Source organism: Herpailurus yagouaroundi, unplaced genomic scaffold (assembly GCF_014898765.1).
Source record: "Herpailurus yagouaroundi ecotype Mexico unplaced genomic scaffold, PumYag 28, whole genome shotgun sequence".
NCBI lineage: Eukaryota > Metazoa > Chordata > Mammalia > Carnivora > Felidae > Herpailurus > Herpailurus yagouaroundi.
Window position 1 is genome coordinate 84,937,313 of NW_024412376.1, and position 72,089 is coordinate 85,009,401.

The window sequence follows — 72,089 nt, forward strand, 5'->3', positions numbered from 1 at the left end:
CCATTCCTTCCACCTAACCAGAAATAAAAAAGTGTACCTCAATATTAAAATGCATTGATGAAAATTGGGGGTTTGAGCATGGTTTCTTCTTTTCAATTTTGATTCTGCCGCTCTAATTTTGAATATTTATATCTTCTTACATAAAGTAATAGTTCTACTGGAAGAACTGCTACCCTCCCCACATCCCTCACATCATTCTTGTAGGAGGCTAAATGGTGTTCGTGTAACACAACTTTCAGGCAGTTAAAAACTTCTATTTTCAAGGAGCACAGCACCGTCTAAGTAATGATTGGTTTCTACATTAGTGTAAAGAACAATGACAAAGCTCTAAGTGGTTGAAGAATATGATTTATAATCTGTATAAGAAAAAAATCAATTGAATCAGTTTTGTCACCAGACATATGTGTCTTGGCCTTCCACAAAGCTGCTATAGTTTCTCTACTTCCTTAACTTAAATATTTAGATTAGAACTTTTTGTATTAAATAATTAAAGCTTTTGCCTATGAGTACAGTTGAGAGCATCTTACAAATTTCAGTGTATAGTTTTCTAAAAAGTCCATAATTTTATTTTTAATATCTTCTTTGAAACAATAGCTAGTAGTTATTATTTTTTGGTTTGTTGATTTTTGTTCAAATCTGTGCCATTAAATTTTAATGTAATTTGTAGATTATTTGACTTTTACAACTTCTACTCTTCAGAATTGATAGTTTTATCTATAGCCAAGTGATGCATTTCATAAGTCTTCCATAAATGTTCAAGAAAAGAGGATAGTCCATATGTAAAGTATATAGCACATATAAATTTACCTTACTTTTTATTATTCAAAATCTTCTTTATGTATGAAGTATATATGTGTATGCATGAATGAGTAATGTGCATTTGAATCACCTGGGCATTTTGTTAGAATGCAGATTTGGATTCAGTAGGTATAGGATGAGCCCGAGATTCTGCATCTGTAGAAAGCTCCAGGCGAATCCCATGCTGTGCGTCTGTGAACCTCACTTCGAGCAGCAAAGCCTTAAGCCATTGTTCATTAAGATTTTATGACTAGGAAGAAAAAAAAAGATTTTATGACTAGGTGTCTCGGCATCCTCACGGATTGGGCGGCCCAACCTGTATGCATTCCTCTCTCTTAGATTAGATCAGTACTTCTAGGTTCCTTTTAAGTGTGTCTCTCATTCTCCAAAGTTGTAACTTGTAAAATATCACATTATTTAATGCCAGGATATTTCTTGACAATGCAACTTTCCTTTTATCAATACAAAATGACCCTCTTTGTCAGGTCTGGTGCTACTTTGTATGCATGCTACTCTATATGATGTTTATGAAACCATCTTGATTTCTTTTTCATTTGAATTTGCCCAATGTATGCCTAAAATGTAATATATGCTCAATAAAAATTAAAGTTATTGTCATCTATTCTTTTATTTTTAACCTTTATCACATTAAGATGTGTTTTTTTAACCCACTCTACAGTTTCTTGATGAGTATCTCAAGTTTGCCCTCCAGAATGTTGATTTGATGTCAAAAGTGTTAATTCTACTATTTACTACTTCCATTTTGAGAAGATTTTTAAACTAGTATACCTGTAGTTTATTAGTGTATTAGTGTATTTATTAGTGTACTAGTTTCCCATTCACTCAGATAGTATTTTGACCCCAGCCTTTGCCTTAGCTTGATGGCCAGAGCACCTGTTTCATGGAGGCTACACCATTCATACACTTGAGGAGCAATGAAGCAATTGCTTTTTAAAATTATGATGTTTCTTATATAAACTGATTTTCGTTTATATTTGGGAGTGTTGTTCCCTATTCTTAAGCTGCAGTATTGTTTTATAAGCCCCATTGTAGGTTTTTATTAAATGACTTCTATCCAGACACTGCATTTTTTCAAGAGATAGGATGAGTGGAACAGTCTTCAGTTTCCATGCTATGTACTTGAGGCTCGTTTTGTAGCTAAAACTAAAGATCTAATTTATGTGCACAGGCCTAGGTCATTTTACGTTGACTAACAATGCAACTTCCATGCAGTGTGCAGCTCTTACTTGAACAATATAACACATGGGACTAGATCTCCTCATAAGCTCTTCCCACACTCTAACTCTATCCATAGTTGCAACACTTCTCCTTAGGTCACTAAGCATGTCAGGATGCTATGTGTTTTCTTCAGGCCCCTTTCATATAATATATTACATTCATAGAAAAGCCTGGACTGAGAAAGGGAGGCAATAATATTGTAAGATCTGGTAAGGAAGAGTAGAATAATTCTGATAAGCAAAGATAATATTTCATAGTTCAGGAACTATGTAGGTACTCTTTCATTCTAAAAAAAAAAGCCACATAGAAGAGAGATAAAACAAAATACTTATGTTTCCTTTGTCGTTAAGATTCCATCTAGTTCAAATGCTGAAGTATGTGGTATGCATCAAAGAATATGCTTCTCAATATAAATGGAAAATATATTCTAACTGTGACCATCTGAATTTCTACTGTGGACACCATTTTTCATAGTCATTGTTGGTTTTGTTGAGTGAAAGCATAGCACACAGGTGACTCGCCTGTCATGCTGAACCCAAAGATGCAATAACCTTAGAGATCTAAGACACTGTGCTCCGACCCCCATATTAGTGAAGTATACAGGAAATGCATGAAGTTCCCATTCCAGATATTTCATCAACTTTGTGTGACCTGAATAAATTGCATAATCTCAAAGGACCATTGGTTTTATCATATATAAGATAATTTAAACTTAATTAACCCATCCAACCACAGAATATTTGTAACAGAACCTCAAAGTGCAATAGGAGTGTTTTTATTTTTCCTATAGAGTTTTGATGTCAGAAAGACCTTATAGAGCAGAGGTTCTCAACTTTTCAAAAGGCAGGGAACCTAGGATTTACAATGGTCTTTATGGAATATCATGTAATGTCAACATTAAATTCAGAATAACTAATTATGCAATTCTAGATAATAGAATAAACATGTGGAAGCAGGTGTCAAACGTTTAAGTTTATGGTAGAAAGAGAAAACGTTATATTCTTTTGCCTAATTCTATTTCCTTGCATTATTTTCAAGCTCTATACAACATACTTATACACATACTCTTTTCAATTATCTGTTGTTTTTAGAAGAGTTCACAAACTTAAGATTGACTTTTACTGAACTTCTGCTTTTCAGACTCTTGAGGATATTATTTTATAGGAGGTCATAAAATAAACCCTGTGTTTAAACTTTGTCAGTTAACTAATTATTCCAATTATGGGATAACATAAATAGGAAGAAACCAGCCAGCTCTGACTCCAGGGCCTTGGCACTTTGCTGAAAGATGTACTGCTCCTGCTCCTCTTTCCAGTCATTGTATGGTGTTCCAAACAGATTTTAATCCCATGAGAACAAGATTATACATGCTTTATTTTTTCTTTTCAGGGCAGAGGCTTTGAAATCAAGTTGAAATGTGTAGTGTCATTCTACCTGGAACATGGCCACATGGAATAAGAAATATTTTCTTCTTGTATTTGGTCAGTAGTGCAAACAGGTTGAACATACAAAGGGAAGTCAGAGATGGTTTTTATTTGCATATATGCATGTCTGGGAGGCCTCATCTCCTAAGGACCAAGAGATTTTCAATTATTTTTCATGTGGTAACCCTAAAGTTATTGCAAAGCATTGCAAATCACTGTGAAGCATTGCAAAGCATTCAGTGAGGCCATAATAAAGGTCAGATAGCAGCATGTTGCTTTCCAAAGGTGAAAGAAAATATCTTCCTAGGATGAGGGTAAATAGATGTTTCTACTCAACAACCATGCTTTGCAGCTTTGGCCAGAAAAGGGAAATTGGAAAGATGGTGGATACTGGAATTTTCCACCCAGTTCCAAAGCTGGCCTTCTGAATAAGAACCATTTGTTTCTCTATGGCACCATCTCCTTCTGAGAGCTCCTTCTCAGTTGACCAGAAATATCCACTTGACTGGTGACTAAAGAAATATGAATAAGGATGTTGCTATTCAACTCCTATCATTTAAATAGGGCTTTAAAGTAACACAATAAATTTAAAAGCCAAAGATTTGTAGGCTTTATAGCCAAAGAATTTTCTAAATTCCTTTCTTCCATTGTTTTTAAGCCTAGAGAGGACTCTGATTTCTCACATAACGTTAACACCTATATGCCTTCGGCCCCTGATAGCCAGGCCTTGCTGCATAGTGATACGAGGAGGATGTGATGCAGAGCAAAGGGAAGCCCATCCCTATTATAGAGGGCCGTAGGAAGGAAAAGGGAAAGAGGAGATGTGGAAAACAGATCTGAATGTCCCAACTTCTCTCTGGGCTTCCACCAGGACTGGGTGTTAGGACTGCCATGGGAAGAAGGAAGCTGTTGGGTTGTTTGAGTCTCTACAAAGAACCCAAACCACAAGTTGCCCTAACCAAGCTGGGGCAAAACCACATCAGAGTTTAATTTGGCAACAAAGAGTGCTTAGAGAGTAGCCTTCAAATTTGCTTTTCGGGGCAGCTTGCCATTTCTGCCTTGCAATAACAAAATCTTCCTTTATTCCTTGTGTAGAGTAGAGCAAGCCTGGGGAGGAAGGATTGAACCATCAGGTAATTTGAGAAGCAGGTGACAGATTGCCTTTTAGGGTCTGGATTGGTGAGATGTAAAGGGATCCCTGGCCTTGGTTTCGGATGGACCATCACAGTAGGAGGCCACATGGAGGACAAAGGTTTTTTTGTACCAGTGTAACCTAAGGTCAACTGCAAAACTAACCAAACAAGATAAACAAGACTATTCCACAAGGTAAAGACCTCAGCTACAAATGCAGTAGGCAGGCAACAACCAAGCAAACAGGGCACCCTCATGAAGATTGGAGGAATGGAATAAAACCATTGCAAGTTCTGGGGAGCCTATCTTCCCCCAGCCAGGAAGTCATGAAGTTCTCCTTCCCTAAGATGCCCTGGGAGAGAATCAGGAAGACAGGAAGATTCTAGGAAACTGAGCATTTCTTTTTACCAAGTGATAAAGAGCACAACCTTAAAAGATTATTTCAATCATTACAGTGGTCCAGGTTTTAATAAGACTAGAAGCTACTTTTTTTGCCTTTTACCTGATAGACTGATGGTTATAGTATAGATTGGGGTTGTTTTAGACATAATTTTTAAAAACATATCCTGACTACATACCTGAGATGTAGTATGCATAAATCTTGTGACCCTGTTACAAATGCTTCTTGAATAAATTCATGGATGAGTGAATGAATGAATCAAATTACACAGAGGAAAAAAAATAATAAAATGCTTACGATGATTTGTCATCTTCAACAGTAAAGTTCTCCAGAGAGAGAAATACAAAAACCTAGGCAACTACTTTAGCACTGAGGTTATGGTTCTTTCCCCAGTGTTAATCCCAGTAGGGATGAGCCTGAAAAAAATTGCCAAGTGGATAATAATTTATTTTCTTATTCCTTTCATGAACATTTGATTTTAATGGAAATCACAAATAATACTATTTGTAATTTATGGATACAAATATGTCACAATAAGTACCAAATTCACATTTGTGGTGGTCTCTGGCGAAGGAAAGAAATTGCTTTGGTTGGTAAAAGGAAGGACTTTTATTAATTTATTTATTTTTCCTTTCAAATTTTTATTTAAATCAAAGTTAGCTAACATATAGTGTAATATTGTTTTCAGGAGTAGAATTAGTGATTCATCACTTACATATAACACCCAGTGCTCAACATGACAAGTACCCTCTTTAATACCCATTACCCATGCAGTCCATCCCCTACCCACCTCCCTCCACCAATCCTGTTTGTTCTCTATGGTAAGGAGTCTCTTATGGTTTGTTTCCCTTTCTCTCTCTCTCTCTTTTCTTTCCCCTTCCCATATGTGTGTCTGTTTTGTTTCTTTTTTTTTTTAATTTTTTTAAATGTTTATTTATTTTTGGCACACTGTGAGAGACAGAGTGCAAGCACCGGAGGGGCAGACAGAGGGAGACACAGAATCTGAAGCAGGCTCCAGCCTCTGAGCTGTCAGCCCAGAGCCCCATGCAGGGCTCGAACTCACCATCCCTGAGGTCGTGACCTGAGCCGAAGTCGGATGCTTAACTGACTGAGCCACTCAGGTGCCCCTTGTCTGTTTTGTTTCTTAAATTCCATATATGAGTGAAATCATATAGTATTTGTCTTTCTCTGCCTGACTTATTTTGCTTTGCATAATACACTCTAGCTCCATCCATGTCATTGCAAATGGAAAGATTTCATTCAAAAGGAAGGACTTTTAATTTGTCCATAATGCTTCTTTTAACAAAAAAGATCTAGGGGCGCCTGGGTGGCGCAGTCGATTAAGCATCCGACTTCAGCCAGTGAGTTCAGTCCGTTGAGTTCGAGCCCCGCGTCAGGCTCTGGGCTGATGGCTCGGAGCCTGGAGCCTGTTTCCGATTCTGTGTCTCCCTCTCTCTCTGCCCCTCCCCCATTCATGCTCTGTCTCTCTCTGTCCCTAAAATAAATAAAAAACGTTGAAAAAAAAATTAAAAAAAAAAAATCTAAAGTAAAACTGACCTAATGTTAACATTGATTAATCCCATTGGTTTTATTCTTTTAACTTTCTGTATTTGAAATTTTTCAAAATTCAAAGAAAAAAAGTAATCTTGAATATCAGAGGAAAGGCGTTGACTTTTCCCATGAAATCCAGGAAAGTTTCCAAGAGGAGGTGACACCTGGGTGTTGAAGGCAAGGTGGAATGTAGCAGGTTTTTACTGGGTGTGGAGGACTTGGGAAAAGGAGATACAGGGTGTTCAAGACCAGGTCATATGTGCACGGGCTCTCTGCTTTTTAAATGTTTATTCAATGACTTGTGTTTGTCAAACTACCCCTCTCCTGTTACCTTCCTCATCCTTATCCCTGATTTCAGATCCTCTATTTCTGGGCTGTGTACATAGTAAGTAGGCTACTATTTGAAAAGTATGTGTCATTTGATGGATTATTTTAGGTCTAGGTAATCTAATAGGGGTTGGGGGAGGAATGACCCAAATATATAAAGTTGAACATTAAAATAGGGAAATAACCACTAACACAGAGAAAAGAGAATTCTTGGAGGATATTGTGCTTGACTACATGTAAATACAGTTGAAAACCAGCTGAAATTGGTAGTTTTTTGAGGAAATATAAATCACCAGTTGGACCTCAGAGGAATTAGACAGCCTCAACAGACCAATAATCATGAAAGAAACTGATAAAGAAGAAGTGATATCTATACCCCCCAACACACACAACGGATTATTGTTTAGACATAAAAAAAAAAAAAAACCAACAACAATGAAATCTTGCCATTTGCAACAAAATGGATGGATCTAGAGGGTATAATGCTAAATGAAATAAGTCATTAAGAGAAACATACATACCATACACTCTCATTCATATATGAAATTTAAGAAACAAATAAATGAGCAAAGGAAAAAAAAAGAGAGAGACAGAGTGACAAACCAAGAAACAGACTCTTAACTATAGAGAACAAACTGGGAGGGGAGAGGGAGATGGGTTCAATAGGTGATGGGGATTAAAGAGTATACTTATTGGGGAGCCTGGGTGGCTCAGTCGGTTGAGTGTCCGACTTCAGCTCAGGTCATGATCTCACGGTTCATGAGTTCGAGCCCCACGTCGGGCTCTGTGCCGACAGCTTGGAGCCTGCTTCGGATTCTGTGTGTGTCTCTCTCTGCCCCTCCCCTGCTCATGCTCTGTCTCTCCCTGTCTCAAAAATAGATAAAAACATTAAATAAATAAATAAGTTTTTAAAAAGAGTATACTTATCATGATGAAATAAAATAAAATGATAAAAAAAACTTTAATAGTTAAAATTAGGGACCTAAGGTGAATTTTACCAAATTCCTTTAAGGGATTTTTAGCATTTATGGAGCTATTTATGTGATTTTTCACCTCTTTTCACCTATTACTTTTTTAAAAATAGCCCACTTGCTTGTGTGTTTGTTATTTTTGTTTATTATTTTTAACATAACACTGGGTGATTCTATTTGTTATTAATTTATGAATTTTGCACCAATATGCATAAAATAGATTTTTTCCCCAGTAATTTTTTCTCTTTTTTGGTGCTCTTTGTTAGCATTGTGCTGGCTTCATAAAATAATTTGGAATCTTTCCTTCTCTATGATCTGATATGGTCGGTGCAGCTTAAATAACATGGAATTAATTATCCCTTCCTTGAAGGTTTGATAAAAATGAAAAATTGATAATAATTTATTTTCAGATCATGTAAATACCCAAATTAAAAGGAGAAAATTGTCAAATTAAATTTAAATGCAACACACAATATGCTCTTCACACAAATCCCTCTTACATCATAAAGACATATACAGGTTGAAAATGGAAAGATGGGGGAAAAGAACATCATCTAAACATTAACCAACCAAGTTGGGATAGCTCTACTTATTTCAGACAAAGTGCACTTTAAAAAAAAGAGTATCACAAGTGATAATGAAGAAGGTTGAACAAAGATGAAGGAGGTAATTCATCAAAAATTCTGAGCAATCCTAAACAAGCATATACTTAATCACACTTCAAAGTACATGAATCAATAACTGCTACAACTAAAAGAAGTAGGCAAATCTAATCGCTAAAGCTGAAGAAGTCAGCACTTTCATATACATACTTGATAGAAAAAAGTAGTAAGAAAATCGTATCTGACCAACAAATACTACTGATCAACTTGAGCTAATTGACATTAGTTGACATTCAACAATAAAATAGTACACATTTTTTTTTTTTCAAATGGCTTGGAGTACTCATCAAGATGAACCTTCTCCTGGACCATATAATAATACTTCCCAAAAACTTTGAAGTGATTGAAATCATACAGGCTATGTTCTCTGACTACATGAAATTAAATTAGAAACCAATAATAATATATCTGTAAAACTTCCAAACATTGGAACACTGAGTCAAGAAAAAAAAAAAAAAAAACAAGGGAAATAGTAAGATATTTTGAACTGAACGGTAATAAAAACACAGCATATCAAAAGTTGTGAGATGCAGCTAAAACAGAAATTAGATGGAAACTTTATAGCTTTAAATGATAATAATAGAAAATAATAAAGGCTTAAAATTGCTGATACAGGTATCCTTATGAAACTAAAAAATGAAAATCAAATTAAACCCAAAGTAAGTAGAAAAAATATATAGATAAAATTGAGGATCAGTAAAATAACAAAGAAAATGCAGAGAAGTCAATGAAATCAAATGCTAGTTGGAAAAGAACAATATAATTGATAAACCTCTAATTAGATCAATTTTTAAAAAGACACAAATATAAATTTAGGAATAAAACAGAAGACAGTAGTACATATACTACAGACATTAAAAGAATGTTAAGAGAATAATATAAACAATTTTATTCCACTAAATTTGACAACTTACATGAAATGGACAAATTCCTTGACAGACACAGATAAAAAAGTTACCAACTGATTCAAGGAAAAAATGGAAAATCTGAAGAGACCTATGACTATTTTTAGAAATTAGAGTCTTAATTAAAAATATTCCCACAAAGTAAACTCAATTTCTAGGTGACTCTACTGGTCAATTCAATAAAACACTTAAGGAGAAAAAAAAGTAACAATTTTACTCAAATAACTTTAGAAAATAGAGAAAGAGGGACACTTCCCAACTAATCTTACCATTAGTATTAACTTCATAACTAAGCCAGACAAATATTTTACAAGAAAGCTACAGATTTCATGAACGTAGGCACAAAAAATCTGAACAAAATATTAGCAGATCAAACTCAACAATATAGAAAAATGATAATAAATTATGATCAAGTGGGATTTATTTCAGGAATCCAAATATTCAAATATTAATGTAATTCACCACAGAGTAAGTGTAATTCATAACAGAATAAAAAAGAAAAGTTGTATGATCATCTCAATAGATGCAAGAAAAACTGACAAAATCCAACATCCATGAATGATTAAAAAGCTTTTGGCAAACTATGAAAAACCTAAAGCTAGCAGCATACTTACTGTTAAAACTATATGCCTATTTTGGGGACCAAGGCAAGAAATTCTGCCTTTACCAATTCAACATTGTACTGGAGATCAAAGCTAGTGATTAAAGCCAGAAAAATAAACAAAAGCCTAAATATCAAAGAAGAAGTATTAAACTGCCTTTATTAACTAATTGCATGACTATATACAGAGAACATCCTAAGAAATGTACCAAAAAGCTTCTAGGATTAGAAATGAATTTAGCAAAGTTAGTGAATACTAGGTCAATAGACAAAAATCAATTATATTTTAATATAGTAGCAATGAAAAATCAGAAAATAAAATCATAATCATTTATAGTATCATTCAGCATATGAAACACTATGGAATAAAATAAACAAAAATAGCGGGGGCTGGCTGGTTTAGTCGGAAGAGCACACGACTTTTGACCTCAGGGTCATGAGTTCAAACTCCACCTAGAGTGTAGAGATTACTTAAATCAATAAAACTTTATAAATAAATAAATAAGTAAAACAAAACATGAATAAGAATCATACACTGAAATCTAAACATTATTGTCATGTATTATAGATGATGCTAAGTGAACAGATACACCATGTTTATGGGTTAGATGAGACAAGACTGCTATTGATAACAAATATGTTATCAATTGTAAATTGATTTATAGATTTAATACAGGTTGGTGTTGTTTGTTTGTGTGTGTGTGTGTGTGTGTGTGTGTGTGTTTGTATAGATAAGCTCATTCTAAAACTAGTATGAAAATTCAAAGGAAGAATCACCAAAAGAGTTTTCAAAAATAAGAACTAAGTTGGACGACTCAAGGATTATTGTAAAGCTATAGTAATTAAAATAGTGCAGTATTGGCATAGGATACACAAATAACAATAGAACATGATAGAGATTCCAGATTCCAAAAATAATAGACCCACACATATGCTATTTTTTTCTTTTTAACCTTTATTTTTTTTTTAATTTTTTAAATGTTTGTTTTTGAGAGAGAGAGAGAGACACACAGAGTGTGAGTGGGGGAGGGGCAGGGTGAGAGGGAGACACAGAATCCAAAGCAGGCTCCAGGCTCTGAGCTGTCAACCCAAAACCCGGCATGGGGCTCGAACTCACCAACTGCGAGATCATGACCTGAGCTGAAGCCGGACACTTAACCAACTGAGCCACCCAGGCACTCCCATATGTTATTTTTTTAAAAACAAGGGTGGTAAGGTAATATATGGAAGAAAGGAGAGCTTTTCAATAAACAATACTAGAACAAGTAGTTATCCATATGAAAACAAAAGAACCTCAACACATACCTCCCATCACACACACACAAAAAACCTTGAATTGGATCATAGAGCTAAATGTGAAAGCTAAAACTATATAATTTCAAGGAGAGTAGATAGGAAACCTCTTTGCATATTTGGGTTACAGAAATAATTCTCAGGACATAAAAAGTATTAATCACAAAAGAGCAAATGGATACAAAAGACTTTCTCCAAATTAAAAACGAATGCTTTTTTTAATAACACCGTTAAGGAAGTGAAAACACCAACCACAGAATAGGAGAAAATATTCTTGACACAGATATCTGATGGAGTAGTTATATCCAGAATGCATAAAGGACTCTTACAATTCAATAGTAAAAAGACAGCCAAATAAAAATAGGTACAAGATTTAAATAGTTCACACAAAGGAAATATACAAATGGTCAATATGTACATGAAAAAAATGCTCAAAATTCATCTTGAAGTAAGTGCAAATTTAAACCACATTGAAATTACACTACAGCCAATACACTGGCTAAAATTTAAAAGACTGCCAGTATCAAATGCTGGTGATTCACATACATTGCCTATGGGACTGTAAGATGGTACAACTACTTTGGCAAACAGTGTGGCCATTTTTCATAAAGTTAACACTCACGTACCACATGACCAGCAAATCTACTCCTCGATATTTATCCAAAAGAAATGAAAACATTTGTCCACAATGTTTATAGTGGCTGTTTTCATACTGGCTAATATTGTAACAAGTGAAATGTCCATCCCCTAGTAAACGGACGAACAAATTATGGTAAATCCATGCAACAGACCACTGTGGAATAATAAAAAGGAACCAACTATTGATATCCACAAGATACTTACATCTCAAAAACTGAAGAAACTAATAAACACAAAGGAATTTGTACTGGCATGATTTTATTTATATGGAATTTTAGGACAGGCAAAGCAATCTATATTAACAGAAAGCACATCAGTGGTTGCCTGGGGCTTGGTGTATGTAGGTGAATTGACTGCAAAAGGGGTGAAAGAGGAACTTTGGGGGGGGATAGAAATGTTTTATATCTTGTTTGTGGTGGACTTACAGTTCTATTAATGGTCAAGACTCATTGAGTATACACTGAAAATGGATGCATTTTTTTGTGTATAAAATTGACATCAATAAAGTTAATTTTAAAATAAATAAGTAAAAACTGCTCAAAAGCCCCCCAGAACCCTCAGACTTGGAAATCACCCACTACTTGAGTGTTGTAAGAGCTTTGGAATGTCCCTGTAAGAAAAGAAGGTACTGTGTGTCACATAAACAGCTCATGAACTCCTTTAAACCTTTTCTGCTATTTTTATTTGAGCATGGGGGAGGGGTGGGAGGGTGCCTTTGAACTTTCTCTTATAAAGGAATATACTTCACTCCGACTTTTCTTGATTAGATTCTACTTTCCCAAGGCCTGAATATAGACTCAGAAGAAATACTTATTCCCTTCTTCCTTTCCCATTCTTCCCTTCCCCTCCCTGCAACTTAGATTCCAGACAAGGCATTCCAGGAAGACATTTACTTTTAACATTAAAGTAAACAAACATTAATTCTGTTTTGAGACTACAGCGATCAACCTTAAGACAACTAGATCCTCCCAAGATTACCACAATCCCAGGATTTCCCGGGTGAGTAAACCAGAGTAAACCAGAAACATCACTCTTACATAATAATGATCTTGCTTTTCCTCTGATTTGCCTTAATTGAAAAGAATTTTTTTTTTCTATTTGCTGATATGGTAAATGCCTTAAACTGCTTACCTGGACAACCTCTCACCTAGCTGTGCAAACCAGGATTTTTGAAATTTCCCCTTAGCATGCAGTTTAGACTAATAAACAAGTTCTGTCTTTGTTGTTTACCCTAGCAGCACATAGAATGGCTTCTGGATTGTAACTCTAAATAAATAAATAAATAAATAAATAAATAAATAAATAAATAGAAAAAAAGAAAAAGATAAAGAAAAGAACACCTAAACTCACCTTTACGACCCTTAATCTCTTCCAATACCAATTTGATTAAAGCTATAGTATAACTACTACTTTCCACTTATTCTCATTCCAATAACTCTATTTGTTCTTATGCAACAGTCCATTTCCAGGTTTTAAAATAAAAATTGATGTACTTCAATACAATCACCACTTTCAAATCTTTCAGTGACCGCTTAATTAAGGTTTTGTAATAATCATTTCCTAACAAAATTAAATATTTAACTATTATGTAGTTTTTGAACATAGACTTTGATTCATTCTAATTCAGCTTCCGAGAGTAATTTTCTTATGAGACTATCAAATTTCAAAAATCACATCAGCCTTTGCTCTAATCCCAGACTAGCTTATATTATTCATAAAGTAGTAAAGGTTAGCTAAGTGATATTCTGTACTACTCTTTTAATTGTTTCAATACTACTGAAACGAGTCACAAGGATCAAAGCTAGTTGTTAAACAATAAGCTCTAACTCTTGAAACTCTGAAGTTTTCTTTATTCCAAGGAGGCCTTTTGTAGCTGACTAAATCCAGGATGTCCTAGAGCCTCTGTCCTAGTTCACATGCAAGTATAAGTAGGGTGACCACATAATTAATCATCTAAACTAGAACACTTTTGAAAGCAAGGAGTAAGCTATTCATAATCACTCTGGGAACACACATAGTAATTGTCTCTGGCAAACTGGGATGTGTTATTATCCAGCTATAGCTGCTCAAGCTGTAGCACAGGTCTTAACTGGACCATGAACTTATCAATCGTTGCATAAATATCCTTCACAATTTCTCAGGTGACTAACAAGCATGGTAAGCAAAATATCAGGGCTCCTGCTCATGAATATAAGACGTCTCAATTCACAGGTGATAATTTAGGGAAAACTAGCAAAAGTAGAAGCTCTTAATCTTAGAAATAAAATTTTTCATTGCTGGGAGCCAGAAGGGCTCTCAGAGCTGGTACATACTGCTCATCACTACAGGCTTCGGTTCCAACCCACCTCCTGCCCCACCACTGGAACTAAAGATGAAGTGCCACTGCCGGGCTGGTAGGAACTCCCAACCCCCAGGAGGATCGCGTCATGCCCTGCAAACCCTGACTATGCCAACTGTGCCTTCATTTCAAGAGGATATTTGAAGCTGGAGGGAGCACAAACACAAAGAGATGGAAAAAAGGAAAAAGGGGCATGGGACAGAAAATGAGAGTGGTATATCAAAACATTCAGTATCTGAGTAGTAGGAGTTCCAGAATGAATGAAAGAGCAGAGAAGGTAGGGTGGGAAGGGTAGGGAAGGAAGAGCATTAATAAAACAGTTTAAGTAAATTTTCTGGAACTTTAAAGTTAACCCTCATCTTTTTTAAAAGCCACGGAATGCCAGTAAAATGGATAAAAATACATCCACCTAGAACTGGTCATTGTAAAATTTCAGATTACCAGGGATAAACAGAACATGCTACAAGCTCCCAAAGACAACACGAAGAAGGAGGGGGAAGAAAGGAGCAGGGAAGGAAGGGGTTTGGAGTGTGTGGCCACAAGCCAGGGGATGTGGCAGCCACCAGAAGCTGGAAAAGGCAAGGAATGGCTTCTCTCTTAGTACCTCTGCTGACACTTGATTTCTGCCCAGTGGTACGGACTTCAGATTTTAGGCCTCCAGAAGTGGGACAAAATAAATCTCCATTGTTTTAAGCCACCCAGTTGGTGGTAATTTGTTAGAGCAGACATAGGAATCCAAAAGAGCATGCTGCCCCAGATTCAGAGCACACCCAGGCCATTCTAGAGCAAGTCAAAGACTCCAAGTAAGATTTCTCTAAAGACAAAACTGGTGAGATACTTGATGTGTCTATTTGTCCTAAGTGGAGAACTAAACAACTGGAGATGCTTTGGGCATTGAATTAGATGTAAGCATAAAGACAAAACCAAGCTAGTTTTTTATAAATTCTTTTTAAATTTTTAATATTTATTTTTGACAGAGACACAATATGAGCGGGGGAGAGGCAGAGAGAGGGAGACACAGAATCCGAAGCAGGCTCCAGGCTCTGAGCTGTCAGCACAGAGCCTGACGCAGGGCTTGAACCCACGAACCCTGAGATCATGACCTGAGCCAAAGTCAGACGCTCAACCAACTGAGCCACCCAGATGCCCCTATAAATTTTTTAAAAGTTTATTTAGTTTGGAGAGAGAGAGAGATAGCACGATCAGGGGAGGAGCAGAGACAGAGGGAGAGAGAGAGAATCCCAAGCAGGCTCTGCACTGTCAACACAGACCTTGATGTGGGGTTCAAACTCACAAAACTACGAGATCATGACCTGAGCCAAAACCAAGAGTCAGACTCTTAACCAACTGATCCATCCAAGTGCCCTACTAAGCTAGTTAAAAAAAAAAAAAAAAAAAAAAAAAAAAAAAAAAAAAATTAAATCCTAGGAAAAACAGAATTGTTTAGGTAGAGGGAAAAAAAAAAAACAAAACCACTGCAAACTAAATGGCTCACCTATATGTAACATTTACATAGTCCTTATAACAAATTATTCTATTACTCTTTCGGGAAACAAGAGAGAAGTAGAATATTTTTTAAATTTACTCATTTATTTTATAAGCAAACCAGTGAGGGAAAGGACAAAAATCTTTGGTTCATTTATGTATTTATGAATGGAAAAAATTTATAACACAAATTCACCCATTAAAAAACTTAGGTACAAATTACAACATTACAGATAACCCTTTGTTTTGTTCCACATGCACATAGAGAGCTTAGGGACTCAATTCATTTCATGAGACCTAAGTACGAGTACTCCAAGTAAGTATTACACAAATTAGAAGCATCCTGGATTTTTTACGTATATTTCAATACATAAATTTGTATGCATGCTTTAAACAAACAGTATATTTCAAGAATGAGAAAATCTAAACAGAAAGTATGACCAGCACGAGGATTGTAGTTTTCTGGTTTTAATATTAGTCTGACATAGCGTTAGTAACCATGCTGCATGGAAACATGTAATGGTACAGTCTGAATCATGATTTGTTAAATATTCTACACCACTCCCCCAGAATACTTAGGCTGGTCATAAAGTTAACTGTGTAAGTAAGTACATAAGCATTATCAGGGATGGACAGCCTCCTGTATTAATTGCTGATTAGCAATACACAAACTGCCTCAAAGACTTATGCTTACAGGTAGACATTTAATTATACCAATAAAACAGCATGTCCTGAAAATATGGGCACGTTTGAAAATATTTTAAGACAATTCTGTTAACCATAATAATCCCACAGTATGACTAATAAGAAGAACCTGCTTTAAAAGTAAAAATGTAATCAGCATAGCGCATGATTGATTCAACACAGTTCCCAGGGAACAGACCAGTCACTTGATTGCAGACTCCTTCATACCAGCCATCGTCATTCTTCTTTATCACATAAATGATTGCACCCTCCATAAATGATAGCTCATCGTCCTTGTTTTTCATATAATCATATAGTGCCACAACTTTCTCCATATAATTCTTGGGACCCAAGCAGGATCCCCATCTGCATGTGGATCATTATACTGAACTACTGCAGACTCTTCATCCTCATAATCCACTGGGGGTGGTGGCAGAGGCGGAGACTCATCAAACATGGGAATGTCATCTGGGAGAGGTGGTGGTGGTGGAGTTGGACTATCAGCAATGCTTTCCTACATCCTGGCCACGAAGCCTGTGAAAGGTTATCTGTGGAGTCAACTGAGGCATAGGGGGAGGGGTGAGAGCAACAGAAATTGAATTCTGAGAATAAAGTGGACCTCCGTTAACAGGAGGCTGAGGAGCAGAAAACTGAGCAAAGAGGGAGTTCGTCTGTATCCACCAGAAGACATCGAGGAAGTGGTCAAGTTGTGTCGAGAAATCTGCCTGGTCATTGTGCCGTACTGGGAACTGGGACCTGAGCCTGTGGTTGCTGGTCCAATAGTGGGTGGTGAAATATAGGCATGGCAATGGGGATGCCAATAGTGCTGCTTCCACTGTTTTCTCGACTTCTACTCCCCCCACTACTTCTACTGTGTGTCCTCGGTGTCTGGTGTAAAGAAGCCGTCCTGCCTGGACTATGCTGACTTCTGAGCCTAGCAGGACTTATCATGTAGTCATTAGGAACTGCTGGGGGTTTAACAGGTTCCAGGGTTTTGTAAGGAGTATTTTGTCCCAGTGTTCCCCGGCCTGACATGGGAGGGCTTGGAGGTTTCTGAGTAGGAAGATTTGTTCTGGACAGTGCGCCAGTTCTTGCAGGCTGGGTATTTCCATGCTTGACACCACGGCCCACAACATCCAGAACTGTATAGTCAATAGGTTTCTGAATACACCTTACAGAGCGCTCCATATGTGCAGGTGCTATTATTTTGTGAGTTCTTGGTGTATTCTTATTTGTTGTCAAAATGCCAATGTCTCTTCAAGACACTTTCTCTTTATGAATGTCCACGGTCTGTGACATATGATTGGTGGAAGACTCCATTCTCCAAAGCTGGGAGGTTTGGATATCCAGCAACTAGAGTACATTGTTGGCCAGTGCATTTATTTGAGAAGCAAGTCTAGCTATGGATTGGGTTGTGTAGGCTTTGTACTCTTCTAAAGCTTTGCTCTTGTCTGCAGCCTGTATGTAGTTGTTTTCACAGTAGTCCGCCACCCGGCTCAGATTCTGGTAACTCTCCATCAGTGCCGTCTTACCAGAGGGATCTCCTCCTCTAGTAACATCTACAGCTCTGCCAGTTTCCACCAATTCCACTGCATTGCTTCCTCTCGCATTAAAGAGACAGAAGCAGCAACCTCCGAGGCACCGAGCACCTCACAGCCCAGATACAAACCACCTAGTGCCCTCCCGCCTGGTATTGTGGGATGGCCCCCCTCCTCTTCCTCCTCACTCTCTCCACCCCCAGAAGTAGAGCATTTTTGTGGTAATGACTGCCCCAAATTTTCATCCTCCCAAATGGAAAGTTAATAGGAATGTCCAAAGCAAAACCAAGTTAGTAATATATGCATGCTACTTGGAGATGTGGAAATAAAAAAACAAAATAATAAGTTTCAAAAGTTGACAGCAGTGGCTTGTAGGGAAGAGTAAATGTAGGAAAAAGCAGGAAAGCAAGTACAGCTGCTTTTCTTAGGAGGCTTTGTAGAAAAAAGTTTTGCATATGTATATGCACATATAATTTTGGTAAAAATGAAAATGAAAAATCAAAAACTGGAAAAGTGATGAACACAAAAGAATTGTTTATATTCTAGGACTCTTAAAATACAAAATGAATGAAAATTCTAAAACAAGTTTTGTAGCATCATGCAAATAGGCATATATGGCTGAGCATAACATTTTCAGTGACTGTATCATACAGGGATTCGAAAGGTACAAAACTTCAAACGTCTTCAAAGTGCTCTGGAAAACTTCTACTTGAAAACATAATGGGCAGTGTGCAAACCGAGGCAGATCAGGCCTACATGAAATCTATAATGGAAAAGAGCAAGCAGGTCCTGTTAGTCATCTATTGGTTTCTCTTCTGTTGATTATTCTGGATTCTTTTCCTTTCTTCTCAACCCCCTTTAATATACTCATTCCAGTGCTTTCTATGTCAGCACATGGTAACCATTAAAAAGACTCAGTCTGGGTAAATTAACTCAGTCTGTGTAATACTATGGTTTGCTAGACAGTATGCTTCTGGGAGCACTTTTGGTGCCAAGAACTGTATCAGTGTCCAGTTAGGAAAACAGAAAACTCTGTATTTCAAACAAAGTAGATTTATTACCGAAAACTGGCTGCACAATTGTTGAAAAGCTGAAAGATCACAAAAGGCATGTTAGGCCACAGAGAACATTAACATTCAGCCCCTAGAGGGCTGGGATAACAAAAAGAAAGTAAGGTTGTCAGCACTGAAACCTTAGTGAGTAGCTAATATTCACTGAAGGTTGTCCTATTTGTCAGGCGCCCTGAGAAGTACTTTAAAAGGATTATCTCAGTTTTCCTCAAACAACTCCTCGAGGGGGTACCAACAGTCATCCTCATTTTATAGGTAAGAAAATTAAGGCCAAAGACAGATAAATAATAAATCCAACTGCGCACAGCTAGTAAGCATAGGGTCTGCCATGCCATAACCACTGCTCCAAACTCCCTGTTATGACAGGTAGAGGTGAGTGTCTGTGCTGTGACTCATTGTTGTCCAACTTCCCTTCTATGAAAAGAGTGCTAAATCAAACCTATTCCTCTGGCTCAGAGCACTCTCTGTCAATATCATTTGTGCTGCTTCCTTACTCCTCTTTTCGAACTGCAACAAATGGACTAGAAGTTGGAGATTAGCTCACATGAAGGGCAAACAACTCCGAACACCCTATGTGGGATGGAAAGAGAAGAAATGTGCAATCTAGGAAAAAAAGAGAGCGAGATTAAAATTTAGGTGTAGGGACATAGTTTACCTAACGAACCCAATATATTAACTGAAATTGGCAAGGTGCAAAGTCAAAGGTTTGGATGCTGGCTCAGTGCGCTTTTCTTCCTGATTTGACTTGGCTTGAGAAAAAGCTGATAGGTGTGGCTTAAAGACCCCAGATCACATGTGTGGAATGGGCAGTTACTCAAGCAAACAAAATATCTGTATAACATATCACCTTTATCTACTCAAACAGAAAAGAGTCTATAAGAATTCACCAGTCTCCTGGTCTGCAGAGAAAACGCAACGATGAGCACAGCAGGAAAAGTAAGCAAAAAAAATTTTGTTTCTACTTTTGGAAATATATTCTTACTATATAATTCACAAAGATATAGTATTAATGAATAATTTAAAATGCATATATAAATTAGAAACAATGTGTACTGAAATACAAAACAGAGTGTGTGCTTCAATATGCAATGTATATTAAACTGCAGTTAAAAATAGGCTATTCCTAAATATCTTTATCAAGAATGCATAGTATCTGTACTTAATAAAATCTTTACTTCCTGTATTGAATACATGTGCAGTAGTTATAGTCAATCATAAATAGATTTGTAAATCTAACATTCTATGTTTTTAATCAAGGAGTTTTCTTTATAATAAAAAAACATAATTTAAATGTTTTTTGTAATCATATTCTTTTTGGGAACACAGGAAAGTTAGATCTGACAAAAGTTTTATGAGAGGAATTTGATTCAGAGGACTTTGAGATATACTTTGAACCTTACTATAAAATCTCTTACAAAAGGCACACTGATTTCAAAACTTTAGATCAAGATTAATAAGCAAGCCAGCATCAACATGCAAATTCTGAATTACAAGGGCCCTACTGTGCATAATCCAGGAAATTTCCATAGAAATCCTGTGGAACAGTATCTTCTCCACACAAAAGTCAACATGGTTTTACAAAATAAAAATAATAGTGATACAGTTTGAATCACTTATTAGCACTGAGAACAGAGATAATCAGTTCTAAGTCTTCCATGGATTCATGCTCATTTGTTCAACGTGCTTACAGGTGCACAGAAACGCATGTGGTCATTCAATACAAGCAACTCACATTGTTCAACCTAGCTCAATTACAAAAGTCTATGCAACTGTTTCTAGGACATGTGTTATGTTAGGAGTGGATCACACCATACACTATCTTGCTATGATAACTTAAAGATTCCAAGGTTTCTACACACACTGTGTGACACAACACTCCTATATCAATTAGATTGGTTGGAAACCACATGGATCGCCAGTTGTCAGTTTTCTTATTCCAAATCTCTTTATTTTAATTCATTACTGGTTAGTATTTACAACGGCAAGTTACATTTCAAATGAAGGTTAGGAAAAAGAACAATTAAATATGCCAAAACTAAGCTTAAAAGGAGTTCAGAGAGCAAATGTGCAAACCAAATGTATTAATGAAAACAATAAATCTTCCCCCTTTGGGTGCAGCATTAATCACTTTTAGCTTTGTGATAACACCCATTTCTGTTTACCCTTCCTGCATGATAGTCTCCTCAAATGCTAAATGGCAATAATAATACCATTTTATAAGGTGGTGTGAGAATTTAATAAATAAATACTGTAATACACTTGTATCAGTGCCTGGTACATAGAAATAATTCAACAGGGGCGCCTGGGTGGCTCAGTTGGTTGAGTGTCCGATTTCAGCTCAGATCATGATCTCACAGTCTGTGAGTTCGAGCCCCACATCAGGCTCTGTGCTGACAGCTCGGAGCCTGGAGCCTGCTTCGGTTTCTGTGTCTACCTCTCTCTCTGCCCCTCCCCTACTCATGCTCTGTCTGTCTCTTTCTCTCTCTCTCAAAAATAAATAAACTTAAAAAAAAGATTGTAAAAAGAAATAATTCAACAAATGTTAGTCACTGCTGTTACATTGTTGCTGCTATTATTATTTAATCTCTTTTCACTACCATGGAGTAGTAAAAAAATAAAGTTGCATTGATCTTAATTCTCTGGACAGCCAACTTTGTGACTTTGGGAAAATTGGTCAATTATGGAGTCCATTGAGCCTCAATCTTTTCATCTGTAAAATAAGACCAATAATTCAATAATACTGCCCTGGTAACATCATTGTGAGGTTTAAAGATCAAGTATGTAATTCACCCAGGACAGGACCTTGTAGTCAGGACTTATCTACCCTTAGCGTATTATTTCCAAGAATTTTCATATCTATTGTGGCATTGACCCAGGCAAACACCTCGAAAACTGGGAGGGGATTTAACATGAAAATAAATTGTCAAAAGGATAAATCTGTATTGAAAAATTTTTTATCATATTTGCAATTAAGTCAATTCTTTCTAGGAGAAAACTCCCTTAATTTTGTAAGATTTGCAACAATGAAGACAGCTTTATATTATAATCCCAACCACTAAAAATATGTTTTCAACTTTTATTTTTAAGAACCCCGATGGGTAAACTGTGCTAGCTAGAAATTCAAGCACACCATTCTCCCATTTTCAAATATATACGTACATGTGTACATAGGTGTGTGTGAGTGTGCGTATACAGCTATAACCTCTTCAATTTTTGTTGCAAATCTAATCTGGAAGGAATTTCTACACATAAATCAGACAACAAAACAGCACTGCCAAAGCTAACTTTCAAATGAGTGATGCAAGCAAGTAGCAACCACAAGCAGTAAGGAAAACAAAGTCAAGGGAAGAGAACAGGCAAATAGAGAAAAAAAAAAAAAAAAAAAAAAAACTCATCCTAGGTAGGGAGGCAAATGTGCAACCGAAATCATAAAGTTAGATTATTTGGGCTTCAGCAGAGAATTGAGCAAGAGGGCAATAGCTTTTATGTGAACAGCACTAAACCTGTCAGCAAAATTATGTTGATTTAGAATTTCACACACCAGCCAACAGTCGCGGGTAAACAACCGAGTTAAGGACATTAGGAAATATCAGGAATAAACAACCCTTGGCAAACAAAAAACAACATGAAGATGGCCTGAAAGAATATATTCCATTTTATCTCAATGTCTCATTACAGTTAATCCTGTTTCTCTTTCCTTGTGCGATTGCTTTGCCTGTTTTTTAAAAAGGTATTTTTATTCTCTTTGTAAATCAGAGGTCCTTCCTTCATTTCTATGGGACACTTTAGGTTCCAGACATGGGGGAACATGTTGCACGTAAAAAGATGAAAGTCACTATACCTGACTTTAAGAATGGGGAAAAACTAGTAGCATCTTTCTATTCAATTTCCAGGTGATCAAATGCAAAGCAGCTGTGCTGTGGGAGTTAAAGAAACCCTTTTCCATTGAGGAGGTGGAGGTTGCACCCCCTAAGGCCCATGAAGTTCGTATTAAGGTGAAACATTTTTTCCAGTTTTTTAATTTTAGGCTCCAAAAATGGTAAAAGTGGAAATAAGCAAAAATCCATTAAAAGGCACTTTCTATATGGTGATCCAAACACTTACCGTCAAGAAAGATACAAGTACAAGTTGTTAAGTTTTTAAAAAGGAACCAGGGTATATACAGTCTAATCCCAATAAAATAAAAAATAATTTACATGTTTCTACAGGAAAAAAGTGTAAAGGGATGTACATCAAGATTTCAACATCAATTAGCATCAGCTGGTAGAATTTGAGTGACAACTTTCCTAGTGCTAATCTGCAATTTCTACTTCTATAAAAAGGATACATTCTTGTATATTAAGACTTTATTTCAGAAAAAAAAATGTTTCACAGACTATTCCAAATTGTTTGATGAGGAAAAGATAAGTGTCCTATTCTTTTCTGTATCTAATCATCCTCCCTTTCCCATGTAGATGGTGGCCACAGGAATCTGTCGTTCAGATGACCATGTGGTTAGTGGAACAATTATCACGCCTCTCCCTGCGATCTTAGGCCATGAGGCAGCTGGCATTGTGGAAAGTGTTGGAGAAGGTGTGACGACAGTAAAACCAGGTACAGAATTCACACTTCGGGAATTCACAGTTCAAGACCAAGATCATGCAGCCTGGAAAGACCTTGCAGAAGGTCATGGCTGAGCTGGGACTAGAACATAGGTCTCCTCCTTTCTTCCCTCCCTTGCCTGACTCAGACATGTGTGCATTCATGCAATCATGTTTTCTCTCCTTTAGCAAGTGCCTATTAGATGCCAGGCACTGGGTTAGATCCCGGGAACACATAAAGATCAAGTGAGATGCAGTGACTGCCAAGGTTAGAGTTCATAAACAAATAATTTCCATTTGAGTGTTGCTGAGTACTATGTTCTGTCAGGTCCAAAGAGACCTACAAATGGGACAAAATAAGAAGACAAAAGTCTATGTCCTGAACCTCCACATCACTATATGGAAACTGTTGTGTACTGATTTCACAGGATGGGGGCCATGAGGCTTTAACTGAATCTACATGACCTACTCTTAGGTGGGAAGAGACTCATTCACTGATTTCCTCTTCCAGTATGGCCTCCCTTCTTGAACATTAAATGAACAAAACAGACTAGATGGAAGGGAAAGAAATAGACCTAGCAGAAGACACCCTACCATAAACAATATCTGTGTTATTACCTTTAACCATGGTTAAGTGTGACTGGTGACAAAGTACTATTTTATCTTTAATATATATTTTATTCTAATTTTATATTAATATAGATAAATATTTTTGAAGGGTGAATAGATAGAAAATTTTATATGGAGATGATAGGCATAGAAATTTGTCAATTAGATGTTATGGCCTGACCATTTTTCTAGGTCTTGTGGCTAGGTAGCATAGGTGATTAAAAATGAAAATTTTGTCTAATTCTAAAAAAATCACTTTACCAATGGATTTGGCCTCCCCCATTACCAAATACTTAATTGACCTGTGAACAGGCCAATTGTCTGGTTTGTGTTTCAGCTCTTAATATTTCCTTTACTCAGAAATAAATTAATAAATGGATGATGGGCATTGAGGAGGGCACTTGTTGGGATGAGCACTGGGTGTTGTATGTAAATGATGAATCACAGGAATCTATCCCCCAAACCAAGAACACATTGTGTACACTGCATGTTAGTCAACTTGACAATAAATTATATTTAAAAAATAAAAAATAAATTTTTGGTAGAGTTCACCAGTGGGGGGAAAACTAATTAATAATAAACAACACCCTTACTTTTCACCCTGATCCCTTAATCATAGCAGAAAAAATAGATAATTTACAAATTAAGTTATCAGCCACAAACATTTGAAAGTCAGTTTTTATCCTTTAAGAAAGTGCCTAACTCATTGATGAGGTTTACAAAGGGATTTCTTGAATTCTTCTTTTTCCCATTTTTGTTAGTTTTCCTTAAAAACAAACAAACTTAAAAGCATAGTCACTTTGAAAAGCCAAGAAATGGTTGTTCAAATACTCATTTTTACTTTATTTCAAACTATTACAAAATAGCAGATTTCCCTGGCATCTAGTGGAAGAATATCAGCCTGCTCACAGCTAAAATTTATGTTTACAGTTACATGAGAACATTTAATTATCAAGGCTTAAATGATATATATAAAACTCTCAAGAATAAAGGCACACAATAAAAGATAACTATTAATATGGCAGAAATATTTTTTAAATCTATGTTGTTTCTGATATTTGCATTTCCTCTTTGAGAATCTTCAGGCACATGGAAACCCAAACCAATAACAATGCTGGCTGGCAATGACCAACAACATAGTGGTGAACCCTATTTCTTGGAGACTTCAAAGACACATACCTCTAATACATATGCATAAGCTTCCGGTTCTTGCTGTATTAATTCCTGGGTAGAAATTTAAGAAGAATTTGTTTTATACCCTCCAGGTGACAAAGTCATTCCACTCTTTACTCCCCAGTGTGGAAAATGCAATGTTTGTAAACACCCAGAAGGCAACTTCTGCGTGAAAAACGAGTAAGTTTCTGATACTCTCCTTACACAGGCAATGGATTTACACATCCGTTATGCCACTGTCTCATGCCCTTGTGTGTCTATGTGTTGCACTGGCCAGTCTGAACATGCCTCGGGGGACCATGCAGGATGGTACCATCAGATTCACCTGCAGAGGGAAGCCCATTTACCATTTCCTTGGCATCAGCACCTTCTCCCAGTACACAGTGGTGGATGAGATCTCAGTGGCCAAGATTGATGAAGCCTCACCACTGGAGAAAGTCTGTCTCATTGGCTGCGGATTTTCTACTGGTTATGGGTCTGCAGTCAAAGTTGCCAAGGTAGGAAAGACAATGGTTGATAAAACCAGTTACACTCAGACTATCAAGAACCAAGAGGAGAGCAATTTCTCACAGGAATCAGAGATAGTTCTTCATAGATTTACTGGTAGATTTTCCTCCTGCTATCACAATAACATTGATAAAATTTAGGGTATCAGTTATGACTGGAAAAATGGCCTCAGAAGGAATTGAGGAGCATATCCTAGAAAATTTATTTATCACAGATGAAAATGCTATCGACGCTTAGTTAAGAAAAAGTAAAGATGTAATTTTCAATAATTATTCTACAATTGTTCTTTATGTGATTACTAAATTTTAGAGCTGGGATCTCATTTAGTAATATATTGTACTGTTAACACCAACATGCATCAGGCATAGTAGGTTCTGCTAACTTTAGAGGCAACAACAGTAAATAATATGAAGAGATCACCTCTGACTAGCATCTAGTCCATGGATCTTTTACTCTCAGAATTGGGATGAACAGTAGATTCCAAAGCCTTATATAGTGCACCTCCAAACCAAGAGTTACCAACCCACCCACTCTGTGGATCCCTACAAAGGAAGTAATAAAGCTTCAGTAATGCACTTTGCATTAATCCAGTCATTAGGGGATTTCACTGCTACATCTCATCTCCTGCACACACATGTATATACACACAGTTCAGAGGTGGTAGATTTTAAAGAGAAATTCTTTAAACAGAAATTCCTCTTCCCAAAAGTCTGGAAATCTAGCAGTATTCCTTCATTTTGTGAAATGGAAACCCGGAGACATAAAGCTATTTGCCCAACATCTCACAGCTGGTTAGTATGAGAATTGTGATTGGCCTATCTCTCAAAATTCCTGCTGAATCTTAAACCAGGATACATAATTACCTTCATCTTTAGATCACAATTACAAGTCTCAAATTTTTCTAAGTAAGGTAAAAAGTGGTGTTGTATCCCAGAGTATAGTTACTTGGGATAGGAGAAATCAACAGCCACACTGAAAGCTGATTACAGCAGACTAGGTTTGCTAAACAGTCCCTAGCCAACCAAAACAATTGAAAGCATGAGTTTTCCAAATTCTGTGGCTCTAGCACTAAGTCTCTTATGCAACTGCATCATCTGTTTAAACAGATGGTCTAGCTGAGCCTAGACACAGAGCAGAAACTGAGAGCATTCATAATTATTTTCAACCATTAATAAAATATAGACCAACTTTTCATTGCATTATTGTTCATTAGTATATTTTTTAAAGCAGGGATAAAGACCCAATAAGATCACAGTGATCTCAAGCTATATTATCTTAGTTATCTGTTAAATTTCCCCTGTTCTTGGGCTTTCCTCTAAACTAAGGTTAACTCTTCTATATTTCACAGATAATTTATGCTCTCATGATACTGGTCATGATGCTGAAAGTTAATGAAACAAATACTTAATTATTGAAGGTTTCACTGAATTATTTTTCAGTCTCCCAGAATAATCTTTTCCACTTATTATTTCATTTCCCAAAACTTTGCATTTCTGTGTTTGATATACTAAAACTGTTGATAGATTTGAGTTACTAGATTCGATTCAAGACGGGAGTCACTGGCATTTAGGGCACTGGCTCCCAGCCTGAGTTTCTCATTGGAGTCACCTGGGGACTCGGTGACAATTCTGATGGAATTGGTTATAAGCTGTGACCTAGGCATTGAGATGTTTTGAAGCTCCCCAGGTGAGTCTAATGTCCAGCAAAGTTTGAGAACCACTCATCTTGTTCAACCACCTCAATTTAAACATGAAGCAACTGAAGCCAAAAGAGATTTGGCAGAAGGCTGGACGTCCAGTAAGAGTTCAAACAGCTCCTCATAACAGAAAAGGCATAGCACTTTATATAGCTTAGGCATTTTCTAGCAATCATTTATTTTTATTTTTTTAATGATTATTTTTGAGAGAGAAAGACAGAGTACAAGCAGGGGAGGGACAGAGAGAGGGAGACACAGAATCCAAAGCAGGCTCCAGGCTCTGAGCTGTCAGCACAAATCCCAACGTGGGATTCAAACTCACGAACAGCGAGATCATGACCTGAGCTGAAGTCAGATGCTTCACCTATTGAGCCACCCAGGTGCCCCAGTGGCAATCATTATTTAATCCATTTTTGCATTTTCTGAAAACACAGGTCACCCAGGGCTCCACCTGTGCCGTGTTTGGCCTTGGAGGGGTCGGTCTGTCTGTTATCATAGGCTGTAAAACAGCAGGAGCGTCCAGGATTATTGGGGTGGACATCAACAAAGACAAATTTGCAAAGGCCAAAGAGGTGGGTGCCACTGAGTGCATCAGCCCTCAGGACTACAAGAAACCAATCCAGGAGGTGCTAAAAGAGATGAGTGGTGGCGGTGTGGATTTTTCATTTGAAGTCATTGGGCGGCTTGACACCATGGTATGTAACATGAAATGCCTTGAGATATCTGCTTCTATATTTCATAGTATACTTTGAGGCAGTACAATATAAATATTATATATAAATAATATTTTTAAAACTAAGGTGATTTTCCATATCCTGTTGGTTATCTGGGTTATTCTACTTATGATTATGAGAAATCTTTAATTCCATCAGCTCAGCAAATCTGTCTCAAGTAATATGTCTCCTTTCGAGAGGAAAGAGGGTTTTTATAAAATTAAACCACTATAATTTTACTTTGTTAATTTTTGGTAAAAAAAATTTCAAACAAGTAAATATGGGTAATATAAATTGTTTTCAAATTGTCAAGTTTGATTTCTTCCTCACATTCATAATGAAATGGTTTATCAATATTTTACATTTTAAGAAACTTCCATTTTCTTTCATATATCATACTTTGGCCAGAGGAATAATGGCCAATTTTAGACCAGTATCATTTTATTAACAGAAAATATTGCATTTTTCCATTTACCATGCTGCCTTATTTTGCCACAGCAGAGAACACAGATCCTGGCACATAGTAAGCACCCAGTAACTATGTGTTGGGTTGAATACCTTAGAAACTCAACAATTTTTTCCACCAAAAAAATTTAAGAGATCTATATCTCACAGCACTGTTTATAAATTACATGAGATAATGCATGTAAAATACTTAGCACAGCACGACCTGTCAGATGGCAAGCTCAGTAAATGTTAGCTAGTGTTACTGATATGCAGTGCTGTTTCTGATCTTGCAGTGTTTATATCATCTTTGGAATATACATAACATTACTTTCAATGATAAATACCATCAATTGCAAGGAGGAATACATCTCCAGTTATATATATCCCGCCTACCCAGAACTCCCTAGAATCTTACTGAAAGAAAGTCCCCAGAAACCAACAAATCCCCCTTTTGAGGTTCTCCAGTAAATCCTAATAGTAATGGTAACATGAGGAACCACCCTAAGAATAAAGCTCTTTGTAGCCTTGACTTGAGACAATATACTAACTTCAGATGACTAAAGTTCCAAGGCTATAGCTTTTCTCCTTATGCCCTTTTTCTGTTGTTTTCCCTCTATTTTCTCCTGTGAAATTAGATTGCTACTTCACTTGAAGGTACCAAATATCCAATAGCCACATGTTCTGAGGTTATCTGGTCTTCTAAACATCATACTCCAAAATCAAAGGGTTAACCATTATATATTGCTAGAGAATCCTCAACAATTCTCTTACTGTGGAATATGATTAAAAACTTGGCTCAATGAAGAAGCTTTCTTTTGAAGTTCCAGAAGACCATCAAGTAGACAAACAGACCAATTTTGATGATGTAATTGACCTTAACATCTTGTTTGCCATCAAAACACCTGATTCAAGTACTGAGTTCAAAATAGCTACTTAAAATAAATAGGTAGATATGTTTGTGATGATGTTTGCCTCTATTATTTTATAAGGAAGAATTAAGCATATACAACAGATTCATTCATCCACTGTTTCATTAAAAATTTTTTTCTGAGCATTTCCTAAAACCACAACACTATCCTAGGCACAGTGGGGAATGAAGAAGCAAAAGCCATAATCTCTTTCCTGCACACACTCACAATCTAGCTAAATCAGTATTACATGATACCATGCACCATGAGTGTGGACTATCAGAAAATTCACTTTAATGATGCTAAATATTAATTTTATTCCAGGTGGCTGCCTTGTCCTGCTGCCAAGAGTCATATGGTGTAAGCGTCATCGTAGGAGTAGCTCCTTATTCTCAAAATATCTCTATGAACCCCATGTTGCTATTGGGCGGACGTACCTGGAAAGGAGCAGTTTTTGGTGGTATGTAGTTAGGCTTGATGGCTAAATTCTTATGAACCTCAAGAGTTCTTCCCTTTTACAAGTGACAAAGCCAGTTTTTAAAAAGCAACGTGGTTAGGGGTGCCTGGGTGGCTCATTCAGTTAAGCATCTGACTTAGGCTCAGGTTGTGATCTCATGGTTTGTGAGTTCAAGACCCACGTCGGGCTCTGTGCTGACAGCGCAGAGCCTGAGCCTGCTTCAGATTCTGTGTCTCCCTCTCTCTCTCCCTCTGCCCCTCCCCTGCTTGCACTCTGTCTCTGTCTCTCTCTCTTAAAAATAAACATTAAAAAAAATTTTTTTTAAAGCAACATGGTTAAATGAACTAGATATGGATATAAGGATGCACACAGAAGGTTCCAAGACACACTTTTTAGTGTCCCCATTAATAAACTAGAATCTCTCAGTCCCACTTCTTTTATACTCATGACTGTATAAGGCAGTGAAATACCTCATAGGACCCAGGAAATCCATAGCAGTCATTCATGTGTGCTGTCATTGCCTAAATTTAGGTAACTGCTAAATTTGCTCCCTAAGGGAATAACCACCCATAGTATAATTTCTCTATGAGAGAACTAATAATTAAGGACCCTACTTTATCTAGGTGGATTTTTAAAAAGTCTAACCATGGAAAAGGATACTGAAACACTATCTGTTATTAACCTCAGTAATTGTAGTCTGTGGGATGTAGCACTTTCTATAAACTTTCATTTCAATTCTACCTGGAAAGCCTCCTCTCCAATTCTCCTCTTAACCCATGGCTGAATCTTACAAGGATGTTATTTTCTTTTCAGGCTTTAAGAGTAAAGATTCTGTCCCTAAACTTGTGGCTGATTTTATGGCTAAGAAGTTCTCACTTGATCCATTAATAACCCATGTTTTGCCTCTTGAAAAAATAAATGAAGGATTTGACCTGCTTCGTGCTGGAAAAAGGTAGGTATTAAATTTCTTTTTTATTGTAGGTGTTGGCCAATAGAGAAAGAAGGTGAAAGAATGAAAAAAACATTGGAGTGCCTTGGTTCTCCATTAGTAGTTCAGTCTTAGGATGTAGAACATTTTACATCATATTGTGAGAAACTAAAATAGTTGCTTTGCACTTCCTGTTCTACTGAAACCCAACTATTTTGGTTACAGTAAATCTAAATGATCAGAGCCACCCCAGCTTTATTTACAAGAGAACAGTCACCCTTGCAAAGAAAAAGATTCAGAGTCACAGAGTCTTAATTATAATATGGAGTCACTGCAGCCTCTTTCTGGCCACCTAAAAAGGGTTACCATTAATGGCTATAAATTTAAATTGTATTAAGGACCTACTCATTATGGAAGGAATTGGAGTTACCTTGGGATTTTTTTCTATACAGATATCACTAATTTTTTTCATTAAAAATTTAAAAAAATTTTTTTTCAGTTTACAAAGAAGTTTTCACAAATAAAAATTATAGGCATACCTTAGAGATACTGTGGGCTCAATTCCAATAAAAGGAATATTGCAGTAAAGCAAGTCAAACAAAGTTTTTGCTTTTCCAGTGCATATAAAGAGTTATTTTTACACTATACTGTAGTCTAGTGTGTAATAGCATTATGTCTGAAAAAGTAATGTACATACCTTGATTAAAAAAATATTATGTTGCCGGGGCACCTGGGTGCTCAGTTGGTTAAGCATCCAGCTCTTGATTTCGTCTCAGGTCATGATCTCATGGTTCACAGGATCAAGCCCTGCATCAGAGATTCTCTCTCTCCCTCTCTCTATGCCCCTCCCCCACTCATGCTCTCTCACCCTCTCTCTCTCAAAATAAATAAACATAAAAAATATTGTGTTGCAAAAAAATGCAAACCATCATCTGAGCTTTCAGTGAGTTGTAACCTTTTTGCTGGTGAAAGTCTTGCCTCAGTGTTGCTGGTTGCTGACTAATCGGGGCGGGGGTTGCTCAGGTTTGGGGTGACTATGGCAATTTCTTAAAATAAGACAGCAATAACTGGGTGTTGTATGTAAGCGATGAACCACAGGAATCTACCCCCAAAAGCAACAGTGCACTGTACACACTGTTGGTTAGCCAGTTTGACAATAAATTATATTATTTATAAATAAATAAATAAATAAATAAATAAATAAATAAATAAATAAGACAACAATAGTTTGCCATATCCTTTGGTTCTTCCTTTCACTAGAACACTTAGAGATCATTGTAGTGTTATTAATTGGCATGATTTCAATATCATTGTGTCTCAGAAAATAGGGAGACCCAGGAAAGACAGAGACAGGGGAATGCCAGTCGTAGTCAGAACACATACCATATGTATCGATTAAGTTCACCGTCTTACATGGGCACATTAGTGGTAGCCCCAAAACAATTACATAATAACGGGAAAGATCACTGAGCACAGATTACCATAACAAATATAACAACAATGAAAAAGTTTGAAATATAGTAAGAATTACTAAAATGTGACACAGAGACATGAAGTGAGCAAATGCTGTTGGAAAAATAGTACTGGTAGACTTGCTCAACACAAGGTTGCCACAGACCTTCAATGTGTAAAAAAAAAAAAAAAAAAAAAGGAGGAATAGAGTGAGGTGTGCCTGTATTGAAAAGGGGACTGCTCTTTTAAATGCTGAAGTCTTACATTTTCTTCCAAGCTGAATGCTCCCTGGACTCCCAGATGGAACATGTGGGTTATCCAAATACTAAAACAATTAACATGTTTTATTTCCTGTTTCAGCCTCCGCACCATCCTAACATTTTGAGACCATACAAATGCCTTCCTTTGGAGCAGGTCTTTTGGCTCCTGCACCTTCTGGAACCATCAACCAAACTGCATCATTAACTCTGTTCTTCAGGAATGCAATCAATAAATTATACAAGAGAGCTTTCCAAAAGAAGCAAAAAATGAAATGAAATCCACCTTTTTTTTTAAATCCTTTTTCAAGCAAATGTTTAAAATTCAAGTGAGAGCTAAATGCAATATCAGCTGCATAGTTGAGTCCAGTAAACTTTCCTTCTTACTCATTTTACTCATGTTGAATTGTGGCATCCTTCCCATTGAGGAAAGGTAGGTATTTCTTGCACTTCTTGTATCTTTGCCACCCTCAGTCACTGAAACCCAGGGGAGCAGGTCCTTATTACACTTGCCCCCCAGCATACACATGATGAGCTACCACACTTGAACTCTTCTATTTCTACCTCTATTTCCACTGTCTATATTTTCCTTTTTATGAAATGTACCAAAGCCCTAGGGGAAACGCTATCATCTGGGAAAGGATACACTTAGATTTACAAGTAGAGAAGGTCTAGAATTTCTATATGCAGGGAATTTTTTTCTCTTTATTCGTATAATCTTATATTAGCTTCAGATGTACAACATAGTGATTCAACATTTATTTACATTAGGAAGTGATCACAATGATAAGTCTAGCTACCTTCTGTCACCACACAAAGTTGTTACCATATTATTAACTATATTCTAAATTCAAGGAATTTTTTAGGGAAATGTCACATATTTTCATATGATAGAAGGAGGTATATTTATTGCTTCTTATACTGTTGGCAATGGATATATAATTATTCTTTTACAACAGAAGCAATTTCATGCTACATGTGATAAATATGAGATTTATTAAATATGAAAATTGAACTATTCCTAGAACCAAATTCAAAAATCTGTATTTTTTACTCACGAAAGTGCTTTATTGGCTAAATAGTTAATTATTATAATTAACTGAAAATGAGTCATAAGGTAATTTAAAAGTAATATGGCGGCTTGAAGTGTAGGGATGGGAATGAAACAGCTATGGACACAACATATAACTAAGAAATGGCACAAACATCCAAAGAAATGTTTTCTAAGTAAATATATGTGCATATACAGATGTGTATTCTATAGAAATTATTTTTAAATTAGAACTTTTCTATTAACTGCCACGTCTTAAATCTAGAATTCTAGAATTCAATTTTTTGAATATGTAAAAGCCTATGGTACTCATTTGTTCATGCTTTCCCACTCTCAAGGGAAGATTTGCATTTTAAGCTTTATCTCTAAATATACATAAAAAGCCAAAAAGCTTACTCCTTTAAGGGGTGTTGTCTCTCTCCAAAAGTGTTATTTGCTTCCATGTCTACAATTTGTTGATATTGTGGAAAGGACTTAAAACTTAGTGCAAGTGATCTACCACTTAATTGTGACCATAACTGGAAATTACTCAACTCCTCTGAGCCCATTTTATCCTTTTTTAAAAAAAATTATTCTAAACACAAGGACCACAAAACCTTTTTTTTTTTTTTTAAGTTTGAAAGATTAATTTAATGCCTTTGGCACACTTTTTACTGTAGAGGACATATGGTATCAGCATTAACGGGTCACCCAAATACAAAGAACTCTAGATTATGACAACATTAAAGGTTTATCCCAATTCTGCAGAACAGCTTTTTAAAAGATACTATGGGGGCCTCAAAGCTGCGTGCTTCAGATAGAAATTCTCCACAGGTTGAAATGCCAAAATCTAAAATCTATATGTTGACTCACATACTTTGGTCCATTGTAACAGAGCTTTCACCATCCAAACCAATGATGAAGCACTGTGCATGCACCTCCCCCCCCCACCTCACCAGGTGATTTTGGGTTACCTATAAGACAGGTCAGAGCAGATAACACCTTCAACACCCCTGTTTGACAGACTGTTCACAGTTCAGACCAACCCCTCAGTCATGATGATAGTGGAAGAAGAAAGGGGGTATCACTTTTTTACCAGTGTAGAAATGGGGAGGTGAAAGTAGATTACAAACAAAATGTGAATCAGTGTGATAAAATGATGCCTGTGTCAGCTGGGCTTTCGTTGAACAACAAATCAGCAGCTCTTAACAGTCAGCACAATTTCCCTAAACACCCCTGAGGTGGACCATTGACTGTGGACTGTCCCCTAATGTCTGTGCACTGGGAATGCATTGAGAGATGATGTACTTTTGATAAATCTCCATGAAATAAATTGCCAGAAAATTTTAACTATGGAAAAATGATTAAATATTTTTGCTTAGGTCATGCCCAAATTATGGACTATATTTCTTATTTTTAGAAATCATTCTTTACTTTTAAAATTTTTAAAGAAAAAACTGAGGTACTGATAAAATCCCCATGTGTGTGTTCTCTTCTGTCCATACTACCAGGAAGCCAAATCAAAAGCCACAAAAAAAAAGTGCTCGAGAATGTGTGTAGATGAGAAAGTGATTTATTTACAGATCAAAGTCTTTCTTTCATGAAGCTACCAAACTTTTTCATTCTACACCTGAAACTAATATTACACTATATGTTAATGGAAATTTAAATAAAAACTTGGGGGGAAAAAGTCACCGTTTTTTTCTTTGTTATGGAACTCAGATTGTAAAAGGGAAAAAAAATGTTTTGTTGCATTTTTGATACTGGATTGAGGCTTTTGTCCTCTTTTTTCATATATCTATGTAAAAAATATTCTGTCCACTGTTTACTATGAGATTAGTATTACATTTTAGGTAAACAAAATTTTGTAGTGCTTGATAAACTATTATAAATTTAAAAAGATTTCTTTACCTCAATTAACTGAAAGTAATGGATCAATAAACCTACGAAAGATGTTTTAATTAAAAAAAATTACTCTACCAGGACAATACAGCTTCATAAAGATTAGACAGGATGATGCTGTGAAAGGGCTCTGTCAACTGTGGAGCGCCATGTAAAGGTAGGCCATAGTTTAATTGTTTTGTCAAAGATGCTGAAGGAGATATTTAGGGTGAAGGTGGCCTTCAGAATGACCCTAAGAAAACACCCTGAAATAGTGTGGATCCCATATTACTCAGCATGCCAATGTTTTATACTGGTGCTGCTGATAAGAGATCCAGAAAAAGAAGGTATGATTCTAAATTTAAAATCACAAGAGTGGGCATAAAATCCTTCTGGTTTCCCAGAGGCCTGTATTAATCTCCCACCCTCCTTCTTCCCAGGTCATGGGTAGCAAGTAAAGAGTGGGACATAGGTGGGCATGTCAGTATATTCACAGAGTGGCACAGTCCTCCATGGGGTGTCTGGGGAAGTTGGGGGTAGGTGCCTTCTGCATCCAGCACTGGCTATTTGTATTGACATTGATGGAAAAGGAGGCAAGTTGAAATCAAAGCATACAAATGGAGTGGCTGGTATCCTGATAGGCCTATAATGGTGCATATACTCAGGGTGTACTGCTGGTCTCCAGCAATAAAAATTTTGACTCTAGAAACAAAAATTTCCATATTCACTGGCCTCCCTTAAGAAAATATAACTCTTAATGTACGTACTTACTTTTAGCCAGCCATAACAAGCTTGCTCAAAATTAAGAAAATTTTCAGTTTGCAGAGTAATAATTTCATGTTGATGGTTTATCTAATAGTTCTGATAAAATGACACAGTTCCCACTGAAATATTAAATAAACAAAAAGCAATACAATTGAACTCTTAACTAACCTTTGCCATTTTACAAATCACATAAGCTGGTTTAGTATTAGAAAGAAAGTCAATTGGAAAGATTCATTAGAAAATAACTCAGAAGCTGAAGCAGAGTGAGAGCAAGTCTGTATTTGAAAATTACATTTCTTAGACATTTGACTAGTTAATTCTGTTAAATTATTATTGCACAAATAATCTCTATTAAGTAGTCTTGAAAAATGTTAAAGTCACAATTTTATTGATGTATATTAAGTTCTATTTGTCAAATACCTAGTAATATTCAGGAAATGGGTCAATAAATAAAAAGAGAAACCAAAGTAAGTGGGGAAAGTATAAAAGCAGAATTAGAACACTATACTTAGGGCCAAACACTATTTTGATGAGGTTAATGGTGATATATGTGGACTTGGTTTGATCATTTTATTCACTTGGGACCCAGTGTCCAAAAGACCATTTGCACAACTCTATCAGAATCAAGAGAACACAGAAGTTGCTTAATAATTCACTAAGTTACCTCATAAACAATGATAATTAGAGAGAAAAAACCATTTGGTTTCCTTGTCTAGACTTAGTCTTTCAGGCAGTTGGTATCTCAACAAATAATTCAGTAGATTTATTAGAAATGAAAGTATGAAAGATCACCAGAAAATTGTTACCTAAATATGATGCTTAAAGACTGCCACTCACCCAGAAACCAATAATTTACACTGTTTTTGAACATATTCAATTACCTTAAGGGGTTATAACTACAATTTCAAAGCAAACAAAATTTTAGTTCATTCTAAATTTAAATAATAAATGTCCCAGGAAGGAGTTAAGATGGAGGAGTGAGGGAGACCCTAGGCTTGCCTCTTCCCTCAAACACAGCTAGATAAGTATCAAAACATTTTGAACACCCAGGAAATCGATCTGAGGACTGAGAGAGCAAAAATGCACAACTGGAGGTGAAAAAAACACCACATTGTGGAAGGCAGGAGCTGTGGAGAGTTGACTTGAGGGAGAGAAGAGCTGTGGGTGCTGCAAATGGGAGGGAGCCCTGATAATGGAGAGAGAAGTGACAGAGAGAGAAAGAATGAAAGTGTGTGGAGGGAACTGCATACGAAAAACTCTTCCCCGAGATTGAAGGTAGGGGCCAAGATGGCGGAGCAGCATGGAAATTCTCTGATTCTTTCACCCCTGAAATGCAGCTAGATCAGCACCATACCATTTTGCACACCTAGAAAATTGATCTAAGGACTAACACAACAATCTGCATAACTTGAGCCACAGAACTCAGCAGGTAGGCAGCACAGAGAGGTGAACTGGGGGAAAGAAGCTGCAGAGGGCAGGGAGATATTTTGTTTGCAGAGAGAGGACAGAGTGAGGGGGGGAGAGTATAGGAAAAGCCCTCCCCCCAAAAGCAGCTGGAGAGAAAGAAAGAGTGGAAACACCCATAAGGAACTGAACAAGAAAAAGAAAAAGGAGAAAAGAGAAGGTTTCATTACCATTAGGACTCTATAAGCAGAGAAGCACAGCATCAGAAACTCTGTAGCTCAATACCTGGTGGGGCTCTGGTGGGTACAGTGAATCCCCAGGAGCATACAGCAAGGTCTGAGGCCCATATGGGGAGAGGCAGTTCCCCTGTCAGGAAGACATTTGGTAGAGGCCTTATAGCCTACCCACAGAAAATGGTCCCAATGGACCCCAGATTACAGCCATGTTTGCTGGTGTTGGAACAAAGACACTAGGGTGCAGTGAAGCCTGGTGCCACATGTGTGATTTACCATAGTCCCTGAACTACTGCTGCTATATGATCAAGTGAAATTTTTCAGGGGTGGACTGGAACCCAACCACAGTTTCCGGGCCTCTGCAATGACACAGTCGTATAAGCATTTTGGGGGTGGGTCAGCACCTGGCCATTGCTCAATGAGGCCCTCCCCCAGAGTGTCAGACTGGGTCCAAGCCACAGGGCCCTCAGAAGGGGTTTGGAAACACAGCCCCATCTGAGATAAAATTCAGGAGGTAGGTGCTGCTTGACAGGCTGACAGGTTGGTTGCAGACAGTGTAGAAGTGGGAAGTGGACAGAAGCTGGAAACAAATGAAGGGTGCTTGATTGCCGATTGGCGAGAGCACAGAGTTCTGATGCTAGAGACTGAGAAGATGGGTGATGCCTTTTTCACCCCTCCCACGCATGCACATACATGTGTACTCGGCCACATAGATATACCCTAGTAAACTAAGCAGCACCGCCTAGTGGAGAACAGAGCCATTACACCAAGCCCCATCCAACTGCCTCAAGCAAGCCCTAGAGGACGACTACAAGTCTCCCGCCCTACTTAGTGTACAGACTATAAAGTGCTTCATAGTTTGACTTCTGGAGGGGAAATGGATGTAATTTCCCTCAGATATCATTCTGTTTTATGGTCCATTTATTCATTTTTTTTCTTATTCTTGGATACAGAAAAGGAAGAAATTCATTTTTATTTTCCATTTTTATAAAAAAGATTTTTCTTATTTCTAATATTTTTTATTTTTTTTGCAAATTTTTAAGTCTATTTTACTTTCTTCATTCCATTTTATTCTATTTTATTGCATACATTTTTTAAGAATTTTAAACATTTTCTTTTTTTCCTCTTTTTTTCTTTTCTTTCCCTTTCATCTCTATTCTACCAAGCTTCTTTCAACAACTCGATCAAAACACACCTAGGATATAGCTTCCTTTATTTGATTTTTTTCGTGTTGTTTTTAATTTTTTTTAACTTATTTTTTTATTCTATTAATCTTTTTCTTCCTCCAAAATGATGAAATGAAAGAATTCACCCTAAAAGAAAGAACAGAGACAGCCAGGGACTTAAACAACACAGATATAAGTAAGATGTCTGAATCAGAATTTAGGATCACAATAGTAAGAATACCAGCATAGATCCCTTTCTGCAAAGATAAAAGAAGTAAAATCTAGTCAGGAAGAAATTAAAAATGCAATAACTGAGATGCAATCTCAAATGAATGCCATGGTGGCAAGGATGGATGAAGCAGAGCAGCAAATTAGTGATATAGAGGACAAACTTATGCAGAATAATGAAGCAGAAAAAACAGAGGGAGACTAAGGCAAAAAAGCACGATATAAGATTTAGAGAACTCAGTGACTTATTAAAAAGGAATAACATCTGAATCATAGGGATGCCAGAAGATGAAGAAAGAGAAAAAGGGGTAGAAGGTTTATGTAATCAAATCATAGCAGAAAAACTTTCCTAACCTGGGGAAAGACACAGACATCAAAATCCAGGAAGCACAGAGAACTCCCATTAGATGCAACAAAAACCAACCGTCGGCAAGACATATCATTGTCAAATTCACAAAATACTCAGGCAAGGAAAGAATCATGAAAGCAGCAAGGGAAAAAAAGCCCTTAACCTACAAGGGAGACAGATTAGGTTTGCAGCAGACCTATCCACAGAAACTTGGCAGTCCGGAAAGGAGTGGCAGGATATTTTCAATGTGCTAAACTGAAAAAGTACATAGCCAATAAATCTTTATCCAGCAAGGCTGTAATTCAAAATACAAGGAAAAATAAAGAGTTTCCCAGACAAACAAAAACTAAAGGAATTTGTAACACTAAACCAGCCTGCAAGAAATATTAAGGGGGATTCTCTGAAAGGAGAAAAGACAAAACAAAAAAGACCAAAAGCAACAAAGACTAGAAAGGACCAGAGAACACAACCAGAAACTCCAACTCTACAGGCAACACAATGGCAATAAGTTCAAATCTTTCAGTACTCATTCTAAATGTCAATGGATTAAATGCTCCAATCAAAAGATGTAGGGTAACAGAATGGATAAGAAAACAATATCCATCGATATGCTGTTTACAAAAGAACCATTTTTTTAAATGTACTTTTATTTTTGAGAGAGAGACAGACAGAGCAAAAGCTGGGGAGGACCAGAGAGAGGGGGAGACACCAAATTTGAAGCAGGCTCCAGGCTCTGAGCTGTCAGCATAGAGTGTGATGTGCAGCTGGAAACCACAAACCATGAGGTCATGACCTAAGCTGAAGTTAAACGCTTAACTGACTGAGCCCTCCCAGGCACCCCAAGAGACCTATATTAGGCATAAAGACACCTTCATATTGAAAGTAAGGGGATGGCGAACCACCTATGGTGCTAATGGTTGCCAAAAGAAAGCCAGAGTAGCCATACTTATATCACACAAGCTAGATTTTAAAATAAAGACTGTAACAAGAGATGAAGAAGCGCATTATATCATAATTAAGGGATCTATCTACCAAGAAGATCTAACAATTGTAAATATTTATGTCTCCAACGTGAAACACCCAAATATATAAATCAGTTAATCACAAACAAAGAAACTCATTGATAATAATACCATAAGCGTAGGGGACTTCAACACCCCACTTACAACAATGGACAGATCATCTAAGCAGAAAACCAACAAGGAAACAATGGCTTTAAATGACACACTAAGCTGGATGGACTTAACAGATATATTCAGAACACTTCATCCAAAAGCAGTGGAATATACACTCTTCTCGAATGCACATGGAACATTCTTCAGAATAGATCACACACTGGGACACAAATCAGCCCTCAACAAATACAAAAAGATGGAGATCAAACTGTGCATATTTTCAGACCACAATGCTATGAAACTCCAAATCAACCGTAAGAAAAAATTTGGAAAGACAACAAATATTTTGGAGACTAAAGAACATCCTACTGAAGAATGAATGGGTTAACCAAGAAGTTAAAAAGAAAGTTAAAAAGTACATGGAAGTCAATGAAAATGATAATACCACAGCCCAAACCCTCTGGGATGCAACAAAGGCAGTCATAAGAGGTAAGTATATAGCAATCCAGGCTTTCCAAAAGAAGGAAGAAAGGTCTCAGATATACAACCTAACCTCACACCTTAAAGAGCTGGAAAAAGAACACCAAATAAAAACCCAAAACCAGCAGAAAACAGGAAATAATAAAGATTAGAGCAGAAATTAATGCTGTCAAAACACTGATCAGAACAGATCAAAGAAACCAGGAGCTGGTTCTTTGAAACAATTAACAAAGTTGATAAACCCCTAGTCAGTTTGAACAAAAATAAAAAGGAAAGGACCCAAAAAATACAATCAAGAATGAAAGATGAGAGATCACAACCAACACAGCAGAAATACAAATAATAAGAGAATATTATGAGCAATTGTATGCTAATAAATTGGGTGATCTGAAAGAAATGGACAAATTCCTAGAAACATATAAACTACCAAAACTGAACCAGGAAGAAATAGAAAATTTGAACAGACCCATAACCAGTAAAGAAATTGAATCAATAATCAAAAACCTCCCCAAAAAATCCAGGGCCAGACGGCTTTCCAGGGGAATTCTACCAAACATTTAAAGAAGAGTTAACACCTATTCTTTTGAAGCTGTTCCAAAAAATGGAAATGGAAGGAAAACTTCCAAACTCATTCTATCAGGTCAGGCTGACCTTCATTCCAAAACCTGACAAAGACCCCATTAAAAAGGAAAACTACAGACCAATTTCCCTGATGAATATGGATGCAAAAATTCTCAAGATACTATCAACAGGATCCAACAATACATTAAAAGAATTATTCACCATGATCAAGTGGAATTTATACCTGGGATGCAAGTCTGGTTCAATATCCACAAATCAATTAATGTGATACATCATATTAATAAAAGAAAGGACAAGAATACATGATCCTCTCAACAGATGCAGAGAAAGCATTTGGTAAAATACAGCATCATTTCTTGATAAAAAAAAAAACACACACAAGAAAGTAGGGATAGAAGGATCATATCTCAAGATCATTAAAGCTATATATGAGAGACCCACTGTTAATGTCATCTTCAATGGAAAAAAACTGAGAGCGTCCCCCTAAGGTCAGGAAGATGACAGGGATGTTCACTCTCACCACTGCTATTCAACATAATATTGGAAGTCCTAGCCTCAGCAATCAGACAACACAAAGGAATAAAAGGTATCCAAATTGGCAAGAAGGAAGTCTACTATTACTCTTTGCAGATGACATAACACTCTACATGGAAAACCCAAAAGATTCCACAAAAAAACTGTTAGAACTGATCCAGGCATTCAGCAAAGTCCCAGGATATAAAATCAATGCACATAAATTGGTTGCATTTCTATACACCAAAAATGAAACAACAGAAAGAGAAATCAAGGAATCAATCCCATTAACAATTGCACCAAAAACCATAAAATACCTAGGAATAAACATAATTAAAGAGGTGAAAAATCTATACACTGAATACTATAGAAAATTTATGAAAGAAATTGAAGAAGACACAAACACACACACAAAAAGGAAAAATATTCCATGCTTATGGATTGGAAGAACAAATATTGTTAAAATGTCGACACTACCCAAAGCAATCTACATATTCAATGCAATCCCTATCAAAATAACACCAGCATTCTTCACAGAGCTAGCGCAAACAATCCTAAAATTTGTATGGAAACAGAAAAGACCCTGAATCGCCAAAGCAATCCTGAAAAAGAAAACCAAAGCTGGAGGCATCACAATCCCAGACTTCAAGACGTATTATAAAGCTGTAATCATCAAGACTGTATGGTACTGTCACAAAAACAGACACTTAGATCAATGGTACAGAATACAGAACCCAGAAATGGACCCAGAAATGCATGGCCAACTAATCTTTGACAAAGCAGGAAAGAGTATCCAATGGAATAAAGACAGTCTCTTCAGCAAATGGTGTTGGGAAAACTGGACAACGACATGCATAAGAATGAACCTGGACCACTTTCTTACACCACACACAAAAATAAACTCAAAATGGATTAAAGATATAAGACAGGAAGCCATCAAAATCTTAGAGGGAGAATGCAGGCAAAAACCTCTTTGACCTCGGCCACAGAAACTTCTTACTCAACACGTCTCCAGAAGCAAGAGAAACAAAAGCAAAACTGAACTATTGGGATGTCATCAAGATTGAAAACAAAAAAACAAAAAACAAAAACAAAAAAACTTCTGCACAGCAAAGGAAACAATCAGCAAAACTAAAAGACAACCAACAGAATGACAGAAGATATTTGCAAATGACATATCAAATATGTCATATAAAGGGTTAGTATCCAAAATCGATAAAGAGCTTATCAAACTCAACACCGAAAAAAACAAATAATCCAATGAAGAAATGGGCAAAAGACATGAATAGACACTTCAAAAGAAGACATCTAGATGGCTATCAGACACATAAAAAAATGCTCAACATCACTCATCATCAGGGAAATACAAATCAAAACCACCATGAGACACCACCTCACACCTGTCAGAATGGCTAAAATGAACAACTCAGGCAACAACAGATGCTGGTGAGGATGCGGAGAAAGAGGACCTCTTTTGCCCTGCTGGGAATGCAAACTGGTGCAGCCACTCTGGAAAACAGTATTTTTTGAGGTTCCTCAAAAAGTAAAAATAGAACTGAGGTAGAACAGCCTCTCAGGGTGCAAGAGACCCAGTGGGCACCATTGAGCTGTCTGTTCACAAACATAGGAATGGGGACACTGACTGAGAGCAGCAAGCCATGACCAGCACTTTACCATAAACTCAGAACCACTATGCAGTCATGCAACCAATTTCTAGAGCAAGCCTGAACTGGTCACAATGCAATGAAAGCTTCCCCCAGAGGATTAGTGCAAGTTGGAATCGTGCAGATCTCTAAAATTTGATGTTTTGAAGCCCAGCCCACGCCTGAGATAAAACACAGCAGTGCTGTACCGCTAGGTAGGAGGACAGCTCAGATGTAGGCAGAGTGAAGGTGGGGATGTGGTGGAACCTGGAGACACAAGAGAGGTGATTGTTTACTCTTCTGTGAGGGCTTTCTGAAGAGTAGCAGGCATGAGCTCACCACTCTGGGGACGGGACCAGAGACCAGATTGAGGCCATTCCCTCTCCACACCCCTCAGCACTGACCAACTCCAGTGAGCAAAACAGCACCACCAAGTGGAGGTAAGAGCCGCTTAGCCTCACCTCACTGTGCCTGGCAGGTGCATCTCCACCAGGGTAAGTCACCCAGAGATTCAGCGCAGCAGACTCCACGCACAGAAGACCAGCATAAATCCCTCTTTTCACTATGTCTAGTGATCATACAGTACTGCAAAGCTTCAGCTCCAGAGGAAATAGGATCCAGCTTCCTTTAGGGTTTTTTTTTTCTGTATTTCTTTTTTTCTTCTTGGGATACAGAAAAAAAAAACAATTTTTTTCACTTATTGTATACATATTAATTTTTAAATTATATATATGCATATATGTATGTATACATATATGTATATGTATATGTACATGTATATAGTCATTACTCCCAGAAGCAGGAATATAGCAGGCTTTCCTAACCATCACACAAAAGAAACAGTGACTTTGACAATATGACAAGATAGAAATCACCCCAAAGGAAAGAATAGGAAGAAGTAACTGCCAGGAATTTAATCAATACATACATAAATAAGATGTGTGAAATGGAATTTATAACAATAATTATAAGGATATTAGCTGGGCTTGAAAACAGCATAGAAGACACTAGAAAATTCCTTAGTGCAGAGATAATAGAACTAAAAATTAGTCAGGCAAAATAAAAATGATATAACCAAGGTGCAAACACAAATGGATGCCATAACAAGGACGAGCAAGCAGAGGAATCAGTGATACAGAAGATAAAATTATGGAAAATAATGAAGCTGAAAAAAAGAGGGAAAGAAAGGTATTGGATCATGAATGTAGGTTTATGGAGTTCAGCAACTCTTAAAAGCATAATAACATTCATATTATAGGAATCCCAAAAATATGAAGGAGGGGAAAAAGGGGCAGAAGGCTTATTTGAGCAAATTATTGCTGAAAACTTCCCTAATGTGTGGAAGGAAACAGATGTCAAAACCCAAGAAGCACAGAGAACTCCCCTTAAATTTAACAAAAGCCAGCCATCACCAAGACATATCATAGTCAAAGTCACAAAATATACAGACCAAGAAAGAATCCTGAAAGCAGCAAAGGGAAAAAAAGTCCTTAACCTACAAGGGAAGACAGATTAGGTTCACAGTAGATCTGTCCACAGAAACTTGGCAGGCTAGAAGGGAATGGCATGATATATTCAATGTGCTGAATGGAAAAATATGCAGCCAAGAATATTTTATCCAGCAAGCCTTCCATTATGAATAGAAAGAGGGATAATGAGTTTCAAAGACAAACAAACAAAAAAGGAGTTTGTGACCACTAAACATGTCCTGAAAGAAATATTAAAGGGGATGCTTTAAGTGGGGAAAAAAGGAGCAAAAGCAATAAAGACTAGAAAGGAATAGACTACAAAGAAACTCAATTCATATCAATAATCACTCTGAATGTAAATGGACTAACTCCTCCAATCAAAAGGATATACGAATGGATTAAAAAAACAACACCGATCTATATGTTACCTACAAGAGACTCATTTTAGACCTAAAGACACCTGCAGATTGAAAGTGAGGGTATAGAGAACCATCTTTCATGCTAATGGATTTCAAAAGAAAGCCAGCATAGATATACTTATATCAGACAAACTAGATTTTAAACCAAAGACTGTAACAAGACAGGAAAACGGGCATTATATCAAAATTAAGGGGTCTATCCACTAAGAAGATCTAACAATTGTAAATATTTATGCCCCTAACTTGGAAGAACCCAAATATATAAATGAATAACAAACATAAAGAAACTCATTGATAATAATACAATAAGAATAGGAGACTTCAACACCCCACTTACAACAATGGACATATCATCTAACCAGAAAATCACCTAGGAAACAGTGGCTTTGAATGATGCATTGGACCAGATGGACTTAACAGATATATTCAGAACATTTCATCCTAAAGCAGAATACACATTCTTCTTGAGTGTACATTCTCCAGAATAGATCTCACATGGGGTCATGAATCAGCCCCCAACAAGTACAAAAAGACTGAGGTCATACTATGTATATTTTCAGACCACAACGCTATGAAACTTGAAATCAACCACAAGAAAAAAATTTGAAAAATACCATGCATACTTGGAGATTAAAGAACATCCTACTAAAGAATGAATGAGTTAACCAAGAAATTAAAGAGAACATTAAAAGTACATGGAAGCAAATGAAGATGAAAATACAACAGTCCAAAACTTTGGGATGCAGCAAAGGCAGTCCTAAGAGATTAGTATATAGCAATATAGGCCTATCTAAAGAAGCAAGAAAGTCTCAGTACACAACCTAACCTTATACCTACAGGAGCTGGAAAAAGAACAGCAAATAAAGCCTAAAATGAGCAGAAGAAGGGAAATATTCAAGACTAGAGCAGAAATAAATGATATAGAAACAAACAAACAAACAAAAACAGTGGAACAGACTAATGAAACGAGGAGCTGGTTCTTTCAAAGAATTAACAAAATTTATAAGCCATACTTATCAAAATAAAAGAGAAAGGACCCAAATAAATAAAATCATGAATACAAGAGGAGAGATCACAACCAACACCACATAAAAACAAGCAATTATAAGAAAATATTATGAAAAATTATATGCAACAAACAGGGCAATCTGGAAGAAATGGACAGATTCCTAGGAACATACAAACTATCAAAACTAAAACAGGAAGAAATAGATAATTTGAACAAACTCATAACCAGGAAAGAAATTGAATCAATAATCAAAAATCTCCTGACATGGGGCGCCTGGGTGGCTCAGTCGGTTAAGCGTCCGACTTCAGCCAGGTCACGATCTCGCGGTCCGTTGAGTTCGAGCCCCGCGTCAGGCTCTGGGCTGATGGCTCGGAGCCTGGAGCCTGTTTCTGATTCTGTGTCTCCCTCTCTCTCTGCCCCTCCCCCATTCATGCTCTGTCTCTCTCTGTCCCAAAAATAAATAAAAAAACAAAAAAAAAAAACAAAAAAAAACAAACGTTGAAAAGAAAAAAAAAAATCTCCTGACAAGCAAAAGTCCAGGGCCAGTTGGCTTCCCAGGGGAATTCCACCAGACATTTAAGGAAAAATTAATGCCTATTCTTCTCAAACTGTCCCAAAACATAGAAATGGAAGAAAAACTTCCAAATTCAATCTATAAGGTCAGCATGACCTTGATTCCAAAACCAGACAAAGACCCCACTAAACAGAAGAATTACAGACCAATATCCGTGATGAATCTGTATTCAAAAATTCTCAACAAGATATTAGCAAATTAAACCCAACAGTACATGAAAAGAATCACCATGATCAAGTGGGATTAATTCCTGGTCTGCAAGGGTGGTTCAATATTCACAAATCAATTAACATGATACACCACATTAATCAAAGAAAGGATAAGAATCATATGATCCTCTCAATAGATGCACAAAAAGCATTTGACAAAATACAGCATCCATTCTTGATAAAAACTCTCAACAAAGTAGGGATAGAGGGAACATACCTCACATCACAAAGGCCATATATGAAAGACCCACAACTAATATCATCCTCAATGGGAAAAAACTGAGAGCTTTTCTTCCACAATCAGGAACAAGACCGGGATGTCCATTCTCACTGTTACTATTTAACATTGTACTGGAAGTCTTAGCCTCAGCAATCAGACAACCAAAAGAAATAAAAGGCATCCAAACTGGCAAGGAAGAAGTCAAACTTACACTATTTACAAATGACATGACACTCTATATAGAAAACCTGAAAGACTCTACCAAGACTCTAGAATTAACACATGAATTCAACAAAGTTTCAGGATATAAAATCAACATACAGAAATCTGTTGCATTTCTATACACCAAAAGTGACACAGCAGAAAGAGAAATAAAGGAATCAATCCCATTTACAATTACAACCAAAAACCTTAAGATGCCTAGAAATAAACCTAACCAAAGAGGTAAAAGATCTGCATTCTGAACACTATAGAACACTTATGAAATAAATGGAAGAGGATACAATGAAATGGAAAAAATTCCATGCTCATGAAGAACAAACATTATTAAAATGTCTATACTACTCAAAGCAATCTACACATTTAATGCAATCCCTATCAAAATACCATCAACATTTTTCACAGAGCTAGAACAAACAATCCTAAAATTTGTAACCACAAAAGGCCTCAAATAGCTAAAGCAATCTTGAAAAAGGAAAGCAAAGCTGGAGACATCACAATTCCAAACTTCAAGCTATATTATGAAACCACAGTCATCAAGACCATATGGTACTGGCATAAAAACAGACACATAGATCAGTGCAACAGAATAGAAAACCCAGAAATGGACCCACAGCAATAGGGCCGACTAATCTTTTACAAAGCAGGAAAGAATATCCAATGGAAAAAAGTATCTTCAACAAACGGTGTTGGGAAAACTAGACAGCAACATGCAAAATGAACCTGGAGCACTTTCTTGCATCTATACACAAAAATAAATTCAAAATGGATGAAAGACTTCAATGTGAGACAGGAAACCAGCAAAATCCTAGAGGAGAACATGAGCAGCAACCTCTTTGACCTTAGCCAGAACAACGACTTCTTACTAGACACATTGCCAGAGGAAAAGGAAACAAAAGCAAAAATGAACTATTGGGACCTCATCAAGATAGAAACCTTCTGCACAGTGAAGGAAACAATCAACAAAACTAAAAGGCAACTGATGGAATGGGAGAAGATATTTGTAAATGACATATCTGATAAAGAGTTAGTATTCAAAATATATAAATAACTTATTAAACTCAATGTCCAAAAAACAAATAATCCAGTTAAGAACTGGGCAGAAGACATGAATAGGCATTTTTCCAAAGAAGAGATAGAGATGGCCAACAGACACATGAAAAAATGCTCAACATCACTCATCATCAGGGAAACATAAAGCATGACCATGATGAGATATAACCTCACACCTGTCAGAATGGCTAAAATTAACAACATAAGAAACAACAACTGTTGGTGAGGATGCGGAAAAAGGAGAATCCCCTTGCAGTGTTGGTGGGAATGCAAACTTGTACAGCCACCATGGAAAACAGTATGGGGCTTCCTTAAAAAGTTAAAAATAGAACTGCTTTACAATCCAACAATTTTACCACTAGACATTTATGAAAAGGATACAGAAATACACATTCCAACAGGTACATGTCCCCAATGTTTATAGCAGCATTATCAACCATAGCCAAACTATGGAAAGAACCCAAATGTCAATCGGCTGATGAATGGACAAAGATGAGGTATATATATAAATACAATGGAATGTTACTCAGCTATCGAAAGGAATGAAATCTTGCCATTTGCAATGACGTGGATGGAGGTAGAGTGTATTATGCTAAGTGAAATAAATCAGGCAGGGAAAGACAAATACCATATGATTTCACTCATATGTGGAATTTAAGAAACAAAATAGATGAACATATTGGAAGGGGGGAAAAGAGAGAAAGTGAGGGAAACTAACCATAAGATACTGTTTATAACAGAGAACAAATATGTGGGTTAATGAAGGGAGGTGGGTGGGGATGAGTTAAATGAGTGATGGGTATTAAGGAGGGCACCTGTTTTCTTGAGCACTGGGTGTTATATGTAAGTGATGAATCACTAAATTCTACTCCTGAAAACAGTGTTACACTATATGTTAACTAACTATAATATAAATAAAATTGTGGGAAGAAAAAAACTACAATGATATATCATCTCACATTTGTCAGAATGGCTAAAATCAACAACACAAGAAACAACAGGAGTTTGCGAGAATATGGAGAAAAGGAACACTCATGCACTGTTGGTGGGAATGCAAACTGGCGCATCCACTGTGGAAGACAGTGTGGAGGTTCCTCAAAAAATTAAAAATAGAACTACCTGACAATCCAGTAATTCTATTACTGGGAATAATACAAAAACACTAATTTGAAAGGATATATGCACCCCCATGTTTATTGCAGCATTATTTACAATAGCCAAATAATGGGAGCATCCCAAGTGTCTATCAATAGATGAATGAATAAAGAAGTGATATATATACACAATAAAATATTATTTAGCCATAAAAAAGAATGAAATCTTGTCATTTGCAATGACATGAGTGGAGCTAGAGAGTATTATGCTAAGCAACATAGGCCAGAGAGAGACAAATACCATATGATTTCACTCATATATGAAATTTAAGAAACAAAACAAATGAACAAAGAAGAAAGAGAGAGAGAGTGAGAAACCAAGAAATGACTCTTAGCTATACAGAACAAACTGATGGTTACCAGAATGGTGGTAGTTGGAGGAATGGGTGAAATAGTTGATGAGGATTAAAGAGTACACTTATCGTGATGGGCACTGAGTAATGTACAGAATTGTTGAATCACTATATTGTACACCTGAAACTAATGTAACACTGTATTTTAAGTCTATTGGAATTAAAATAAAAAGCTTTTTAAAATAATAATAATAATAATAATAATAATAATAATAATAATAAACGTCCCCTAGGATAATTTATCCCCTAATAAATATTCCAAGTTTCAGAGTGGGTGGGAGAAAGAGATTGAGAAATAACTTGAGGACCATTTCTTTTGAACCTGAATTCAAGCCTCAGTAAGTTAGAAGTGAAAGAAAAGCTGAATAAAGTCAAGTCCATCATTAATGGAAGGAAATACAAAGGCATTTGGTTTTATGTTTCCAAAATCTTCAAACTCTAATTAATAGCAGAAAGGATTCAGAACTGTCAATGTCCATTTATTTTACATTTGCTACTTTCCCCTCCTTCAGTGACACTCAAGACAAGACTGAAGAATATGCTGGTTGACTTTTGAGCACAAGAGAGATTTGAAGGCCTTGAGCTATTCTCCATTTCTCCAATAGTTCTGAAGAAAAATAAGGGAATGAAGAAGGGGTGAAAAAATAACAATTACATCCAAAACTAACACCTAAAGGAGAAGCTGTCGATGTCTGACCTAAACTTTGCACTCTGTGATTACACTGACTGTTACCCGGAGGCAAATAAATACACCTAACTTAAAAAATTAAGAGGAGTTTGACAAGAGGAAAATTGGGGGGATCCTCCCAGAGAGAGGGCTCAGCATGAAAAAGCAGAATGTGTTCAGGGAATTATAATCACTTAGCATTGCTGACCTGCAGACTTCAGAATGGGAAATGTGTGGGACCAGGTAATAGTGATTCCTGAATTTCTCAAAAGATCTTTAGATTTTATCCTCTGGGCCATGGGATCTTTACTGAAATTTTCTGAGCAGAGTGGTGATTAGTCAGAACACATTAGAAACTCATTCTTGCAGCCCTGGGGAGGGCGCATTAGAGGTGAGGGCAGTAAGGAGGCTTTCACTATGTAGAGACAAGAGAGAATTTAAAACAGATAAAAGCCTGTTTTAGGGCAGTGTGAAGGGAAAAAGTACATCAGATAAATGGCATATTCTTAGGAAGTATAGGTGACATGACAGCAAGACTGAAAGAGCACAGGATGCATGGTAGATGGAGATGGAATTGAGGCTGATTCCAGTGTCTTTCCTGACAACTGGAAGTGGACAGTAGGCCCCTTCACAAATTTGGGATCTAAGAACAGCATCAGGTATTTGTGGTGAAGATGGTTAAGTTTGGCATTGGACTTGGCAAGTTTGAAGTGCTTCTAAGATATTCAAATAAAGTTGTCTACACAAAGGCTAGAGCTGAGAATTGAGTTCTGAGCTAAATATATAGATTTGGGGTGAGTCCCATTTTGATAAGTCTCCACAGTGTAAATCCTCTTTTCCTGGCACTGAATTCTCCCATGGTCCCCTCCCTCCAAAAAATGATTAATGCAGAAGTGTAATTAAGTTCCTCCAGTCAAATACATTCATGAGAGACCATGCTTGAGAACTGCATTTTGTCAAAAGAGTCTGGATATATAGCATCCATTCCGTTGGTACCGATCACAGCAAGGACAAAAAGGTTCTGGTGCTGGAGTCAGGAGCTGTTCTAGCAGCTCCCTGATTAATACAAAGGCACAATTCCCTTAGCCTTCTAGGTCCTGACATTATTTTTGGAAGCTCAGCCTAGAGTGTGCTAGGTTCTATGAGCTACATACCTCTCTCAAGAAATCCCTTCTGTGTAAACTAGCTTGAGAGGATTCTGTTGTCTATAACAATGAGCACTTTGCCAAGTATGGGGTGTTAACTGAATCACTGGGCATAGAAAATACAGTCCAGGGAGGGAGTGTAAGGCATTAGGAGAATAACAGAAGTAGAAACTGAAGGAACATTTCAGGCAGGGAGAAAGTATCAGCTAAGGGCCATAGGCAGAAGTGTTTGCACTACTATCTGTGGAACCATGAATAGCTCAATTGATTGAGAACTAGAAGATATGACTGAACAGGGAGAGAGAAAATAAACTGTAAAGACACCCTCCATGTCAGGTTTGGCTCCTTTTCTCCAGAAAAAAGCCACTGAAGTTTTAGCAAATATGCCAATCTGGAAAATTAATATAACAGTAGTAAACAGAATAGATTGAGCTGAACAAAGAGACCAATTGGAGAGGATTTCAATGGGACATAAGTGACATAGATGAGAAAGGGATCACAAGAGATAGATGTGAGAAATGCCATAAAGAAAGGGGCATTAAGATGGTGTTTGTTATGACAGAAAATCCAAAGATTACCAGAAGTCTGGAGATGGAGGGAGAAGTGAAGAATAATCCATTGTACCAAACAGAACATCAAAAAAAAAAGTTTTTTAAAAGAAATCTTAGAAACATGGATTTTTAAGGTGACAAGAGGTATTCAAAAGATGTCCAGTAAGCAGATGCAAGACTTGAGATCTGAGATGTTACAGGAGATAAGGTGGTCATTCCCCTCAATCCCTGGTTATACCAGGCAGAGGTAATAGTAAAAAGCATGAAAAAAGAAACACTTTCTGAGAGCAGAGAACCTGTGCTGGGATGTGTCCCCATCTTTGGGGTGAAAAAAGAGAAGGAAGTTCTGTGAAGAGAAGAGACAAGCAGCAGCCAGTGGAGACAAGAAGACAATGAGGAGACACTGGATTATCAAGACCAGAGAGTTGAGGAAAGAGGTCCCCTTTACCTCTGGAAGTGGAAGTTCTAGTAAAGAGAAGGAGAGGAGAAATAAATGGCATAAAAAAAGAAACTCAAGAGTTGAGCTACAAAGGAAAAGAGGCAAGTATGGTCAACTTTAAAAGGTTGGACAAGGAGACTAGCAGGATAATAGCAGTAGCAACAGGGCCAAGAGGAAATTCCTTCTAGGGAGCAATTGAGAAGAAAAATGAGGAATATCTCTAATATGGGACTGATCTTCCCCATAATTTATACACATGGGGAAATGCTTTTCAAATCCCAAGCATTCTAGAAGGGAACCTCCAAAATATGGTGTATAAACTGGATATTACTTATAGCAGCCATCTTAGTAAATTCACCTTGCAACTTCATGGGTTAACTGATTGTGAATGACTGTGAACTGAAACTTTGGACCATGAGATATTAACATATCCAAATTAAAAATTAACAAGTAAGAGGATCGGTTATACTAGTAGTTACCAACTTAGTCCACCTTCCATATGTTTTTTTTTTAATTTTTTTTTTAATGTTTATTTTTGAGACAGAGAGAGACAGAGCATGAATGGGGGAGGGTCAGAGAGAGGGGGAGACACAGAATCTGAAGCAGGCTCCAGGCTCTGAGCTGTCAGCACAGAGCCCGACACGCGGCTTGAACTCACAGACTGTGAGATCATGACCTGAGCTGAAGTCGGACACTTAACCGGCTGAGCCACCCAGGTGCCCCACCTTCCATATGTTTAACAATATGTTGCAGTTTATCCATAAAGAAAATAATACTTACATCCTAGGATAAAAGCACAAAATTTAAACTCTTTTGGTGTTGCTAGGGAATGCTTTCTGCTACCCTAGACAATAGCACCTTCACTGTAAGTCTTGTTAAGGGTAGTATACATTTCAAACATGAGTCCAGGATGGTGGATGAATAGATGACCAGGTGGAAGGGAAGATGTTGGGAGTCTGGCTATAGATTTTAGATAAGGGGGCAGAGGGAAGCTTACCCATTCCCTTGAGAATCCAGTTACAATAATACAGTGCAACCCACTGACTACCTGTCCCACATGTGGCCTCATGAAGATGCTAAAGTGAAGATGCACAATTTTCATTTGTCAACTAAGCATCCTGAATATTACAAATATGTATTAAGAGGGAGATGTTTCACATAAAATAAACCAACCTCCAAGGAAGGACTCTTTTTAACCCTGATTTATGTATATGTAAAAACAGTAAGAGTCTGGGATTTAAAGACATACAGCTTAAACAAACAACGTGCTCTAAAAAACACTGTGTCAATACTGATGCTTTTTCTATGAGGGCCACCAGAAAATTCAGAAGTACCATATATAGCCTTCTTTCTCCCACAATGTTAGCATTTAAACTAACTTTATCAGGAAATGAGCATGTTTCAAAGATAAATAGTGAAAATAGTAATAGTCAACCTCCTGGAAGACAGTGGAACCAGAATATGTGTTTACCTCACTTTAAAAACCAAAAAGCTAACTTGTTCCGACCCTCATAGATGACTGACCCTATATAATTTGTTATCCAAGGAATATTACAAGCCTTTCAAGACTATTGGCCATCCATCCATCAAGTTTCTAGACGGAAAAATTCAGGCAGTGTTTTTTCTCAGGATTATGGAGCCCAGACCCCAGTGGTCAGTTCTCATTATCATGCCAGATTATCCTTAGGGCCACTGCCCTGAGCATGCTGCAGAAGGTCTGTGGTGACTCTATCCCAAATATGAAAAGTGACTATATGAAAAATGAGATGAAATTTTTAAAGAAGATTTTTAAAAAGGAACAAAATTTGCAGATTTAATGGACTATTACTACTTTCACTTTATTATCTTTAGAGGGTGATATGTTTATTCCACTCATGTTACCATTGCTCAAAATATGTTTTTAATCATTGAAATAAAAGTCTGCAACATCTGATATTAAAAATCTGTAGTAATAATGTAAGTAAGAACATGAACTCTTCATTTAAAAAATAGTAAGAGAGTTTGAATCTCAACAGGCAGTGCAGATCCCTGCAACTATCTAGTTTGAATCCTAGCAATCATCTAGTACAAATTAGCTAACATCAGTTTTCTCATCTGCAAACTGGGGATAATAAAAGCACCTACTTACAGCGTCATTATGATAACTAAATGAGACAGTTCATATAAAATACATATTCCCACTTCCAGTAGTCCTTTGTTCCATGGCATATAATAGCTATTGCCTTGCTGGCTCTACCATAGGGCTTGGGAAAGCTATATACTCACTTTCCTAGTCTTTTTTTCATCTATGAGTGGCCACATGACATACTTCTTACCAATAGAGATGTAACAAAATTTTGGTGATGCCTTCTGAAATGAAGCTGCCCATTTCTGGATGAAGGAAGGAGGTATAATTAGCACTATCCCTTTTTTCCTCCTTTCCCCCTCCCTTTGCCTGATTAAACATAGTTGTAAAACCTAGTACTGGGATAGCCATTTTGGACCCAATGATAACAATCATGGGAAAGTCTAAGGTACTTTCTGAAACACTGGCCTTGACGTTATCATGCTGCTGAACACAGGTAGGAAAATGCTACCTCCAAATTCTCATCACCTGGGAAGAAAATAACCTGTAGGTGTTTAGTGCATCCTGAGTCAGGTTTTCAATTACTTGCCCTTGAATCTATTTCAAACCAATATACTTCTTAGGACTGCTTTAGACTTCTCAATCACTACACTGAAATTCGAACTTGAGCCTCACTACCTTGTATTCCTCCTTTCTCATGTAAGCCTGCCAAACATAAAATGCCATCATGTTGAGGAGAGAAATGAAAAAGTGAATAAACAAAATGAGCTACTAAAATATTTCTGTGAAATATTTCACAAAGGAGTTCAAAAAACTCCTTTACTGTGACAAAGGTTCCCCAATAATGGAAACATAGATATCACAATACATGGAAGCAAGAGAATTTTTAGTCCTGGCTCCTGAACAGATAGTTCTATAGCTTATATATCAAGTGTTCATGTGTTGCCTTATAAATAACCTTTAATATTCTGTTTCACTTAAAGGTTATGTTGACCTTTAATAGGTTTATTACATTTAACATTATGTTAAATTATTTTGAACATTTACTTAAATCCCTCACTGCAAGGGCTGTGTCTTATGATGCTAAGACCGTGTTTAATGTATATCTGATCTCCCCAGTACTAAACACACTGCAATACAAATGGTAGGGGAGCAGTAAGTGTTGTTTTGCAACTTAATATTTTGCAATTTAGACATGTGCCATCAGAAATAAATCACACTAATATGTAGTAATGAAATTTCATCATGTCCATTACACTGAGGCTAAAGTGTAAGCTCATGAATGAGTCTTGTTGCCTGTCTGGGCCTACATTTCCATTCAATTTTGCGGTTCTCCACAGATCTTTAAAGATACGATAATTCTTGTGAAATAACCAAAAATTGTTATTTCCCTTAAAACAGTTCCCAAAAGGAATTATATTTCTTTGTAGTTTGGAAGTGAAGAAAAAGTAAAAAATTCTAATTAAATGATAATTCATATATGGAAAATTAGTATTACATAAAGAAGAAGTGACAACTTTGAAAAATTTTCCTGTCATTTCATTTCATTTCATTTTTGGAATGAACTAGTCCACTGTCTGGGCAATTGGGAATTGGGAAACAAGAAAAAATTACTCATGAAAGTGTTCTAACCAGTGCCAAAATTAATCATTAAATGAGAAGTAAATCATTAAGAGTCTGAAAGTCACAATATATTCAATTATTTCTCTGCATTTGGGGAGGAAGGAGATTTATATAATAGACTTCTGAAATCTGAAGATTTGATAATTTGGGACCTAGCTGTTACACATACATAATGTGTATTGCTTCAGAAGTAGAAATTTCTGCAACTCTGTGGGAGAGCAAATGTCTTAGAACTCCCCCTACAATCTGGGAAAGAAATAGAAAAGGAGGGAAGAGCTACAATGCTTCCCCTGGGACAAAATCTCATAACTGACAAACACCCCCTTCCCTTGCCCAATCTTCTAGATATACTGGGGGAGCTGGCAAGGGCAGCTGTGGCAGGGCAAGCTACTAGTAATCTTTGGGGAGAAGGGACCACTGTCCCAAATTGCTGGCGGAGTGCTTAGGATCTCTCGGTTATATTTTCAGAACTATAAAAATTGTTGGTTAAATACTTTACTTAAAACATCTTTATATAAATGTCAGAAGTAGAAATAAACAATTTTAACATTTAGGCTGTATATAGGATTTTCTAAATTGTTAGACCTTCTTTCTATTCTTGTATCATAATCTTTTCTATTTTAAGCTAAAATTTCCATTTTCAAAAATTTCTTAGCAAGAAGTGTCCTATTGTCAGTTTCTTCAATGCTTGCCCCATCTGCAAGTCAAAATCTTACCCCAAGTGATTTCCCCATCTCTACTCACCTGTCTCCTTTACGTCACTAAAAAGATTCCAAAAATTCCTTCTCCTCCCTAAATTGTTCTTATTAACTGCAAGTGATCCCTTTCTAAACATCTCCCTTGATTACCCATAAAAGTTTCCTCTAAACTTGAGGAAATGTACTTGAAAAATACCCATAATTGTAGGTGATTCATAATTACATGAAACATTTCTCCATAGATGTATTGGTTTTCCACTGCTATGTAACAAATGGCCACAAAATTAGTGGCTTGAAAGAACATCCATGTGTTATTTCATGGCTTCTTTAAGGCAAAAATGTGGGCATGTCAAAAGTGGTCTCTTTGCTCAGCGTCTCTCAAAGTTGAAACCAAGGTGTCAGCCAGGCTGAATTCCTTTCTGGAACTTGGAATCCTCTTCTAAAGTTCACATGGTTGTTGACCAAATTCAGTTCCCTGTGGTTAGAGGACTAAGGCTTCCATTCTTTTGTTAGTAGTAGGCCAGAACAATCTCAGCCTGGCTCCTTCCATATGTTCTTTCATGCTTACAATCTCCTGACTTCCAATACGCCTCCAGTCTTATGTGATGTAACATAATAATGGCCGTAACTATACCATCACTATTTGTCATATAAAATAACCTAATCGAGGAAGTGACTAGGGATGCCCAGGTGGCTCAGTTGGTTGAGCATCTGACTCTTGATTTCGGCTCAGGTCATGATCTTGCAGTTTGTGAGTTCAAACCCCATGCTGAGAACATGGAGCCTGTTTGGGATTCCCTCCCTCCCTCTCTTTGGCCCTCCCCCAGTTGCTCTCTCTTTCCCTCTCCCTCTGGCCCTTCCCCGCTTGCTCCCTCTCTCCTTCTCCCTCTCTCTCTCTCTCAAAATAAATAAATAAACTTTAAAAAAAATAATTTAGGACTAGAAACCAAATATCAAGTTCTTATAAATTATTAAATTAGGTGCTTAACAGCAATTTGATTAGCACTCCACTCTTTAAGACTTTTAAGAATATTGGATACATCAGCTTTTGCTATGGGGCAAATTGATTAAATAGTTCAAGTGATTATATTTATTATATTTATATTATATATGATATAAATATGATATATTTATATATTTATGTTTATTAAATTTATTATATTCCAAACGCAGAAGTTATTGGCTAGGTCTATAATGGAGAATTTCCCCAGAAAGGAGAAAACACAGGCAGATGGCATGGATATTGAAAAGAGGACTATAAGGGTAACTAAAGCAGGGGGCAAAGAGGACAGGGGAGAAAATGCGTGTGGTATATAAAAATGTATTTCTTTAAATCTCTGACTTCTTGTGAGAAATATTCAAATAAAGTTGGAAGTTAATTCAATAATTTCATGAAAGTATATAAAATCAAATTTAGCACAGAGAAAACTTTTAATCCTGCTATAAATAAATAAAGTCAGAAAGAAAATAATTCATAAGGAAAATATTTATAACATGTAATTGACAAAGAATTACTATCCCTAATATCTAAGTGTTTTTTTAAAAAGACAACAAACAGCTCAATAGGAAAATGAGCAATACTGGAAACTCTTAACAGAGAAAATACAAATGGCCATCAAACATATGAAATGATGCCAAACCTTGATAGTAGTCAATAAAACATAAAAGAAAATGAGTTATTACTGCTCACCTACTAGTTCATACAATTTATAAAAATGTGAATTGTTATAGGTTTCTGAAAAGCAATTGACAATATTTAGGAAAATTTTAAAACATACATGGCCTTCCTCCTAGGAATACTACACCTGGGAATCAACTCACAGAAATAAAAGCATCTGGGTGTAAGGATATAAAGACAAAGTTATTTACTGCAGTCTTGATTGTAGAAGGGGGAAAAAACTTTAAACATTACAACTGACAGAAAACGGAATAATAAACTCCTATTTTGAATTAGGTAGATACCTATAAAATTTTATTTTTAAGAAGGATGAATATGATGCATCGTTACAAATAAATAGCAAAGTACACAGTAATGTGTACTGTGTGATCCAATTTTTGTGAAAGACAAAACAAAGTAAAAATACTCCCATTTGTTAGTATATAGGCTTATATGAACATGGAGAAAGGTGTAGAAATGTGCAAAACTGGTTGTTTACCTCTGATTGAATCAGGTGAATCAAACAACTATGATTGAAGGAAGGTAGAAAACTAAAGTTACCTTTTTAACTGTAACTGTTTGGTTTTACTTGTTACAATGAGATTTAAGACTTTATTACTTATAAATAAACACTGAAGAAATACAGATTTCAGTTGCCAACATTCAAATGCAATTGTAAAATAACTTGAAGTGACTGTGATTTTTGTTTTCATATGAGAAAAAACCTTCTGGCCACATAATTGTCTAACTAGTAAAAATTATTCTGAGACGTCTAAATCCTTGAGAAGAATTCAAAACTTTGCACAATTTGGGGGGCACAAAGGTGACTGAGTTGGTTGAACATCTGACTCTTGACTTCGGCTCACATCATGCATGATCCCAGGGTCGTGGGATCGAGCTCTGTGTCAGGCTCCGTACTGAGCATGAAGCCTGCTTAAGATTCTCTCTCTCCCTCTGCCTCTCTCCCCCCACCTCCATCTTTCTCTCTCCCTCTCTCTCAAATTAAAAAAAAATTAAATATTAAAAAAAACTTTGTACATTTTGCACTTTACACATTGAGTTGCAGACATGTTTTCTTACTGGATAATTTAGGAACCTGAGATTATCTTAAAGCAGATACATAAGGCTAGATATAAAAAACATTTTTCACAGACCTTAAAAGAAAAATTTAAAGCTATTAAATGTGAGATTATAAAGTCTAATAGATGTTTGACTTATAGTCGTATGACATTAATGAAAACAAACTTCCTAGAGTTGCCTACATAGTCCTGGATTCTGCCTTTTTTTCCCAAGAGACTTATATTGGGATCTTCAATTGCCCTCTTGGACCCCAAAATAGTGGCATTTGGGCATGTAACTTCTACACAAAAAATTGGAAAATGCTTCTCTGAAAAATCTTACCTTCCCAAAGAGAAAAGACTTAAACATACTGGCATTTCAGATTGCCTAAAATAAAAACCACACGATAATTCTATAGTAAACCCCATGGTCAACATTACCACCCATGTGTCCAGAGCTTACCAACAGTTTGTTAGTGTCCCATTTTTCAACAGAAACAAATAACCAAGAACCATCAGACATCTGGGGTGATTCTAGCCTTCTAATATGAGACAGAACAAAGCAAACAAAGATAAAAAGCTTAGAATAAATAATTCATGAAAAGAAAGAGTTCAAAAATCTTCCAAGAAGCTGTTATTAATATCCTGGAGGGGACAACAAGATACTGTATGCATGAAATAAGAACAGGTTGCAGTGGAGGAAAAAAGCACCAGACAAAAGTTTTCATAGCAGGAATAAAAATGCAACAGAAACATAAAAGAGGTTGGGGCACCTGGGTGACACAGTCAGTTAAGCATCCAACTCTTGATTGTAGCTCAGGTCATGATCTCATGGTTCATAAGTTTGAGCCCTGAATCTGGCTCTGTGCTAATGGCATGGAGCCTCCTTGGGATTCTGTCTCTCCTTCTCTCTGCCCCTACCCCCACTTCTTCTTCTTCTCCTTCTCCTTCTTTTCTTTCTTTCTTCTTCTTCCTCTTTCTTCTTCTTCTTCTTCTTCTTCTTCTTCTTCTTCTTCTTCTTCTTCTTCTTCCTCTCTCCCTCTCTCTCTCTCTCTCTTAAAATAAATAAACTTAAAAAAAACATAAAAGAGCTCAAGAAATTTCTCTCTCAATACACCTTTTTTCATGAAGCTACCTGATAAAGTTCTCCCAAAGTGACCAATTAATTCTAGAGAAAGACATGGGATCTAGGAAGCTGATACCCTCACCCTGGAGAGAGTAAATAGGGATTCCCCAGCATAAGGGTGGGGAAGCTCCAGAGTGGCAAGTATGACCAGAAGCAAGGTACTGCCAGCTCATGCTACAATATGCCAAAGACGCCAACAGAAAAGGTGTCTGGCAATAAAGTTTGTACTTTATTGTATCATAAATACTGTATCAGCCCTTGCTTGAAAATATACTGTGTCTCAAGGAACTTAGATGGAAATGTAGTTAACATTCTCTGGAAAACTGTGCTACAAAACTCAAATACTGGTTTTCATGATGACAAAGACATTGAAGGAAAACATGCAGCTCTAAAATGGGGATAACAGGAGTGCCTGAGTGGCTCAGTCGGTTAAGCATCACTTTGGCTCAGGTCAAGATCTTATGGTTGGTGGCTTCAAACCCCGTGTCAGGCTCTGTGCTGATAGCTTGGAGACTGGAGCCTACTTCAGATTCTGTGTCTCCCTCTCTCTCTGCCCATGCTCCACCTACACTCTGTCTCTGTCTCAAAAATAAAATAAAAAGGAGATCCTGGGAGGATGGTGGCATAGGAGGACACTGGGCTCACCGCGCGTCCTGCTGATCACTTAGATTCCACCTACACCTGCCTAAATAACCCAGAAAACCACCAGAAGACTAGCAGAACGAAGTCTCCGGAGCCAAGCGCAGACGAGAGTCCCAGGGAAGAGGGTAGGAAGGGCGGAGAGGCGGTGCGTGCTACACAGACTGGTGGACGGAGCCGGGGCGAAGGGGCAACCTGCCGGCAAAGCAGAGCCCCCAAGTCTGGCTTGCAAAAGTGGAGGGGCCGGATGGAGTGTGTTCTGACAGCAAGCGGAACTTGACATCTGAAAGGTTATAAGCTAACAGCTCTGCTCGGAGAATGGGAGGGCTGGAGGACAACGGGAGGGAGAGTTGTTGAGCCCCGGATGACAGAGCACAGCTTGGCGGGGAACAAAGGCACTCACCAGTGCCATCTCCCTCTCCCATCCCCCAGCCAAAATCCCAAAGGGAACGGGTTCCTACCAGGGAACTTGCTTGCACCACGCAAATACCCAACACTGTGCTTCTGCGGGTCCATCCCTCCAGTGGGTCTGACTCCCTCCTGGTGCCACAGGGCCCCTCCCAAAGCGGATCTCCAAAGGAAAAGCGAGCTGAGCCTGCCCCCCCCCCCGCGCCCCTGTGCACCTTGCCAATCCACCCCAGCTAATATGCCAGATCCCCAGCACCACAAGCCTGGCAGTGTGCAAGTAGCCCAGATGGGCCACACCACCCCCCAGTGAATCCCACCCCTAGGAGAGGGGAAGAGAAGTCACACACCAGTCTGACTATGGCCCCAGCGGTGGGCTGGGGGCAGACATCAGGTCTGACTGAGGCCACGCCCACCAATGAAAGTTATTCAAGACAGCACAGGGGAAGTGCTCCGCAGTCCCTCACCACTCCAGGGACTATCCAAAATGATGAAACAGAAGAATTCCCCTCAGAAAAATGTCCAAGAAATAACAACAGCTAACGAATTGATCAAAAATCATTTAAACAGTATAACGGAAAGTGAATTTAGAATAACAGTCATAAAATTAATCGCTGGGCTTGAAAACAGTATAAAACAGCAGAGAATCTCTTGCTACAGAGATCAAGGGACTAAGGAACAGCCAGGAGGAGCTGAAAAATGCTATCAATCAGCTGCAAAATAAAATGGAGACAACTACGGCTCAGATTGAAGAGGCAGAAGAGAGAATAGGTGAACTAGAAGATAAAATTATGGAAAAAGAAGAAGCTGAGAAAAAGAGAGATAAAAAAAATCCAGGAGTATGAGGGGAAAATTAGAGAACTAAGTGATGCACTAAAGAGAAATAATCTACGCATAATTGGTATTCCAGAGGAGGAAGAGAGAGGGAAAGGTGCTGAAGGTGTACTTGAAGAAATCATAGCTGAGAACTTCCCTGATCTGGGGAAGGAAAAAGGCATTGAAATCCAAGAGACACAGAGAACTCCCTTCGGACGTAACTTGAATCGATCTTCTGTATGACATATCATAGTGAAACTGGCAAAATACAAGGATAAAGAGAAAATTCTGAAAGCAGCTAGAGATAAACGTGCTCTAACATATAAAGGGAGACCTATAAGACTCGTGACCGTATCTCTACTGAAACTTGGCAGGCCAGAAAGGAATGGCAGGAGATCTTGAATGTGATGAACAGAAAAAAATATGCAGCCGAGAATCCTTTATCCAGCAAGTCTGTCATTCAGAATAGAAGGAGAGGTAAAGGTCTTCCCAAACAAAAACTGAAGGAATTCGTCACCACTAAAGCAGCCCTACAAGAGATCCTAAGGGGGATCCTGTGAGACAAAGTACCAGAGACATCTCTACAAGCATGAAACCTACGAGCATCGCAATGACTCTAAACCCATATCTTTCTATAATAACACTGAATGTAAATGGACTAAATGCACCAACCAAAAGACATAGGGTATCAGAATGGCTAAAAAAACAAGACCCATCTATTTGTTGTCTACAAGAGACTCATTTTAGACCTGAGGACACCTTCAGATTGAGAGTGAGGGGATGGAGAACTATTTATCATGCCACTGGAAGTCAAAAGAGCGCTGGAGTAGCCATACTTATATCAGACAAACTAGACTTTTTTTTCAATATATGAAGTTTATTGTCAAATTGGTTTCCATACAATACCCAGTGCTCATCCCAAAAGGTGCCCTCCTCAATACCCATCACCCACCCTCTCCTCCCTCCCACCCCCCATCAACCCTCAGTTTGTTCTCAGTTTTTAAGAGTCTCTTATGCTTTGGCTCTCTCCCACTCTAACCTCCTTTTTTTTTTTTTTTCCTTCCCCTCCCCCATGGGTTTCTGTTAGTTTCTCAGGATCCATATAAGAGTGAAAACATATGGTATCTGTCTTTCTCTGTATGGCTTATTTCACTTATATCACACTCTCCAGTTCCATCCATGTTGCTACAAAGGGCCATATTTCATTCTTTCTCATTGCCACGTAGTACTCCATTGTGTATATAAACCACAATTTCTTTATCCATTCATCAGTTGATGGACATTTATGCTCTTTCCTTAATTTGGCTATTGTTGAGAGTGCTGCTATAAACATTGGGGTACAAGTGCCCCTATGCATCAGCACTCCTGTATCCCTTGGGTAAATTCCTAGCAGTGCTATTGCTGGGTCATAGGGTAAGTCTATTTTTAATTTTCTGAGGAACCTCCACACTGTTTTCCAGAGTGGCTGCACCAATTTGCATTCCCACCAACAGTGCAAGAGGGTTCCCGTTTCTCCACATCCTCTCCAGCATCTATAGTCTCCTGATTTGTTCATTTTGGCCACTCTGACTGGCGTGAGGTGATATCTGAGTGTGGTTTTGATTTGTATTTCCCTGATAAGGAGCGACGCTGAACATCTTTTCATGTGCCTGTTGGCCATCTGGATGTCTTCTTTAGAGAAGTGTCTATTCATGTTTTCTGCCCATTTCTTCACTGGGTTATTTGTTTTTTGGGTGTGGAGTTTGGTAAGCTCTTTATAGATTTTGGACACTAGCCCTTTGTCCAAAATGTCATTTGCAAATACCTTTTCCCATTCCGTTGGTTGCCTTTTAGTTTTGTTGGTTGTTTCCTTTGCTGTGCAGAATCTTTTTATCTTCATAAGGTCCCAGTTGTTCATTTTTGCTTTTAATTCCCTTGCCTTTGGGGATGTGTCGAGTAAGAAATTGCTATGGCTGAGGTCAGAGAGGTCTTTTCCTGTTTCTCCCCTAGGGTTTTGATGGTTTCCTGTCTCACATTCAGGTCCTTTATCCATTTTGAGTTTATTTTTGTACATGGTGTGAGAAAGTGGTCTAGTTTCAACCTTCTGCATGTTGCTGTCCAGTTCTCCCAGCACCATTTGTTAAAGAGACTGTCTTTTTTCCATTGGATGTTCTTTCCTGCTTTGTCAAAGATGAGTTGGCCATACGTTTGTGGGTCTAGTTCTGGGGTTTCTATTCTATTCCATTGGTCTATGTGTCTGTTTTTGTGCCAATACCATGCTGTCTTGATGATGACAGCTTTGTAGTAGAGGCTAAAGTCTGGGATTGTGATGCCTCCCGCTTTGGTCTTCTTCTTCAAAATTACTTTGGCTATTCGGGGCCTTTTGTGGTTCCATATGAATTTTAGGATTGCTTGTTCTAGTTTCGAGAAGAATGCTGGTGCAATTTTGATTGGGATTGCATTGAATGTGTAGATCGCTTTGGGTAGTATTGACATTTTGACAATATTTATTCTTCCAATCCATGAGCACGGAATGTCTTTCCATTTCTTTATATCTTCTTCAATTTCCTTCATAAGCTTTCTATAGTTTTCAGCATACAGATCTTTTACATCTTTGGTTAGATTTATTCCTAGGTATTTTATGCTTCTTGGTGCAATTGTGAATGGGATCAGTTTCTTTATTTGTCTTTCTGTTGCTTCGTTGTTAGTGTATAAGAATGCAACTGATTTCTGTACATTGATTTTGTATCCTGCAACTTTGCTAAATTCATGTATCAATTCTAGCAGACTTTAGGTGGAGTCTATCGGATTTTCCATGTATAGTATCATGTCATCTGCAAAAAGTAAAAGCTTGACTTCATCTTTGCCAATTTTGATGCCTTTGATTTCCTTTTGTTGTCTGATTGCTGATATTAGAACTTCCAACACTATGTTAAACAACAGCAGTAAGAGTGGACATCCCTGTCGTGTTCCTGATCTCAGGGAAAAAGCTCTCAGTTTTTCCTCATTGAGGATGATGTTAGCTGTGGGCTTTTCATAAATAGCTTTTATGATGTTTAAGTATGTTCCTTCTATCCCGACTTTCTTGAGGGTTTTTATTAAGAAAGGTTGCTGAATTTTGTCAAAGGCCTTTTCTGCATCGATTGACAGGATCATATGGTTCTTATCTTTTCTTTTATTAGTGTGATGTATCACGTTGATTGATTTGCGAATGTTGAACCAGCCCTGCATCCCAGGAATGAATCCCACTTGATCATGGTGAATAATTCTTTTTATATGCTGTTGAATTTGATTTGCTAGTATCTTATTGAGAATTTTTGCATCCATATTCATCAGGGATCTTGCCTGTAGTTCTCTTTTTTTACTGGGTCTCTGTCTGGTTTAGGAATCAAAGTAATACTGGCTTCATAGAATGAGTCTGGAAGTTTTCCTTCCCTTTCTATTTCTTGGAATAGCTTGAGAAGGATAGGTATTATCTCTGCTTTAAAGGTCTGGTAGAACTCCCCTGGGAAGCCATCTGGTCCTGGACTCTTATTTGTTGAGAGATTTTTGATGACTCATTCAATTTCTTCGCTGGTTGTGGGTCTGTTCAAGCTTTCTATTTCCTGCTGATTGAGTTTTGGAAGCATGTGGGTGTTTAGGAATTTGTCCATTTCTTCCAGGTTGTCCAGTTTGTTGGCATATAATTTTTCATAGTATTCCCTGATAATTGCTTGTATCTCTGAAGGATTGGTTGTAATAATTTCATTTTCATTCATGATTTTATCTATTTGGGTCCTTTCCCTTTTCTTTTTGAGAAGCCTGGCTAGAGGTTTATCAATTTTGTTTATTTTTTCAAAAAACCAACTCTTGGTTTCGTTGATCTGCTCTACAGATTTTTACATTCCATATTGTTTATTTCTACTCTGATCTTTATTATTTTTCTTCTTCTTCTGGGTTTAGGCTGTCTTCTTTAGGTGTGCTGTTAGATTTTGTATTTGGGATTTTTCTTGTTTCTTGAGATAGGCCTGGATTGCAATGTCTTTTCCTCTCAGGACTGCCTTCGCTGCATCCCAAAGCGTTTGGATTGTTGTATTTTCATTTTCATTTGTTTCCATATATTTTTTAATTTTGTCTCTAATTGCCTGGTTGACCCATTCATTCTTTAGTAGGGTGTTCTTTAACCTCCATGCTTTTGGAGATTTTCCAGACTTTTTCCTGTGGTTGATTTCAAGCTTCATAGCATTGTGGTCTGAAAGTATGCATGGTATGATTTCAATTCTTGTATACTTATGAAGGGCTGTTTTGTGACCCAGTATGTGATCTGTCTTGGAGAATGTACCATGTGCACTCGAGAAGAAAGTATATTCTGTTGCTTTGGGATGCAGAGTTCTAAATATATCTGTCAAGTCCATCTGATCCAATGTATCATTCAGGGCCCTTGTTTCTTTATTGACCGTGTGTCTAGATGATCCATCAATTTCTGTAAGTGGAGTGTTAAACTCCCTTGAAATTACCACATTGTTATCAATAAGGTTGCTTATGTGTATGAGTAATTGTTTTATATATTTGGGGCTCCTGTATTCGGCACATAGACATTTATAATTGTTAGCTCTTCCTGATGGATAGACCCTCTGATTATTATGTAATGCCCTTCTTCATCTCTTGTTACAGCCTTTAATTTAAAATCTAGTTTGTCTAAGGGCTAGTATCCAAAATGTATACAGAGCTCACCAAACTCCACACCCAAAAAACAAATAACCCAGTGAAGAAATGGGCAGAAAACACGAATAGACAGTTCTCTAAAGAAGACATCCAGATGGCCAACAGGCACATGAAAAGATGCTCAACGTCGCTCCTCACCAGGGAAATACAAATCAAAACCACACTCAGGTATCACCTCACGCCAGTCAGAGTGGCCAAAATGAACAAATCAGGAGACTATAGATGCTGGAGAGGATGTGGAGAAACGGGAACCCTCTTGCACTGTTGGTGGGAATGCAAATTGGTGCAGCCACTCTGGAAAACAGTGTGGAGGTTCCTCAGAAAATTAAAAATAGACCTACCCTATGACCCAGCAATAGCACTGCTAGGAATTTACCCAAGGGATACAGGAGTGCTGATGCATAGGGGCACTTATACCCCAGTGTTTATAGCAGCACTCTCAACAATAGCCAAATTAAGGAAAGAGCCCTAAATGTCCATCAACTGATGAATGGATAAAGAAATTGTGGTTTATATACACAATGGAGTACTACGTGGCAATGAGAAAGAATGAAATATGGCCCTTTGTAGCAACATGGATGGAACTGGAGAGTGTAATACTAAGTGAAATAAGCCATACAGAGAAAGACAGATACCATATGTTTTCACTCTTATATGGATCCTGAGAAACTTAACAGAAACCCATGGGGGAGGGGAAGGAAAAAAAAAAAAAAGGAGGTTAGAGTGGGAGAGAGCCAAAGCATAAGAGACTCTTAAAAACTGAGAACAAACTGAGGGTTGATGGGGGTGGGAGGGAGGGGAGGGTGGGTGATGGGTATTGAGGAGGGCACCTTTTGGGATGAGCACTGGGTGTTGTATGGAAACCAACTTGACAATAAACTTCATATATTGAAAAAAAAAGAAAAGAAAAGAAAAATTAAATAAAAATTAAAAGGGGATGACAGTGAATCTGCCACACAATTATTGTTAGGATTAAATGAGTTGATATATGTAAAGCATTTAAAATAGTACCTGGAACACAGAATGACAAAGATACTAGGTATCACTGTTGTTGTTGTTGTTGTTGTTGTTGTTGTTGTTATCAGGCAGGTTATTTAACTTGGATCTGGGCTTCCTGGAACAGTGGCTCTACCACTAGCTGTTTCACCTTAAAAAGTTTATGTAAACTCCTCAAGACTCAGCATCATCATTTGTAAAATGTGCATCACAAAGATACTTACTTCACATATGAATTTTACAAACTGAAATTCATTCAAAGTATTTAGCAAACTAAGCACTCCATTGAATATTAGATACTGAATATTAGATAACTTGTTTTTCATGGATAACAATATTTTTAAATTGAAGAGAAAACTCTCCACCACCAAACAACTATTTTTATTTTTTTTCATTCTTTAAAGTTTATTTATTTTTTAGAGAGACAGACTGGGAGCCAGGGAAGGGCAGAGAGAGAGGGAGACACAGAATCCGAAGCAGCCTCCAGGCTTTGAGCTGTCAGCACAAAGCCTCATGCGGGGCTCGAACTCAGGAACGATGAGATCGTGACCTGAGCTGAAGTCAGACGCTTAACCAACTGAGCCATCCAGGCACCCTTGAGCAACTATTGTTAGTTTTTAAATATTTTTATATTGTCACAACCATGGCACTTGTGTTACTTTGTATTATTTCAAAGGATTCTGAATATGTGGTGTTTCCACATCATCTCAGTAATTTTATTATGCATCTATCAAACATTTCATAAAAATGATATAAAATACGTCACCAAAATATCTGTGAGATATTCAGATTGTTTGTCATTTGGTTCTCACAGAGAAATGGAATGTTCATATTTGTGGTTTGGGATTTTGGCTTCTTTTAGATTATTTCCCAAGACCCTCTGGAGATGTGCAAACAGGATGGTGCATATCACTCAGATGTTCTTCAAGGCAAAGTTCCCAGCGCCACAGCCACAGAAAAACTGGCAAGTATTTAAATTCCCTCAACATTTTTGGCTTCAGTATTAAAACAAAATGAAATGCTAACTGTATAACAATTAATGATTTTTAATGTGAGTATTTTTCAAAATTGTTCTAGGAATTTAAAATCTTGGCCGAGGATTCTTTATGCTGCTACTGAATTCCCTGCTCCACTCTTCATTTTGTAACTCATCCCTCATGCTTTAAAGTTTTCAGACTGTTTATGTAACATATATGAAGTTTTACATTTTTTCTTTCTAAATATGTTTAAATGATATTAATCTCCTCACTTTGTGGAGCAATTTAACCCCCCAAAATTAAGAATTTGAATTGAGAATTATTTCTGCCAATTACATTTTTCTTTCTTAGGTGCTTGTAAATGATGAGCCCACTAGGGAAAAAAGAGAGAGCCAGGGTCTCTTGCAAAGATGCTAGTTTTTCCCTCTGAGGCTTTGGAGTCAAATCTTAGCAATGCTCATAATTAGCTGAATAACTGTATTAGAGATGCCAGTCTTTGCCTTCCTGGTAACCTTCCAAGGAGTTTGTGGTAATTTGTTACAAAAGCAATGGAAAACTAATATACCCCCTATTGTAACATGGCCATCTGAGAACTGTGGGTAGTCATGTCACCCTCCATGACCACAGCCTAAAAGAGTTCTCCTATTTTAAGAACCCATGTACTTAGATTAGGTCCTCCTGTATAATCCAGGATAATCATCTCATTTCAAGATCTTTAAGGAAAACAAAAATACTAATTTAAAAAGATATGTGTTTGATAAGTTTTTTATAGAATTTTGGATCCTAACCCTTTATCAGATTTGTCATTTGCAAATATCTTTTCCTATTCTGTAGGCTGCCTTTTAGCTTTGTTGATTGTTTCCTTCACTGTGCAGAAGCTTTTTAACTTAATGAGGTCCCATTAGTTCATGTCTGTTTTTGTTTCCCTCCTTTGGCAATGTGTCTAGTAAGTTGCTCCAACTGAGGCACAGAGGTTGCTGCCCGTGTTTTCCTCTAGGATTTTGATGGTTTCCTGTCTCTCTTTAGGTCTTTTATCCATTTTGAATTTATTTTTGTGTATAGTGTTAGAGTGTGGTCCAGTTTCATTCTTCTGCATGTTGTCAGTATTCCCAACACCATTTGTTGGAGACTATCTTTTTTCCCCTTGGATATCCTTTCCTACTTTGTCAAAGATTAGTTGATCCTATAGTTGTGGGTACATTTCTGGGTTTTCTCTTCCATTCCATTGGTCTATGTGTCTGATTTGTGCCAGTATCATATTGTCTTGACGACTACAGCTTTGTAATATAGCTTGAAATCTGGAATCATGGTGCCTTCAGTTTTGTTTTTCTTTTTCAGGATTGCTTTGGCTTTTGGGGTTTTTCGTTGTTCTATACAAATGTTAGGATTGTTGGATTCTAGCTCTGTGAAGAATGCTGGTGGTTATTTGAAACTCAATACCCAAAAAACAAACAACCCAGTCAAGAATTGGGCAGAAGACATGAATAGACACTTTTCCAAAGAAGACATCCAGATGGCCAACAGACACATGAAAAGATGCTCAACATCACTCATCATCAGGGGAATACAAATCAAAACCATGATGAGATATAACCTCAAACATATCAGAATGGCTAAAATTAACAACACAAGAAACAACATGTGTTGGCAAGCATGTGGAGAAAGGGGAACCCTCTTGCACAGCTGGTAGGAA

General features: G+C 37.3%; 1 protein-coding gene and 1 pseudogene across 2 annotated transcripts; one reads left to right on the top strand and one right to left on the bottom strand.

Moving 5' to 3' along the window:
* The first annotated feature begins 12,678 nt into the window (after nucleotides 1-12,678).
* Nucleotides 12,679-35,207, top strand: LOC121032076 (alcohol dehydrogenase E chain). Of its 2 annotated transcripts, XM_040477762.1 has the most exons (10): nucleotides 12,679-12,940; nucleotides 19,922-19,992; nucleotides 22,950-23,051; nucleotides 23,511-23,649; nucleotides 25,511-25,598; nucleotides 25,696-25,915; nucleotides 28,056-28,316; nucleotides 30,014-30,149; nucleotides 30,960-31,098; nucleotides 32,887-35,207. In XM_040477762.1, the coding sequence occupies exons 2-10, from the start codon at nucleotides 19,975-19,977 to the stop codon at nucleotides 32,909-32,911; spliced, it is 1,128 nt and encodes a 375-aa protein (XP_040333696.1). In that variant the 5' UTR covers nucleotides 12,679-12,940; nucleotides 19,922-19,974; the 3' UTR covers nucleotides 32,912-35,207. The 2 variants fall into 2 exon arrangements, with proteins under 2 accessions (XP_040333696.1, XP_040333705.1); XM_040477771.1 differs by lacking the exon at nucleotides 19,922-19,992 and having other exon boundaries at nucleotides 12,680-12,940.
* Nucleotides 15,926-19,656, bottom strand: LOC121032069 (abl interactor 1-like; annotated as a pseudogene).
* Nucleotides 35,208-72,089: the final 36,882 nt, after the last annotated feature.

Excerpts from the sequence above, each read along its gene's own strand:
- LOC121032076 (XM_040477762.1), top strand. Across the intron at positions 23,650-25,510 it reads TGTGACGACAGTAAAACCAG|GTGACAAAGTCATTCCACTC; the intron begins GTACAGAATTCA and ends TATACCCTCCAG. Across the intron at positions 25,599-25,695 it reads AACTTCTGCGTGAAAAACGA|TCTGAACATGCCTCGGGGGA; the intron begins GTAAGTTTCTGA and ends TGCACTGGCCAG.